Source organism: Megalobrama amblycephala, linkage group LG3 (genome assembly GCF_018812025.1).
Source record: "Megalobrama amblycephala isolate DHTTF-2021 linkage group LG3, ASM1881202v1, whole genome shotgun sequence".
NCBI lineage: Eukaryota > Metazoa > Chordata > Actinopteri > Cypriniformes > Xenocyprididae > Megalobrama > Megalobrama amblycephala.
This window is the reverse complement of record NC_063046.1, coordinates 13,745,200-13,816,521: the sequence shown is the minus strand read 5'-3', so window position 1 is coordinate 13,816,521 and position 71,322 is coordinate 13,745,200. Positions and strand designations below refer to the sequence as shown.

At 37.1% G+C, this 71,322-nt stretch overlaps 6 protein-coding genes and 1 long non-coding RNA gene across 11 annotated transcripts; 3 read left to right on the top strand and 4 right to left on the bottom strand.

The window, feature by feature from the left end:
- The first annotated feature begins 17,364 nt into the window (after positions 1-17,364).
- On the top strand, positions 17,365-20,783 carry LOC125264595 (acetylcholinesterase-like). The gene is made up of 4 exons (XM_048184051.1): positions 17,365-18,775; positions 18,985-19,177; positions 19,327-19,511; positions 20,392-20,783. Exons 1-4 carry the CDS (start codon positions 17,365-17,367, stop codon positions 20,511-20,513), a joined length of 1,911 nt encoding a protein of 636 aa, XP_048040008.1. The 3' UTR covers positions 20,514-20,783.
- A 3,268-nt stretch (positions 20,784-24,051) lies between these two features.
- On the top strand, positions 24,052-27,141 carry zgc:92664 (uncharacterized protein LOC436695 homolog). Its single transcript, XM_048184055.1, has 5 exons — positions 24,052-24,315; positions 24,506-24,600; positions 25,513-25,733; positions 26,486-26,590; positions 26,765-27,141. Exons 1-5 carry the CDS (start codon positions 24,295-24,297, stop codon positions 26,827-26,829), a joined length of 507 nt encoding a protein of 168 aa, XP_048040012.1. The 5' UTR covers positions 24,052-24,294; the 3' UTR covers positions 26,830-27,141.
- Positions 27,142-28,096: 955 nt separating this feature from the next.
- Positions 28,097-35,969, bottom strand: LOC125264598. Its single transcript, XR_007184103.1, has 2 exons — positions 34,730-35,969; positions 28,097-31,049 (listed from the first exon to the last, which is right to left on the bottom strand). It is a non-coding gene; the product is annotated as an uncharacterized LOC125264598 (long non-coding RNA).
- Positions 35,970-37,282: 1,313 nt separating this feature from the next.
- si:dkey-6n21.13 (P2Y purinoceptor 3) lies at positions 37,283-38,966 on the bottom strand. Its single transcript, XM_048184045.1, has one exon. The coding sequence runs from the start codon at positions 38,964-38,966 to the stop codon at positions 37,728-37,730; it is 1,239 nt and encodes a 412-aa protein (XP_048040002.1). The 3' UTR covers positions 37,283-37,727.
- Positions 38,956-46,128, bottom strand: si:dkey-6n21.12 (schwannomin-interacting protein 1). Of its 5 annotated transcripts, none has more exons than XM_048184049.1 (9): positions 45,361-46,123; positions 43,256-43,473; positions 42,988-43,103; positions 42,824-42,911; positions 42,461-42,622; positions 41,745-41,862; positions 40,812-40,888; positions 40,135-40,242; positions 38,956-39,093 (listed from the first exon to the last, which is right to left on the bottom strand). In XM_048184049.1, the coding sequence occupies exons 2-9, from the start codon at positions 43,460-43,462 to the stop codon at positions 39,082-39,084; spliced, it is 888 nt and encodes a 295-aa protein (XP_048040006.1). In that variant the 5' UTR covers positions 43,463-43,473; positions 45,361-46,123; the 3' UTR covers positions 38,956-39,081. The 5 variants fall into 5 exon arrangements, with proteins under 5 accessions (XP_048040006.1, XP_048040007.1, XP_048040005.1 ...); XM_048184050.1 differs by having other exon boundaries at positions 40,135-40,246; positions 45,361-46,122; XM_048184048.1 differs by lacking the exon at positions 38,956-39,093 and having other exon boundaries at positions 39,910-40,242; positions 43,256-43,501; positions 45,361-46,128.
- Positions 46,129-47,215: 1,087 nt separating this feature from the next.
- On the top strand, positions 47,216-49,651 carry rnaseka (ribonuclease, RNase K a). Its single transcript, XM_048184043.1, has 3 exons — positions 47,216-47,501; positions 48,640-48,722; positions 48,919-49,651. Exons 1-3 carry the CDS (start codon positions 47,424-47,426, stop codon positions 49,061-49,063), a joined length of 306 nt encoding a protein of 101 aa, XP_048040000.1. The 5' UTR covers positions 47,216-47,423; the 3' UTR covers positions 49,064-49,651.
- On the bottom strand, positions 49,647-66,713 carry alox12 (arachidonate 12-lipoxygenase). Its single transcript, XM_048184042.1, has 15 exons — positions 66,253-66,713; positions 63,544-63,689; positions 61,475-61,679; positions 61,288-61,369; positions 61,068-61,190; positions 60,808-60,914; positions 58,826-58,998; positions 56,795-56,938; positions 56,200-56,403; positions 55,927-56,013; positions 53,060-53,229; positions 52,786-52,907; positions 51,866-51,966; positions 51,287-51,457; positions 49,647-50,325 (listed from the first exon to the last, which is right to left on the bottom strand). The coding sequence occupies exons 2-15, from the start codon at positions 63,685-63,687 to the stop codon at positions 50,146-50,148; spliced, it is 2,013 nt and encodes a 670-aa protein (XP_048039999.1). The 5' UTR covers positions 63,688-63,689; positions 66,253-66,713; the 3' UTR covers positions 49,647-50,145.
- Between the last annotated feature and the right edge of the window lie 4,609 nt (positions 66,714-71,322).

Genomic DNA, 71,322 nt, shown 5'->3' with positions numbered 1-71,322 from the left:
AACCTTGACGTATAAAGGGAGTACCTGAGGAAGCAGTCAACACCTTCTCGTCTTTGAGGGACTGTTCAGCAGGCATCCCGAAGCATGGCAGGGAAGCGCAGAGTCTTGTTCCCTGTTCTCAGGGAACCATGGTTACATGCGTAACCTGAGACATTCCCTTTCGAAAGGGAACTTCAACTCTGCGCTTGATTGCGCTATGGGGAATGATATACCCACGCCGCCATGCTAGAGGAGAGTGCATGCCCAAAATGTCTGGACAAACGTCTGGCAGTTCCAGGGAAAAACCGGGAGCAACTTCTCCAAGGACAGCATTCCCTATGGCCAACAGCCCAAGCTGAGCCTATAAGAGGCCTTCCGTGAAAGGCCTGCCAAGGCTGCTCAAGGCATCTGGGACCAACAAACCATAGAAAGTGGTCCCTTAAAGGGAATGTGGCCAGGAGACCAGAAGGAGTCCCGGTCAGTCACTAGAGGGGACAAAATCACCCCCGATGCCACCAAGGAGGCCGTACTAATCTAGCGAAAGCCAAACATAGCCTGGGCCAACCTTGTCTGATATACAGAATCTCTAAGCACGAACTCCAAAAGAGGAGAGCAGGTAAGAGCAACTGCGAAAAGGCAGTAAGCAACTCAAACCCACATGCAGAGATGGGCATCTTGGAGAGCGGGACTCAGCTGAGTGCTATAAACCCTCTCATTGAGGGGAGTAAAACCACTCATCCTAGGATCTACTCAGCTTCTAATCAACATGCTGAGGAGCTAGAAAAACCCTGGTACAGGGGAGCACAAACCAGCCTGGGGCCAGTCTGAACGGGAGACTTCACAGAAGTCTACAACCAATGACCAGCTTAGGGAGCTAAGCACAATTACGCAGTCAACCCAAAGGGAAGTACGAAGCTCAACCTATCGGACAGACCATACTGTAGGCACATAGCCATGGAGGACGACCAGAAGGGGCCTACAACATAGCTAAGAGTTCTTACAATGAACTAACATCACAACATGAACCCAACACACAGGGTGGTATTCAGGATGGCCCATAAGGCCATTCGAATGAAAACATAGCATGTTGAGCGCATGACCAATCAAGTAATTATGTAGCTGTGAGTGCCCACAAAACAGCCCATCCAACACAATCCGACGAGCAGTGTACTCAGTAAAAGCACCCTTCTACTCTTTAAGCAAAGGAGTACAACGTACGCCATCACACGCTAAAGAAGGCCCCATGGGCCTATAACACACGTGGCATCAGCTCGTGGCAGTGTTATCAAGCTCCAGGCAGAACAAACCGACTACAGAGGAGGTTAATGAGTCAGCCGGAGCCCTGGCCAGCCAGCGACATAAAATTCCTTTTACTGTCTTCAATACAGAATGTGAAAGAAACGCAAAAGGTACATGCCAGCATGTTCTGAAAGGAGGCCCCAAGGGCCTACCTGCTACACGCGGCGTCAGCTAGCGGCCATTAAGAGATGGGCACCCCGGAGAGCAGAACTCAGCTAAGCGATATAAACCCTCGTATTGAGGGGAGTATAATTCGCTCATCCTAGGATCTACTCAGTGGCTGATAAAGCACTGAGGAGGCTGTGCGCTAGAAAAACCCTGGTAAAGGGAGCACAAACCAGTCTAAGGGCCGGTCTCAGTGGGAAACTTCATAGAAGTCTACAACCAATGACCAGCTTAGGGAGCTAAGCACAATTACACAGTCAACCCAGAGGGAAGTACGAAGCTCAACCTAACAGACAGACCGTACTGTGGGCACAAAGTCATGGAGGCTGGAAAAAAGGGCCTACAACATAACTAGAGTTCTTTTATAATGAACTAAGCATTCCACAGAAACTCAACACATGAGGCGATATTCCGGGATGGCCCGTAAGGCCAAGCACCTGAAACATAGCGTGCTTGAAGTATGACCACCAACATAGGTGTGATTGGCAAAGGACAAAAAAGCAGGAAATTATACAGTGCACTTACCATGGGGGTGGGGCTTTGTTATGGGGGAGGGGCTTACGGAGGGGCGTGGCTTGCTTTTGTACTGTTTTTTTTATGATAAAGTTATGTAAAATAACTGCTCAGTGCTGCAAAACAGACAACTCTGCTAATGCTAACTTAATTCTATATAAACTATTAGGGGTGTGACGAGACAAGACGAGATTGAGTTCACGAGACGAGACAAGATGGCGAAATACACGACTAGAAAAAATATTCTGCAGGTGTATTTGAAATGTTTTAACTAATCATCTTGTAATGAATGACATTTCAGTTCAACTTTGAGTATGAATTATCATATGCAGTAAAAGACAACAATACTCAAGTACTGTAAAAGGTTTTGCCACAAACTCAAATGACTGACTTCTCTTCTGTATGATTTCAGTCTCTTCAGATCTTACTGTACATGATTTATGAGCTTCTACAACTTTTGACCTCCTAACTGAACTCCTTTCCACAAACTGATCATAGAAATAAAAACAGTATAAATAAAAATGGTAACTTTACAATAAGATCTCATTTATTAACATTAATGTATTAACCAACATCAACTAACAATGAGCAATATCTTTGCTGCAGTATTTATTAATCTTTGTTTATGTTAGTTAATAAAAATAGTCATTCATTGTTAGTTCATAATAGTTCACAGTGCATTAACTAATGTTAACAAATGAAACCTTACTGTTTGTGCTTAATAAGATTAAGAGAAAACTGTTATTCATTTTTATGGTAACACTTTACAATAAATGCAACCATAATCGCACTCTCTCAATATTCAAAGTGCAAATAAGACCAAATTTTTCTTTGATACAGAGCTAAGAGATGGTTACAACTACACTGCCCAGCCTAAAATAGCTTTCATATTGAGAGATATCTGTATTCATCAGGGAGCCGCTTTCAAATGCGGGGTATTGAAATCGCGTTTGAATGCGCGCTCGCGTTTACTTTCACTTTCGTGATCGCGCGTACTCTGTGAATGTGGAGCGGCGGCGACCGTTATCCAACTGAATTAAATGTTTTTTATTTAAATACAAAGCAAAACAACAGTGGAGGCGTAATGTAAACGTAGCGGTGGCATATTGTTTCCTAATCACCCTAACACTCTGTCATGGCAACATCACGAGACTACTTTTCGCCTCTACGAGAAATCTCGTCACACCCCTATAAACTATATAACAGCATAGGCCTATTAGTTACTAGCCTAAACTGGACGGAGACACGGAGCACCCTGTAATTCACTGACCTGCCTGCGTTCACAATTCACACGGTGCAGATGGGAGGGAGAACGGTTGACTACACAGTTTATAGGTATAAATTGTGTATTTCCCTCACAATTGTCACAAAAACTCACTAGTCTGTACACTGTCTGTCTGGTCTCTCTGCACGTTGCTTTGCGAGATCATGCGGCGTGATTTTTTTTTTTTCCTCACTGTGTGCGCATTCATAACGGTGCACGTACACTTTGAACTTCAATCGTGACAAATGATTGAACTACTTGCGGAGTGACATGACGACATGAATCAGAGGCACAAAAAACGTTGACAGCGGTGAACGGTCATTATGTTTACTAATACTCGACCCATCGCAAACGCCGCAACCCTGACCCCCTCCCCCTTTGTTTTTTGTTTTTTTGTTTTTTTTTGCATGATTTACGAGAGCATCATTTTCAGGTCGGAAAAGCCGGATTTCCGGATTTTTCCGGAAGAATCACACCCCTGCACCAAGTAATTAAGTAGCTGTGAGTGCCCACGGAACAGCCCGGCCAACACAATCCAACGAGCAGTGTACTCGGTAAAAGCACCTTTCTACTCTTTAAGCAAGAGGAGTACAGCGTATACCATCATGCGCTAAAGAAGGCCTTGGGCCTATAACCTCAGCAGACACATGGCATCAGCTTGTGGCAGTGTTATCAAGGTTCAGGCTAAACAGTAAAAGGGTCAGAGAGAAAAACCTTGAGAAAGGTAAATGCCAGCATGCTCCCAAAGGAGGCCCTTAAGGCCTACCCGTCGCATGCGGCGTCAGCTAGCGGCCACTAAAGTTCTAGGAGCAAAATAGAACAGAGTAACAAACAAGGTAGCTACTTAGCTCAACTAGAGCTAAAGGAAACCAAGCTCAAGGAAGCAAATGCATAAAACCAGACAAACAATTGGTTTTAATACAGGAGCTCACCTCGAGGCAAGCCACTCGGAAATGTACTCCGTAAAAGCACCTTTTAGACTCTAAGCGAGAGGAGTACAAAGCCAAACTCCAGTGTGATACCTAGGAGGCCTGTGAAAGCCTACAACTCGTAAAACACGTGGCGTCAGCTAGTGGCAATCACGACTCATCCATGGTGATGCGTCACACAGAAACCCACACAAAGCTGTACCAACATGCAGACTGAAAGGAGGCCCTGATAGAAGCCTACAACCTTCATGAACACATGGCACCAACCAGTGGTAGCTTCATGACTAAGGCCAGCCAGCAGGCCAAGTACTCGAGAAACCCTTAGGTAGGAGAAGTACACACTATGCCACCAAACTCAACGAGAGGCCTGAGGCCTAAGGAAGGCCTACCACCTCAAACAACGTGAGCATAAGCCTGAGTCAGTGCTAAAATACGTGAGCAAACTCGCGATCGTAAACCAACAGCGCCCAAAAAACAAGCTGTATTAAGAAAGAGGCTACAATAAAGAGCCTACAATCTAACAGCAAATGCAAAACAGCTGCTGTGGTCATGATCGACTGGGAGCTAACAGAGATCATACTATTCTAACCAGAATAAGACCCTCTACACTCAACCTGAGTGTGCAATCCAATAGGTGATGCACTCAGTGAAACACAAACCCTAACCGGGGAGTACAACAAAACACCACGTTCATAGATAGAGGCTAACCACAGCCTGCTATCACAGAAACAGGTGTTAACCTGTGGCAGCACTAGAATAAGCTCACATATGTATGTACGGCTAAAACTTAGAACCCCAAAGCAAACGCAAATGCTTTGTAATACATGGCATCCAAACAGGATAAATGTTTCACAGAACAGATCCAAGATCTGTAATGAACCCTAGAGAACGAAAGCTAAAATATTTAGCATCGTAATCTCAAACTTGAATATAATTCAAGGGGCTGTGAAGACATTATAAGCATGACAAAGTTCTAAAAAGTGGGGCCTAGCAGCACTGCATAACTCATCTTCTCGAAGATAAGGGCCTACCACCAGGAAGGCTAATAACAGCCTATAACCTTAGCTGTTAACCTCAGCCATAGCACCTACATTTTCACATTGAAGGGGAAATGGGCATACGGCCCGCAACTCCCTCAGGAGGAGGCCAGAACTAGGAACTACACAACCTCACAGGGATAGTAATAATAAGGGTGATGTAACAAACAAACACCTAAACCTAGCTCTAGCCTAGCCGCTAGCTAAGGCCTACTGGGCCAAGCAAAGCTTGGGCTTCATTTTAAAACCTTCAAATATGTGGAGAAAATGAAGCACTGCAAGAAAATAGTGTCAGGCGGCCGATAAGCCGTCCTGTACACAAATAACTGAAGCAATGAGTGCTAACTCAAACCAAACTAAAGTATTAGCTGAGAAGCTACTCTAACATAGGAGGCTACAAAATAGTGGCCATAAAGCGGCCTGCATGTTTTGAAAACTAGCCAACCTAATAGCCAACCTAATGGTACAATTATTTCGCCCAAAAGAACCCCTTCTAAATTTACTGACTACATGCTCAGGAAAGCTATACAGGGAAAAAACAAGGTCTACACTTTTATAAACAAAAATATAGACCCAGCTTACCTTCCTGTGGCTCGCAGAACGAAGATTTCCCCCCTTATTTTAATGCATGAAGAAGGATGAAATCAAAAGTTCTTTTAAGCCTAAAATCACTTTCACTATCAAGCCAGAAGGCGGCCTTTAGAAAAAATATTATCAAAAGGCCAGCCGACAGCCTAATCTGAGGCTCTTTTAAACCCTAAAGATCCTCTCATCAAACCGAGAAAGCGGGCCAACAAAAATAATTACTATGGGCCCAGCCATCAGTCTGACCATAAGAAGTATCTGAGCATGATATAAATATATATATATATATACACGTGCATATAAATATATACATTCTATATATGTATATATTCACACACACATATATATATATAAATGGGAGGTGAAAGAAGAAGAAGAGGAGAGGGTAGATATAAACAATAGTGAACAATAGACAAACACACATAGACGCCGCCCTCAAGCATCGTCTATGCGTTCACTCCTCTCCAGACAGAAAAACGCCAGAAACGTGTACATCAAGTGTCAAACCCCTGGGACACGGATGAACACATTCTCCTGAACGTTTGCAGACATAAAAGGAGTAATTTCCTACTGGAGTTTGTGAAACAATGGCACGAACAAAACAGTCCCGAAAAGACAAGAAGATGTTGACTGCTTCCTCAGGCGCTCCCTTTATACGTCACGGTTTGCGCCATTCGACGTCATCGGCTGTCGCCGGCCAATAGGATTGGAATGTTGTGATTCTTGGCATTTTGAACACCTGTCACGAGTGACAGTTCCCCATAGCGCAATCAAGCGCAGAATTGAAGTTCCCTTTCGAAAGGGAACCAAGTGCTTAAGTTTAAAGTTTCTAAAGTAAGTGAAACTTGGTGTTGGTCTCTTTTAATTCTGTTAAGATTCTAAAGTAATTGAATCAACCCAACGCAGTGTGGTGGCAGAGTTGTATTAGAATTGTTGTTTCTAAAGTAGTTGAAACAAAGTGGTAAGTTTCTAACAAACTGAAACTGAGTGTAGAGTTGTTATAATTCTGATGAAATTCTAAAGTAAATTAATTGACCCAATGCAGTGTGGTCACAGAATTAATTCTAACCGTTATATGAAAGAATAACTGAAGTGCAGTGTAGGGAGTCTGACGCACAGTGATTCTGTGAAATTTAAAACAATAACCCGAAGCAGTGTGGTTTTGCCCAACGTACTGAGGCATTGTTTTAAATTTGATAAACTGTTAAGCCAAACTACTGTGGCTGGGTATGTGGTTTTGTCCAATTTACTGTGACAGTATTACATGTTTAACTATGTAGAGTAGTGAGATTTAAGGCCCGATGGAGTTCGTTTGTGTCTGAATTAGACTAACATATAGTCATTGAAACAAGACATTGTGAATAGTTGTTGAATTATCACAGTTCAATAAGGTTTTGAAAATGGAAGAAATTATCATTAAATACATAGCTAAGCACAGTTCACCTGGAATGTTTGACGGGATAGAGAAGGCAGATGATCCATACAATTGGGCTATGGGTCAATTCAAAAATTCCCCCAAAATGCCTAAGAACAAAGAAGGAAAAATTGCTAATGCACTTCAAGCAGTTTTTGCTTCATACAAAGTAACTACGAAGAAAGTAGATGAGTTAAAAGCTGAAAATGAATGACTTACTGTTGGGGTAATTTCTACAAAAAATTACCTAGCTAGTGAAATATGGAAAGAAGAAAAGATCAGAATGCAGAATGAGATTGCATTTCTTAGAACTAACAATGACATGCTTAAATCATCTGTGGAAAAATTGGCCAACAATTTGGAGGAAACTAAGGCAGCTTGTGAGTTTATGATCAAGAATGGCATAACTGAGAATATCACCAGTAAGACATTGTTAGGTGTCAAATTGTCTAACCCAGTTCCAGAAAAGCCAGATTTGCAGGAAAATAGCTCTGAAGGTTGGGAAAGAGATTTTCGGTCATTCAGTAGTCAAGACTCTGTCTGTACAGTTAGATATCCCTTGGCAACAGTTCATACTACTACACACATGCGTGCTATTTAAGGAAGGGAAGAGCAAATGACCACTACCATGGTCAGAGGATTTAATCCAACTGAACTAGAGACTGTGATCAAGAATATTGGGAAATTTGATCCAGCTAAACAAAATCCATTAGATTTTCTGAAAAACTTGGAGGAATATGCAGAGATTTACCAACTTACAGACAGTGATGCATGTGTTTTGTTAAGAATGTGCTTGCCTGTCACTTTGTCTGGAGCCTTAACTCAGAAAGTAAAGGACAGAACTGCTAATAAGTCAGAGAGGAAACAGGCACTACTTGAAGTTTTAGGTGTGATGTCAGTTAATTGGGATGAAATATCTGAGATGCACATGAGGAAAGGGGAGCACCCAGCAGCGTTTTCAGAAAGATTATTGGAGGTGATTAAAACATTCAGTGGCAATTCTGATATCTAAGAATGATGTCAGTTTCAAGTCTGCCTTGATTAACAAATGTGACCCACTCACTCGTTCTGCTGTGTCAATGTTTGTGACACCTCTCTCTGAATATAATGACATTATTGCTAAAATGACGCAGTTTTACAACAATAATGCTAATGCAAATAGTGAAATGAAAGATGCCAAATCTAGACATCCAGTTGCTGCCTTTGGCAGAAGAGAATGTTCTAGATTTTCTGATGATTTCCTTCATAGAACAAGGAGATTTGCAAGAGTAAATTCAGAAGGTGTTATTCTTTGCTATGCATGTGGAAAAGCTGGTCACATTGCTAGACATTGTTTGGAGAAAAGAAAGGAAGATCAGGAGGTTGTTTGTTTTGCATGTGGAAAAGCTGGTCACATCGTTAGACATTGTCAAGACAATGATAGATCTCTTCAAAGATTTCTCTGTCATGCATGTGGAAGGGATGGTCACATTGTAAGGCATTGTTTGCAGAAAAGAAGGAAAGATCAGGAAGTTGTTTGTTTTGCATGTGGAAAGACAGGACACAAGGCAAGAGAGTGTCACTTTTCACATAAAAGAAAGGTGGGCTATCAGGATTTGCTTAAGAAAATAGGAAATTTAGAGACCCAGTTGGCACTGTTGAAAGGAAATAAAGAAGACGACATTCACACTTTGCCAGACACACCACATGAACGACATGACTGTAACTCAGTCACAAGCAGATGATGATGTTAATTAGAATTGTTATATGATGATAGCACATTTTCAAAAGAATGTTTACTATCAAAAGGGGTTATTTTCTTTATAATTTATAAGAAATGTTTTAAATGTCATTCATTTTAAAAAATTAATTTAAGACATTACTGATGTTTGATGTTTTGAGATGAAATGTCTGTGTAAATGTGAAAAGATTCTTGTGGGGGAAAGGGGGGCAACCTTTTCTGATTATTGTTTCAGATATAAGCATCGAGAAGTTTGTCTGAAATGTGTACACTCCTGGAGAAAGATGATCTGGTCGTTTGAAGGATGAGAAGGCCTGTGGAACCAGTGGATACAGGGGATTTTCTCAAGAAAACATTTTTTGAATGTGAAAAGATTCTTGTGGGGGGAAGTGGGGCGACCTCTTTATTTTGATTCTTGTTACAGATATATGCATTGAGATGTTTGTTTGGAATGGGTAGCCTCCTGGAGAAAGATGATCTGGTCGTTTAAGGAACGAGAAGGCCAGTTGAACCATTGGAGCCAGGGCACATTCTCAAGAAAAAGAACAGTGATCCATGATCCAGAAACCCAGAGATTTCCAGACCTGCAAGATCCAGAACCCCAGGCCTAAAAGTTCTAGAAACACTGGAGAAGGTTTTCGTCCAGGATATCCCTGTACTTGGCCGCATTCATCTTTCCCTCGATTGCAACCAGTCGTCCTATCCCTGCAGCTGAGAAACACCCCCACACCTGCCACCACCATGCTTCACTGTTGGGACTGTATTGGACAGGTGATGAGCAGTGCCTGGTTTTTTCCACACATACCGCATAGAATTAAGGCCAAAAAGTTCTATCTTGGTCTCATCAGACCAGAGAATCTTATTTCTCACCATCTTGGCAAAGTCCATGCGGGCTTTCATGTGTCTTGCACTGAGGAGAGGCTTCCGTCGGGACACTCTGCCATAAAGCCCCGACTGGTGGAGGGCTGCAGTGATGGTTGACTTTCTACAACTTTCTCCCATCTCCCAACTGCATCTCTGGAGCTCAGCCACAGTGATCTTTGGGTTCTTCTTTACCTCTCTCACCAAGGCTCTTCTCCCCCGATAGCTCAGTTTGGTCGGACGGCCAGCTCTAGGAAGGGTTCTGGTCGTCCCAAACGTCTTCCATTTAAGGATTATGGAGGCCACTGTGCTCTTAGGAACCTTAAGTGCAGCAGAAATCTTTTTGTAACCTTGGCCAGATCTGTGCCTTGCCACAATTCTGTCTCTGAGCTCTTCAGGCAGTTCCTTTGACCTCATGATTCTCATTTGCTCTGACATGCACTGTGAGCTGTAAGGTTTTATATAGACAGGTGTGTGGCTTTCCTAATCAAGTCCAATTAGTATAATCAAACACAGCTGGACTCAAATGAAGGTGTAGAACCATCTAAAGGATGATCAGAAGAAATGGACAGCACCTGAGTTAAATATATGAGTGTCACAGCAAAGAAAAGGTGCAGTTAACGACGAGGGAGCTTCAGTTGAACAACAGTGAACTGCGGTTAGATGAGATGTTGTCAGACTATGTCGGTAAAACTCAGAAAAATTAACATGACTGTTCAATCAACCGTTATACTGTGCTCGCGGCGCGCACTCAAGAATTACACGCGCAAATGCGCCGGCGCGCGCTGCATAATTACTTTATTATAGCTTAAATAAAGCGCAAAAGAAACTTACAAAATCTGTTGTAAGTTAAGTCATAAAATTACCAAAAATGAGATTAAAGCTGTCTCAAAACTGTACATGCATGTATTTGTTGACATGGTTTTAAAGCTATTGTTATCCAATTTGTTGGCCTTAAAACGTCATAAAAATGCACATATGTACACCAGGGAAATCTAAATTTTCTCAGGGGGCATGCCCCCGTACCCCCCTAGTAAACTAAATTTTCTGACCTCGGTAATTATGAAACCCTGCGTACGGCCCTGCTTATATTCTATTTAATGAAATATGAGGTAAATGTGCATTTCTCTAAATGTGCACACTTTTGGACTAAACGTTTGTATGTGTATGCACTGTGATCAAAATATAAATGGGACCAAACGCGACTAAATGTAAAGGTTTGTGTCTCATTATTATATTAATAACTACTGATTGATTTTGCATTTCTATCAGAAATTTAAAATTATTAGTGTCATTATAGATAGTGTTGCAAATATCTAAGCTATCTAATACTTCAAATCTCAAGGTTAAATCAGAAGATTTTTTGTAAAAATGTTTCTGTAACAGCTGCCAAAAATAGTGCATAGCTCCACTGTGGTTTTTAACAAATAAAAAATAAATAAATAAAATAAAAATAAAAACTTTTCAAAACATCCCCCCCTCTGTTTTTTTTTTTTCACACATCGCACCCTGTATATATATATTTTTGCATTAGATATATTATTGTCTATTGGATGCACACAAGTGGATAAAGGATGTCCACACTGAGAAAATGGACATGATACACATGACAAAATGAAAAAGCATGCACGCACACATACACATTATATTGTCTATTGATTTTTGATTAGAGTTAATCAAAACTATTATATTATGAAAGCCCAACAAGGCTTTGAAGAAAAAAAAGCAAACAAATGCATGTTGGAGACTTAGCTATTGTCTATTCTGGTTTAATTTGGGATGTAACCTTTAAAACAGCTGTATGTGTATGTATCTTCCTTATTATTATCTTTAAACGTCAAATTGCAATGATTACTTTAAGACACTTCCACTGGCTGTGATAGTCCTTAAATGTCTTCTCACCCAAACCCAATATGTTTGTATTTCATTTTGCCAAATTTTAGAATAGTCTCTTTGATAATTCTGCCCAAATGGATGGAGCTGTAACCAGTGTGCATGAGGTGATGACCCAATGACTGATAAGATTCTCCTTTGGCCAGCGGAGGACAACCTAAGGCAGGGAGAGAATGGGAGGTGTAATCTGTGAAAATGGAGTGGTTGTGATGCTTCTTTTGGGCCAAGAGCATCAAAGGGGGGGACTGTAAGAAATTGTAGTCTGCCTCGACCCAGATTCCACTCCAAAGTATGTTTTAGAATGAGCTCATCCCCAAAATGGCTTAATTATCATAGAGAAGAAGAAAGTCAACTGGTATATTGTTTATGTACCATTTGGTTGATCAAATGCTGAGCAAATGGTAATCAATTGTAGAATGGGAATGGGTGTGGGACACAGAGAACCATCTCAGACAATGAGGTGTCACAACTTCATTAACATACAGACCACAGCTGGTAAAACATGAGAAACTACATTTACATTAAGAGTGGTAAACTGTAAACAGGATAAAAGGTTTGAGATTTGGATGTTCTGGGTTCATTCCGACTCCAATGAACCCAAGGTGCTACGTGTACTTTGTCACTGCTATGCTGCAATAAACTTCTTCATCGAGATTTTCAACGTCCTCATCATTTTTTCTTACAGACTTCAGAAGCTGTGCTCCGCTAGGAAAAGTTAATTATAGTCGTACAACTGCCTCAGAGAAGGGCAATTAATGTTAAGATTCTATTGTAGCATGCACACTACCTCATCAACTGGGGGATTGTTTGAAAATTTAAAATATTGTGGTTGTAATTGTAATGTTATCATCTACAGTTGGCTTCTGGACAGCAAGAGCACAAGTGTGTATTTGTTGGCACATGTTCGCTGCTGAGCACTCTCTCATGAAATATTAGACGGACAGACCACAAAACGGAAAATTCCATCGATCTCAGTGCCGCTCATCAAACTGTCAGTTTTGAAATGTTTTGGCCTGTTGGTCATGTCAGGCTGTGGGTACCACGTGCGGTCTGAGCGTCATTTAGATTTGCTGGTGGTATTAATTTGGTCAAAATCTTTGCTTCTACTGTTAGTGAGACAGACTAATCATGTTTATTCTGTGTTTTATTGCATTGGTTGGACCTACTTATGGTCTTTACAAAATTGATAAATGGCTCTTTTTTTGAGCATTTTAAAGGGTTAATTAACTTCTTCATTAATACAAAAAGTAAGCAACAGTCACAGAGATGGGAAAAAAATGGTGAAACCAAGTATACAAGTTAATAACGTTATTTTATCGTTCCGTTTAACATTTTGATTTGACAGTCAACCAATTAATTAAAATCGTACAGCCTATGCAAATGTGACGCTGTCGCATCCAACGAGTGCAAATGCCCATGCTCAGTCAGGCTCTACAGTAAGTGAAATGCCCGCGCTGACGCGCTCAGCCCAGCTGTCAAGTCATCACATAGGTAGGCCTATGTCACAATGGCAATGCCCTGGTATTAGTTTTTCCGATGATATATCACCAACTGTCAAGTATTAGGCCTACATTTAAGTGAAAATGAATGTCAAGTAATGCAGCTTGTTGTGCGTTTTGAAACCAGCGAAAATTGCATAGTACAATTTTCAACATCACATCACGCATCTGCAGCGCTTCTGTGAACAGAGAAAACTAGGCCTACCTACATAACACGTACACGTTAGCATTCATCTCGAAAATGAAAACAGTTTGTTTGTCTCAATCGTGCCGAATGAGAAAGGTAGGCTACAGATTAACTTTAAATGAATTCGTTTGGCTTCAGTCTTTAGTTTTATTTCCAATAAATAAACCTGTTTCTCGCCTTGATTATTTTCTTTTGCCCCTTTGCATACCACTGTAATAGTATGAAAAAGGACATTATACTGCACATTTGTGGTCTGTTCTTCCGATATAATTTATGATATATCCCATTAATAATTCACTGGAATGCACGAAGAATCTCTCGTTTTTCTCCTCAAAGGCTCTCTTTCCAGGTTTGTTTTCACAGGTAAATACAATTTATTTTCTGTAAAAATGATGGAAATCACTTTGAAGTAGTATCACGCAATGCTGAAGTTTATGAACATTTTTATTAAAGCAACGCATATGACATAATACAGATAGGCCTATATATAGCCTATCACTATAGTTATATTTAACCCGTCCGCTGTGGAAACAATCCCCACTTATAGCTACCCTTGCCCCCCATTTCTGGCATGCAGCTGTCTTTTAAGATATTAATAAATCCATTCAGATGCTGTGACTGATAAATTGCATTGCAGTCCCCCCCTTTTCACTATTAATTCCTATATAATCTTGCTTGTTATTTTAAGATTGGTTTCTCTGAAACAGCCAATATATTATGTAATGAGCAGTCCAGTTTAATGCATTTGGTACCAATTCCTTATTACGATATCCTTTATCCTAATAATCCATGCATGGTGCTTTTGAAAGCCTGTATTTCATTCTTCCTTAGAACACAAAAGACAATATGTGTAGGAATGTTTCAAATGTTTTTCCATAGAATGAAAGTCAAAGATTATTGTATGGGAAAAAAACAAAGTGTTTTCAAAATATATTTTTTGTGTGTTTTACATAGCAGATGTAAGTACAACATGAGTGAATGATGACAAAATTGTCATTTTCTGGAATACTGTCTTGTATGTAAAAGCTGGGTTGTTGAAAGCACATTAAGTGATGATTTGTGTTGCATGCATATAAAAGAGAAAGGGTTGGATAGACAGAGAGGCAGAAGGACTGATAGAGAGAAGGAACACCCTCAAAAATAGCACCCCACAAAGGCAAAGGAGGCAGGCGGAACAGAAATAGCCTTGTTTAAAGGTGCCATCGAATGAAAAATTGAATTTACCTCGGCATAGATGAATAACAAGAGTTGAGTACATGGAAATGGCATACAGTGAGTCTCAAACACCATTGTTTCCTCCTTCTTATGTAAATCTCATTTGTTTAAAAGACCTCAGAAAAACAGGCAAATCTCAACATAACACTGACTGTTACGCAACAGTCGGGATCATTAATATGTACGCCCCCAATATTTGCATATGCCAGCCCATGTTCAAGGCATTACACAAGGGCAAAACGTCTGGATGTGCATAGCTGAATCATCAGACTAGGTAAGCAAGCAAGGACAATAGCGAAAAATGGCAGATGGAGCGATAATAACTGACATGATCCATGATTACATGATATTTTTAGTTATATTTTTAAATTGTCTTTCTAAATTTTTCGTTAGCATGTTGCTAATGTACTGTTAAATGTGGTTAAAGTTACCATCGTTTCTTACTTGTTCACGGAGACAAGAGAGCCGTCGCTATTTTCATTATTAAACACTTGCAGACTGTGTAATTCATACAACTTCATTCTTTATAAATCTCTCCAACAGTGTGTAATGTTAACTTTAGCCTGTTAGCCACGGAGCACAGCCTCAAACTCATTCAGAATCAAATGTAAACATCCAAATAAATACTATACTCACAGGAATCGATGCATGCATGTAGCATGAATGACGAACACTTTGTAAAGATCCATTTTGAGGGTTATATTAGCTGTGTAAACTTTGTTTATGCTGGTTAAGGCAGTCGAGAGCTCAGGGGCGGGGGAGCACGAGATTTAAAGGGGCTGCGCACTGAATCGGTGCATATATAATTATGGTTCAAAATAGGCAGTTAAAAAAATTAATGAAAAAAATCTATGGGGTATTTTGAGCTGAAACTTCAAAGACACCTTCAGGGGACACCTTAGATTTATTTTACATCTTATTAAAACTGGTTCTAGGGTAGTGCTGGGCGGTATACTGGTTCATACCGAATACCGGTATTTATTTATGTTATGATATGAATTTTGATGATACCACTATACCGGTATACCAACCGGTACCAACGTTCGGAACGCGGCGCAGCCCGTCACTGTTTGAGAGCTTCCCGTTTCACTGTTGCACTATAGTGAGAGCACAGCTGAGATCACATCACAGCCTATGGTAAGTCCGAAATCACCCCCTAAAGCCTCATTCACTAGTCCCTACGTTATCCACTTATATTGTTAACTTGAAAGAGTGAATGAAAACGAGTGAGTGAATTCGGACAGCCGTTGTGTCAGCTGCACACTCGTTATTGCGGTGCAATGTGAGATTGAATGAGTGCACTCAATAACGTCCACTATGGTTTCGGACACCACTACAAATGGCTGTCGCCTCAAATAATGCCCTATTTGAGGTAATAGGGGGGCGATTTCGGATTCAGCCCTTGATTACTGCGGAGAATTCAAACTACGCGGCGCACGAGAGAGAGCGGTTTCTGCACGGAGCGCCGTGATGAGATAAACAACATTCTCCACATGGATCATATTATATAGACCAGAGCGAGCGTGTTTAAGTTTTTTATGGACATATTTCATATACTCTAGTGCTCTAAACATGAGCCAGCAGCGTGTATGCGCACATATTTCATCACGTCTTCTTCAAATGAAATGTAACGTTATGCAAAGGACACTGAACTGTAAGTCTGATCACGACCGCGATGACACGATGGGTTATTCTGCTACACAGAAGACGATATAAGTTAATAAATAGACTTACAATTCAAAGAAGAATGGGCAAAAATTTAACTGATTTATTCTTTCTGTGTTAAACTTACATGTGTCATTTGTTCAGAGACTGTAGTGCTCTTAAATGTAGGCTACTGAAAATATCCTTAGACAGTTTCTCCCTCGTTTTGCCAGTTTGTTGTTGTATAGGGTTAGATTTTTAAAATGCTTAAGGTGCCCTGGCCTCAACTCTTTTTTTTTTTTTCTGTCTCCATGGTCATATTTTAATATTCATGTGTCTGTAATGAGTGTGTTGCAGGTCTGTGTTTTATTGGTTGTTGTCTCCCCACAGCATCATTTTGTGGGGCTTTGTAAACCTGTATTAACTCTAGTGTGGAATTTTTCTACAATACTCACTTATCATGACAGTAAAACAGGGCATTCTAGTCAATCTACTGCAGTATTTCCTCTCTCAATCAGTAGAAAATGTGGTTAATGCCCGGTCATGCATAGGGGAAAAAATACTGTCATATACCGTGAAACCGATATAATTTTGAAAAATACCGTGATATATATTTTTGGTCATACTGCCCAGCACAACACTAAATTCATGTGCTCTTATCCCCAACTGTGACCCCAGAACTAATCCAGTCAGCATAGCAACTAGGCAACATGTAAAACATAAACATTCACCTCGCAGGAAATGAACATGAAAATGAGCATGAAACCTAACCAAAGCACACTCCGAATATCTATACACATCAGTCCCTTTTTGTTTGCACTGTTGTAGCCGTTTGGCCTGGAAATCCCTGTCAATGTTCTTCCGGTCACACTAGGCTTAGAGCATGCAAATTTTAAATACACATTGAATTCCATCAATAAGTCTGTAATTTTTTTGCTATGCAAAAGTCGTAGGTATTGCAATTTATACTTGGGGAAACTTTCTTTGAATAAGCTTGTGTTTCTGGTCTTCTACATTCACATGCATAGAATGAAATTGAATGCATCACAAATCTATTTTGTTGCCTCAGTTTTGTAACTTTTGTCTTTCACAGGTCATACTGACCTTGGCTCAGAACAGTGAGATCACAGTAGTTTCCCAGACAACAAAAGAAAATCACCATGAAGACCTCAGACATTTTCCATCTGTCTGCTGTGCTCCTCATGTACCTCTTCAACTGCTGTCTTGCACAGAGTGAATCTGACCTCATAATAGCAACAAGGTTGGGCCATGTGCAGGGTGTACGCTTGCCTGTTCCAGACCGGAGTCATGTGATTGCTTTCTTGGGCATCCCATACGCTGAACCTCCGCTGGGGAAGAGGCGTTTCAAGAAAGCAGAGCCCAAAAAGCCCTGGAATGGTGTCTTCGAGGCTAGAGACTACCCAAATGCCTGCTTTCAGTCCGTAGACACCTCTTACCCAGGCTTTCCAGGTATCGAGATGTGGAACCCCAACAGAATGATGAGCGAGGACTGCTTGTACCTTAATGTGTGGGTACCTCCTACCCCTAGGCCACAGAACCTCACAGTAATGGTCTGGATATACGGTGGCGGCTTCTATAGTGGCTCAACCTCTCTCGACGTCCATGATGGCCGGTACTTGGCACACTCTGAAAAGGTAGTGGTTGTGTCTATGAACTATCGTGTTGGAGCTTTTGGATTCCTTGCCCTCAATGGCTCATCAGAAGCACCAGGGAATGTGGGTCTCCTTGACCAGAGGATGGCCCTACAATGGGTCCAAGAAAACATCCACTTCTTCGGCGGTAACCCAAAACAGGTCACCATTTTTGGAGACAGTGCTGGGGGAGCATCAGTTGGCATGCATGTTCTGTCACCAGACAGCCGCCCGTTCTTCACACGTGCCATAATGCAGAGCGGTGTTCCTAATACCCCCTGGGCTACTATTAGCTTTGATGAGGCCCGTCGGAGGGCCACCTCTTTAGGCAAACTCGTTGGCTGCAGTGAGGGTAACGACACTGAGCTGGTTGACTGTCTGAGGAACAAACATCCACAGGAACTAATTGATCAGGAGTGGCATGTGCTCCCCTACAGCAGCTTGTTCCGCTTTTCCTTTGTCCCTGTCATAGATGGCATTTTCCTTCCCGACACCCCAGATGCCATGCTTAGCTCGGGGAACTTTAAATACACTCAGATCTTGATGGGTGTAAATCAGAATGAGGGATCTTACTTCTTGCTTTACGGTGCACCAGGATTCAGTAAAGACAATGAGAGTTTGATATCTCGAGAAGACTTCCTTGAAGGTGTGAAGATGGCCATTCCTCATGCTAATGAGATTGGCTTAGAGGCAGTTATCCTTCAGTACACTGACTGGATGGATGAGAACAACCCCCAGAAGAATCGAGATGCCATGGACGATATTGTAGGAGATCAAAATGTCATCTGTCCTCTGCAGCACTTTGCAAAGTCTTATGCCCAGCACGCTGCCCTCCATGCCCAGCCGGGAGCTGCAGCTCCAGGGACACCAGGCTGGGGAAACTTAGGATCAGCAGGCTACAACAGTGGCAACTCACATGGTAAGGTCATAATAGTGGTAAAGAATAAACAGTGTAAAACACGTGTCAACATTCAGTAAACTTAATGCATCCTTGCCGACAAATGTCAGTTTAAAATCCAAGACCGACAGGATGAAGATAGCAAAATGGACATTAACAGAGTGCATCTATATTATGAAATCGTGCAATACCGGTTTTTCTCAGTCTGTACCTCTTCTTTTTGTCCTTAGGTGCTGTGTACCTTTACCTGTTTGACCATCGAGCCTCAAATCTGGTCTGGCCGGAGTGGATGGGCGTAATCCATGGTTATGAAATTGAGTTTGTGTTTGGCCTGCCATTAGAAAAACGACTCAATTACACACCAGAGGAAGAGAAACTCAGTCGACGAATAATGAGATACTGGGCCAACTTCGCTCGCACCGGGTAAGAGGTGGCAAAATAGCAAAAGAGTGCCCATAAAAGATTTGTCATCATGTTTTTCAGAAAAGGTTTGATTTAAATAATAGTTGTGGAATGTTTTGTATTGTTGCCTGGAAGGTTAACTCCCTACCTTCTTTTTTGTCTCCATGAAGTAATCCCAACATAAACATCGATGGCACCATAGACAGTCGAAAGTCCAAGCAGTGGCCTCAATTTACATCTACTGAGCAAAAGCATGTGGGCTTGAACACAGAGCCACTAAAGGTCCACAAAGGTCTAAGAACACAGGTTTGTGCTCTGTGGAACCGCTTCCTGCCTCGCCTGCTTAACATCACAGGTAACAAACCCAACCAGTATATTCCTCTGTCATGCGTTTACATCTTATATCTATTAACATGCACATAGAGGAACTACAGAGATACTGTAGGTCATTTTCTTAGAGTTTATTTTGAAGATGAGAAACTGCAGGCTTGTGTTTTATGTAATGGGTCCGTGGAATTTATTGTTGTTTAGGAGAGTGAGTCTACATAATAGGAAGATTAAATCATCTTACAAAAGAAAACATGTTAGGTTCACTTTGTCTACCAACTTTCACTCTGTCTTACTTTTTTTCATTTGTTTGAACATATTTGAAGTCCGAAATAACAGAACAATGTAATTATGATTTTCATAAATTAAAAGTGAGAATATAGGTGTAGATTTCTTGTTTTCAGGAGTATACATTTTGTTTGTTTTATTTTTATTTGATTCTGTGGGCAAAAGAGTTTGAAAGAACAAAGTACAGCCATAATATAAACTATCCACTTTATTTCTCAAGGAAATGCCTTGTCTGTGCAAGTGTATCTGTTGTGCTCAGAATATAAACAAATGTCCTGTGCCAACTATTACACTGGAAGTGAACCAGAATAAATAGCAATTAAACACTTGCTCTTTTGGGTGGGGGCAGGGAGGATCATGCAGGCCTGTGTGTAGTCACTTAAAATCATAAATTATAAATTCTCCTGTGGGGGCTGTTGGCAAATGCTCTGTTTAATGGGTGGAATCTTTATAGTGATGTGGTACTACTGAGTAGTATAATAGATTACTTCATTTTTACAGCTCTCTGTACAGAAATGTTGCCATTCTTAAAATCATTATTCCTTCAACTTTTTTCTCTTGCCTTTCTGTCAAAACTCATGTTGTTGTTTTCCTCATTTATTTTCATATTTCTTACCCAGACAACATTGATGATGTTGAACGACAGTGGAAAGTGGAGTTCAATCGCTGGAGCTCTTACATGATGCACTGGAAGAGCCAGTTCGACCATTACAGCAAGCAGGAGCGCTGCACAGACCTCTAGATAAATCTGATGTAAATGTAAGAAAGTGCAGATCAAAGAAAAGGAAAACTGGTGACCATAACCCTTAATAGTCTCTTTACAGAACAGCAAAGGTTGCCAAAGCTTTTTCGTTGATTACTGTCTGAGTAGGCATGAGAATAAATTTTATTCCTCCCTGTATAGAATATTATACTTATCACTCAATTATATTATGTGACACACGCACACACACACACACACACACACACACACATATATATATATATATATATATATATATATATATATATATATATATATGAAGAGTTCAGATGCAAAAGCCTCTAAGTGCCATCTGAAATTTTCTTCTAAAATGAGCATTTTTATCAAGCTCGCATGTTTATGTTCAGTTAATTCACTTTAATGGCAATGAAAATGACCTATTAATTGACATTAAAGTGAAATAACTGAACCTAAACATACGAGCTTGATAAAAATGCTCATTTTAGAAGAAACTTTCAGATGGCACTTAGAGGCTTTTGCATCTGAACTCCTCATATATATATATATATATATATATATATATATATATATATATATATAAGGAGAGGAGGAGAATTTCAAGCTGCTGTTAGAGATTATCAAGTGCTACGGTCATCAAATGTATGTTATCAGAAAAAAATGTTATAGATATATATTAACTCTGAGCAATGAGCGTGCATGTCCGTTCCACTGAAACCTAGAAACCCTCATTTACACTGGTCCTCAGTATCCCACTTTTTTTTAAATACAATTTTCTTGTATTTATCCTGTGTTCTTATCGGCTTAAATTATACTGGCTGATTCACCATACATTTATCTCCACACTACCACATCTCCACAGTATTTCATGTGCTGCTCTAACCCTTATCGTGTGAATTTGTCTGCTGTCTCTGCTTTCTGACTGTGGTCTAATTCAATATACTAATACTTCATGCAAGAATCAGGAGCCATTTAATTTCATGTATGTCTAACTGAACGGAAATGTTTCTGCGTGGGTGAGTCTGTGTGTGTTAATGTACTAATATTTAAAACCTATTTTTATTTCAGTGCATGTGTTCTAGTGCACACAGCATGACTCTTCTTGTGTGTGTGTATGAGAGAGAAAGTCTGTTGTTTACCATATACCAACTACATAGGTCCGTATAAATGTCTGTATGTAGAATACAGCTCATCTATTTCACCTCTTCTTAGTTCAAATTTCATACGGGCATTGTATGTTTGAGTGTTTTATCTTTGATGGAGGAAGAGGGCTTTGGTGAGTAAGACTAATGTTGTCTGTGTGCCAAAGGGTCAATATCATTTTTTCCCCTTGCTGTCTCCCTCTCTCGATGGGAAAGGCTTCTCATTACGATAATGGAGGGAGAGTAATTTACTTAGTGCTCATTTGAAATGACAGCCCGCTGTGTCAGCCATCTTAACTCCAGCCCTTTTGATGCAGTGGGAGGATGATGAAGGAAAACACAGGCAAAGGGAAGCTGTAAGGAAAAGCAAGAATACAGGGTTACAACAGCCACTCTTTTGACATGTTCTATATTTATTGTAATATTTGGTGTATTTTTTATTTAAGTAAATTATTTGCATGACTGCATCAAGTATCAAAAGAACTAAACGTTTTTAGTTAGCTTAAAAAAGAGCAGATGTTTTATTTTTGTGTGTGTGTGTGTGTGTGTGTGTGTATTTATTAAGAGTGTGGAATTACATGCATATATTTGCATTTTGCCTGTGAATCTGGATCAAACATTATTTTGTATTTTACTGTGTGAATGCATCATGGTCAATCATAATACACACTGTCATATACATGTGAACATGCAGAATTTGTGAATGCTGTTCTATGCCCGTCTCATTGACTTTCTGCCAGTCTATTTTTTTATTTTTTCTAAATATAGAGTCCATGTACTTGTCTAGTACTATTCATCTAGTGTTTTGTTAACACTGTGGAAAGGATCTGACTGAGTGCCAAGACAGCAGTTCTTCCCGCACACAAAACGATAAGTTGACGACATTTAAGCATTTAACCTCTGAATATGACAGGAATAATGTAGATTAGCTTTTAACAATGCCATTTAAAATGAAAATAATATGTAGTACTAGCTATAAAATGTCACGCGGGTATGGTACGATTGTGTGTGTTTGTTTATGGGTCTGAATGACAGCTGCTCTTTCCCACCTATCTCTTCCACTCCATGAAATCTCCCTGTGCATGCCTTAGACCCCTCCTCCTCTGTATTATGTGCTTTAAAATTTGACTGTTATCCTCTCTGACAATATTAGTGCTGGTGTCTGTTAATAATTACACATTTATAGCTATATATAGCTTATAATAGCCCAGAGATAGATCTTGATGTTAGCAATAACAAAATACACTTAAAATGGAATATATTTATTTGAATGCTTTGATACTCATGTAATGCCACAGACTTGACTGATAAAAACAGTGGTCATGAATTGACAGCAATGATCACAAGTATTGTAACTGTCTATAAATCAGCTGTTTCTTCAAAGCATTGTAGAGTGCCATATGCTATCTTGCAAATATTTTCCTTCAGTTTTTAATGTTATCGTTTGTCTAATTTGCATTAACTTGGCAAATGTTTCCTAATGTCCTATTATGGCAATTCTCAAGTAAATTGGTTGCCACAGAGGATACCTGCCTCTTAATTTCATCATAAAGAAAAAAAAATGTTATTTATAAATATTATATTGTAAATCCATATTATTCTACCCCAAATATATGCAGAATATTGCACATAGCTGAGAAAGCATATGTTCTGCATTTGTTGCACTTTGACAACATAATAGCAATCTATGTTATTGTTCTTTTTATTTTATTTTATTTTTATTATTATTAATTTGGTCCAGATATTGCCTGTCCTGTCAAATTAGTGCCAAACATGTATAGTGACAGCATCGTGCAAATCCTCCGCATGATGTTATTTGTCATATCTGCCCTTCTTGGGCACCATATCAGAAACTTTCCAACGCAACCACAATAAACAGTTATTGACTTAAAGGAAAGCTTATTGTTTGTGTGCTGCTTCTCTCATAAAAAGCTACATCTGAACATGAATTCCAGTAGGTGGCTGTTTTGTGCACCAGAGGGCAGCATATGCAAGATTATACATTGCACAGGCCGACAAAACTTACTTTTAATAAACTTAGTAATTGTATTTTTAACATAAACAAACTATATAAAATATAGTGTATTTTTTTAGTGTTTAGTGTAAATTTTGTGTAATTTTTTGAGTCCTGACCAAATGTCCCATGTGTTTTAGGCCTTTGAAGCACAACATAAAATAATAATTGTTGTCTCTGCGATCACAATGATGAACAAGTTTTTTTTTTTTTTTTAAAGCAGCAACTTAAAAAATAATGTCAACGACATAATACGTTGACATGATTTTGGACCAATAATTATAATAAACTAGGTCTAGATCAGCTGTATGTATAAACAAATTGCGAATTCCAACTGAAGAAAACAAGAAATATCGAACTAACTGCGCAGTTTTAACGCAGCCTTGCATGTCTTGAGTGCCTCTCTGGTGTAAACCAATAACAACCGAAGGCTGTAATTTAGACCAATAAGCACCATTGAATCACAGTGTCATCTTTATGGCGCACTTATGCTACCCGTTTAGTTAAAAATGGCTTTATTATTGTTTCATAATGTAAGTAGGTGAAAAATAAGTATCGTAGTCGTTTAAGCCAGTCGTTGGTAACAAAGTAAGCTAGCTTTCCCCTAACATTTCTAAACCGCAGTCCTCAGTTGTAAATCAAAACAATGACTTCAGCCTCTACCAAGGTAAATGTGTTTATATGGTACCTAAAGAAAGATTAAACGTTTGTCTCGATAGTGTGTGTCCATGCTAACTGACTGTATTTGATGCTTTTCTTGTTTTGTTAATGAAGCTATTATTGGCTAGCATGCTAACTATCAACCTAATGTCAGTTTTCAAAACACACAGTGTTTATTTCTTGCTTCACGTATTTAGGTTGGTGAGATCTTCTCTGCAGCTGGAGCTGCTTTCACAAAACTGGGAGAGCTGACCATGCAGCTGCATCCAGTGGCCGATATTAGTCCAGCAGGGTGAGACACTCTCTCTTTACCGTTATGTCCTTTAATATACACACTGCAATATGATTTTGGTATATTCACAGTTTTTTTTCAAAAGAAAGTGTTCTTTGTGTAATGGATATGGTCCGTACATGGGAAATATTCACATTAATAATTTGACATCTTTTGGCTTTTTTTATTTTTTTATTTCCCATGGATCCCTCAAAATTGGACAAAGCTCCTTATCTGCTTTCTAATATTATCCCATCTAGTTTGTACTTGGCAAATGCTCAAAGATTTAATGAACAAGATAAAGTATTGTTTTCTACTGGTACAGCTAGGTGAATACACAGAGCCTGCTCAAACACTTGTCCATACAAAAACACACAATGTAAAGATACCCCTCTCATTGTTTTGGCTTATGTCTCTTTTTATGTTTTACTATAGGTTAGAGTCTATAAAATTTGTCTTCCTCTAGTGCAGGTAAAATTTGCACTTTTTAATTTGCTGTTAAGATTTTTTTTTTTTTAATCTAGAGAGGATTGCTAGTTTCTAGATTGCCATTCCTTGTGGAAATTCAAAAAAAAAAAAAAGCCAAAGAAGATTGCTAAAAAGTTTCAGGCCTGGTTTCACAGACAGGGTTTAGATTAAGCCAGGATTAGGCCTTAGCTCAATTAGGACATTTAAGTAGCTTTTATAAACGTAGGCTCGAATAACATTACTGATGTGCATCTTGAGACAAAACAATGCCTCTGACATATTTTAAGATAGGTCAGTGCAAGTTGCTTTAAGTTAAAACGGCTCAAACATGCATTTTAGTCTGGGACTTGAGCCTTGTCTGTGAAACCAGAGGTGAATGTTTTACATTTGTATGTTTGTAGGCCATTAAAGTCATATTCATTATGTAGCCTGTCAGTAATTAATAAAGCATTTCCTAAACATAAGGGCACAAATGAAAACAACTGTCAAGAGGAAGCTTTATGAAGATGGTGGAGTTCCTTTATCCACCGATTCACCAAAGAAGAGTACCAAAAAGGTGCCAGTTTCTATGGCTCCCCCAGCCCCACCTAAAGTCATCGCTGTGCCAACATCTCAGGTTGTGGTGACTACAGGTTTACAGCGCCCAACCACAGGTGCATCTAGCATTAAGTCATCAAAAACGGCAGGTGAGCATTCCTTAAAGTGTTAGTTCACCCAAAAATGTCATTAATTACCCTCATGCCGTTCCACACCCGTAAGACCTTCGTTAATCTTCGAAACGCAAATTAAGATATTTTTGTTGAAATCCGATGGCTCTGGGAGGCCTCCATAGCCAGCAATGACATTTCCTCTCTCAAGATTCATTAATGAACTAAAAACATATTTAAATCGGTTCATGTGAGTACAGTGGTTCAATATTAATATTATAAAGTGACGAGAATATTTTTGGTGCTCCAAAAAAAAAAAAAAAACTAAATAACGAGTTACATAGTAATGGCCAATTTCAAAATACTGCTTCATGAAGCTTTGGAGCATAATGAATCAGTGTGAATCGTCGCTTTATAATATTAATATTGAACCACTGTACTCGCATGAACTGATTTAAATATGTTTTTAGTACATTAATGGATCTTGAGAGAGGAAATGTCATTGCCCTGACTATGCAGGCCTCACTGAGCCATCGGATTTCAACAAAAATATCTTAATTTGTGTTCCGAAGATTAACAAAGTTCTTACAGGTGTGGAACGACATGAGGGTGAGTAATAAATGACAGAATTTTCATTTTTGGGTGAACTAACCCTTTTATGCACTTAATTATTGCATTTCATTTTTACACTTGCAAAAAAAAAAAAAAAAAAAAAAATGAATTCTTCAACTTATTTAAGCATTTTGAATATAGTAAAATATAAGTAATGTATTCATATAATTGTTCCTCAGATGTCACTCTGAGTGCACTGAATGACTCTGATGCCAACAGTGATCTGGTAGATATCGAGGGGCTGGGTGATAGTTCCACATCTAAAAAGCTCAATTTTGATCAAGGTAAGAGACAGTTTCTCAATGTTTATTTCTCAATTTTGAACAAAATTAATTAAAAATTATTAAATTATATATTTAAATTACTTATTTAGATTTAGGATTTCCCTTGTTCCCAGCTTGTTCCCAGTTCTTAAGAGAAAAATAATATATGTATTTTTTTTTTTTTTTTCCCTGTAGAAAGTTTAAATCTCGACTCCAGTCTCATCATGAATTCCAGTGACTTGCCGTTGTTATCCCGTTGAAATCTTCTGCAACTTACTATCAGGAAAAGGAACGAATCGTTTCACTTCATTGAGGCATCAAGAAACTTTTTTTTTTTAATCTGGTGAAAGGTTTCTTTATTTTCCATTAAAAGACTAATTTCTAAGTTAATAGTAAAAGGTAGACATATTTTATCAATGTACAACACAGTTTTGAAAGATGCTAGCAAATATTGCTTGATACATATTACTGTTCTGGGTCCAAAATGCTTAATATTAAAATAAGTTACTGTAAAGGCATTGTGTATATATATATATTTTTTAACCATTTTCAATAAAGCATTATGACCAGTACTTTGTTTTTGTGGGGAAAGTGTGGCCAAAAGGCTTGAAATGCATTGCTGATTGTCAAAAAATAAGTCTTTTTCATGTTTTGCTAGGTAAATACTTTTTTTTTTTTTTTTTTTTTTTTTTTGGCAATACCTTTAGTCTATTTCCCACATATTACTTAACATTTTTCCAAAAAGATAAAAAAAAAAAAAAAAGTGCCATCTCCTATAGCTAAAACACTTCTTTCAGCCTGGGGTTTAACTCAAGATGATCTTCAGGTTTTTCTGGTTGAATCATTTAAAGACGTGTGGCAGTAGCATTTTCAGCTTTATTTTTTCATAAATGCAGCTTTAGCAAGTTGTTTTTCATTGACTTTTATAAAATGCTATCCTAGTGAGTTTTTTGGTTTGAGCTGAGACCGTCTATGGGCATACTCCAATATTTTTGCATAATTGGGCTGTTAACAAATTGGTCATTTAGTCAAGTCACCTTTATTTATATAGCACTTTTTAAAAAGCAGATTGTTTCAAAGCAGCTTTACAGTGATAACAGGAACATAATTTTGGCTGTACAGCAGCTCTAGAAGAAAATAGCCTTAGCCCTACCAATGTTTCTGTATTAAGAACATCCAAATCTGTTAAATCACTGATGGGATATTGAAAAGAGTTGGTGTAAAATGCAGCCCCTCCTCATAAATAATTTCACAGCACAATGACTGCTTATATCTCTGTTCTTCCTCATTTTTTTTTATTTTATTTTTTTTATAGAAGTAACCTTAATAATTGTGGCCAAGAGTGTGACTGATGAAGGCTAATGAAATCTACCAGACATGGTGTGAAATCAGATTTGTACCTGGATGGCATTTCTATAAGCAGAACGCTGAAGATGGCACACTTCACCTTTTACCAGTAACAAACTGAAACCACAGATAACTGGCATTTTGTGAACTGCAAATTAAAGTAATTTCACTCAAATAAGGTTTTGTTTTTGTTGTTTTAATGATGTTTTTTTATGCAAGAATGGCTTTCATTTTAATTATGAGATTGTCAATGTAAAATACATACAGTAATTCATTTCTGGACAGGTGGTTTCCATACTGCTCCAAATACTGGAGAGTCGCTGAGTGTGTCTGTCTGACGGGAGCAGCACAAACCATACTGGCAACCCAGGGAGAGGGCAGCTGCCAATATTGATGTGCTGCTACTGTCAGGCACACTGAGGCATCAAGTGGTCCAAGGGAGGAAAGAGGACGAAGGGAACATACAAAATATATGCAGATTAATTCATAGCTTTAATGGTTATACTATCAGAGAGAGAAAAAAAGCAATGCCGATCTCCTAAAATACAGCCTAGCAAACAAAGGATGTGAATTCTCAGCTGTCAGAGAATAACTCCCTGAAGAGGCCACCCAAGCCACACCTGGTGATTCAGTCATGAATCATTTATTGTTTGTCTGGTCATTTGTAAAAATATCATTTGAGTTGGGAAAAAAAACTCTGCTTTGTCACATTTTTACTCATAAATCTGGAAGACAGTTTTAATAGCCTAATTCTAAATACAGTACAAAACAATACAGACAGCATTTCACACTACTTGTAATCAATAAGCTTACCTCTGATGCATTTATTTATGATATAAGCAGATCACTAGGTGTTTAATGCTGTCATGTTAATGGAGAAACTCCCAGGCTCCCAGTGACAGCACATCATAATTTGGAATTTGCCCTAAGAACTTACAAACCATGATGTGCTGCTACAGGGCATTCTGGGCTAAATAAAAAGATGACGACAGACTTCGATGGTCCTCACTAGGACAAGATTAGGGACAAAATTAATTGTTGAATGTCTTATGCATATTAAGCACCATGACTAAATTATTAAAAAATAATGACAGAACAAAATTCGATGAGAAACCAATGTGAACAGTTCACTTCTTTTGTTTCTGAAAAATGTAATAAAAAGTTGTGTGACAGCAAAGAGTGACAGCATTACTGCAATTTCTCTGGCACAGACAATCATGAGGAAGCTTGTGGTCACCCACATCTTTTTAATGCCAGTCTAATAATGCCCTTTGAGACTTAATAAGTGAGTTACTGTGCACACACTGTCCTAAAATGGATGTTGAGGATGAAGACAAAATGGAGGATAACAAAGGAGGGGAGATGAGGAGAAAAAACTAGCGCCTGTCAAAAAGGTTTTATTATCAGGGGAATAATCTACTGTGGGTAAAATTAAGCAAGTAAAAATTATAATTTATTATTATTATTTCTTTTCTTCAAAAAAATGCATCTCTAATGTTTAAACTTCTTGGGCCTGATATTGTGAAACAAGATTAAGTATCACTGTAATAAATCAAAGTATATCTAATAGCATTACACATACAGTAATATAACATTGAATATTTTAATTATCCGATCGTAATTGTTACATTAACTTAAAGAATTCCAGGGATTAAAAGTAAAATTTGTCCAAATGTAAATAGCAAATATAAGGACAGAAAGAAAAGAATGCTTGTACACTCCACAAGAATCATTTTCACAAAGACAAATATTTAGCAAAAGGGGGCAAGAATAGATTAACAAAAATTAAAAAGTAAAAATATATATAAAAAAGTAATAATTACAACTTTTGTAACTTTAAGTTCTGCAATATATCGAATAACATAGTAGATTTTAATTATGGAGAGCTAAAGAGAACGAGTAAGGTGAGAAAAAAGGGAGGAACATCTGATTTTTTAAAAAGTGTGACTTTGACACCACCTGATTAGTTTAAAGATGAATTATTGTATTGTTCATCTGTAAAAAGCCAGTGATGGTCAAAGCGGTGAGGGTATATGACAGATCGTTCGTTGTAGTGTGTAAAAGGTAAATGGCAGAAAGATCTTGGCCCATCACTACATTACATTTTTTATCATTATTTTTTTTTTTTTTTTTACTTGGCTTGTACATTTTTTTTAAAAACATTTTTAGGAAAAAGCTTACACCTACAACACTGGAACAACATAAATGTGGCATCAATTAAGTAGGAAAACCACAATAATAATCACTGTTTTACTGAAAAACTAATTTTATTTCTATTTTGCTCAAAACCAACCGACTGACAAAAGTTGAAAGGACTAAAAAAGTATTTGATATTTATAATCTCAACTGTTGTGGCAGAGAAAAAGAAACACCAAGTATTTTTGAAGGGCTTCAATTTTTTCTTTTAAGTACACCACACCCTATGTTGTGTGATGAAGTTCTAATGTCAGCAGAAAATCAAGGCCTAAATACAAAATAATTAATTCTGACTGTTGTAATATGCCAAAACATGATGTTTAATTTTTGCTTAAAGATATGAGACATCATCACAAAGTTAAAGTGCAGAAAAAAGAGGAAGTTTATCTATAGCAAAATGCAGGCTAAATTTGTGTTACACAAAAGCCAAACGTTCTTCAAAAACGCATGCTATTTAATGTTTTATATTATTATACTTTTAGTTCAATCAACCCTGACAAACACAGTTACATCTCATAAAGGGCAGCCTATTTAAGGTCTGAGTCAAATGATCACGTCAGCACAGTTGCAGAAGGCATTTGCTTCTGTCTACTTCTGCCCGTCGTTCATCGAGAGAGGGAGAGAAAGGGGGGTGGGGGGTGTTAGCAAAAGAGAGGGAGAGAGAGAAAATGAGAAAAGGATAGACAGCAATGGGTGGGAGAGGGAGACCTAAAAGAGAAGCTCACACATAGACACATACACACCCTGGCCTAACTTTGCTCACCCATTCAAACCAGGGGCCGTTTGGTTAAGCTTTGAAACGGACACAGGAAAGATTTCACTTACCCTCGATCCCCGTTCTCCAGCATGTTAGGCAACAGGGGAGAGGAAAAGGTGCCTGGTATTCCCAAAGTAACCCGCCGGACTCCCCTCTTCAAGTGTAGTCTGTCTCCTGCACCTGGGTAGGGAAAAAAAAAAAAGAAAAAAAAAGAGTAATTCCCCAACTTAATTCTATGAAGTAGTTTTTGTATTCAAAAAAGCTAAGCAAAGTACTTAAAAAAGACTTTTTCATTCTTTCAGAAAACTCGATTAAACTCACAAAGTAGTTTGCCCACTGCAAATATTTTAATTCTTCGCAAATCTACAGCTAAATCCACACTTAAAACAGTTTGTCTAGTTTCAAAAAAATTGTAGAAACAGAATTAAAAAGGAAAACAAACCCACACATGCACTTATCAATGGGAATCCCAAGTCTTAATTTCAGGTCAAAAATACACCCATTCGTCTGAGCTTGGGGCTCCCATTCCAGATTGGGGGGTGGGGTTCCAAGAGTCAAATAAGTGCCTAAACCTTTTGTCCACCAGCACCTATTTTCAGCCCTTAAACCCCTTTCTCTCCCTATTCACCTTCAGACCAGCAGTCCAGTGCAGTGTGCAGCCTCTGCTTAGCTGTAGCTAGTGAGGCTGCCTGAGGAACTTGGTAGGCATAAAAAGCAGGGGTTGTAGCCTTTTTCCCGGGGCATCAGTTTCTACAATTAAAATTAACATTTTCGGGGTACAGGAAAAATCTCCAAAAAAATCAGGGCACCGCCCTGGGGTCCCCTTAGAAGAGTGTGAAGTTTGAGGACAGTCGGCGCTACCGTTTCGGAGGAAAAAATTAATTTCTAGGGCTTAGTGTCTGGGGCGCGTCAGTGCTAGCAGCTCTCGCTTGCTTGATTTCTTGTAGCCTTGCCAAAGCATTCACACAGCCAACGGAGAGAAAGAGAGGGAGGGGGGGAACAAAAGAAGGAGAAGGCTCGGCTGCAAAGACGCACAGAAAGGGGGATATGAAACTAGGAAAAGTGTTATGCGTTCGTGGTGTTTTTTGCGTTACAATGCGGAAAAGCTTTCACCACAAACTCCAAACACGAGCGACCGCACAAGGGGTGTTTCGAGTCCAAACGCATTGTTCAAAAAGAAAAAAACAACAACGTGATTTTATATTCTCGCCATTAGTTCATTATCCATTGAAAAAAAAAAAAAAAAACACACACACACAAAAAAAACCAAAACACAAAAACAAAAAAGGAACAGCAAAAACAGATGTCAAGGGTTTGGAGTGCTCAAACTAAGCAAAGTTTTCATACTTTGATACTCTTTATACGACCGGATTTTAAGCAGGGTCTCTGTGGGTTTTCTGTGTAGTACAAGGCTAGCTACAAAGATTGGAGAATATGTTGATCTGGTTCTACAGATAGTTTTACTGAGTAGCACAACCATGGTCCAACGGTACACACAAACCACACACAAACCACACACACATAAATAGAGCCAGACAAGACAAAGGCCTCTGTGATTAAGTCAAAAAAGCAGAATTAAAAGGGAAATCAATATCCAGCCATCAATACATTTTCAGATGAATATATTGTTATGGAAAGTTCAATTAAAATATAACCTTACATTTCACAAGTTGTCTGAAAACAATATTAGCTTCATAATAATTTGATAATAACACACAGCTAAAGCAAAATAACACATTTCAATAAAATCATCATTATAAAATTCATTCAAATCAAACTGAAACAGCACATTTATATTGTATACTCTTGTGAAGATCATTTTTTGTTCAGTCCCTTGTCTTTTACCTTTTAATCCTACCAGTACCATCTCGTACAAACCTAAAACAAAAGCACTAAGCTTCAGGAACCACACACCAAAACAGGAAGACTAAAAATACCCCAACTAAAAACGTAAAAGGCAAGCACTAAAGATTTTTTTTTTTTTTTTGACATCTGCAAGTAAAGAGACTTTTTTTAATTAAACAATAAGAACAAAATCCTCACAATGCTACAAATAACTAATACAGCCTTTATGAAAATTATGAGAATAGTCTAAATAATATGACAATATGCAGTTAATGAGCATGTTTTTACCGAAACATTAAAAACTACTTATTTGAAACCTTTTTCTTTTTTCAAAACCAAACTGCCCATGCCATGCCCTGCCTCTCCCTTATATTACTTTCAGCAGATGTGTAGCAAATTCAAGAAATATTGTTAAATATGACATCCAGGAACAGGTGCAGAGCTTTCATGGCATACCCAAGACCACAACTTCACTCTATGCCATTTATTCATTTGCTCAGTAAATGGCAATGTAGTACATGCACACTACATACTTTTAGATATTCTAGAAAAAAATATTCAATATGACTAGAATCATTGGTCAGATCTTTTACAGCAAAATTCCAAATGTTAAAATTGTTCTTGAAGAAATTCTTGCAAGCCCAGAAAAAAAGGCAACAAGGAAACCTCTGTAATTAATACATTAACTATAAAGCAAAACCCATGCCAAAACTAAGAAAAAGCAACGTGTACTTTTATCACAAGGTTACAGGGTCATTGCAAAGACCGCAACATTCCTTTTAACAATAACTTTAACACTTTATGGCAACTTTTAAAACAGCACAGCAGTCACACATCATTCTGTGATATTACCACACATCTGTAATTTTAATTGCAAACTAATTGGTCTGACACTGACTGTAATTGGACTTTTTTTTTTAAACAAAAACGTAGACACACATAAATAAGTAAAGCACGACAATAGGTTGCGATATTACAATCTGGAATATTAATTTGCCTGGCATAACTACGAGAAACGCGATGAAATGATCAGAGAACGTAAGCGACATGATGATTGCACGTTTCAAAACAGCCGATTAGTCGGATATCGAGAAATTATTTGTATTGTGGGGCAAGTAATGAATTGTTTTGAAACTTGCATACTTGGAAACTTTTGATTCATCGCCTAGCAATTCTGTCGTGGTCTTGAATATGTCACCTCAAAGCGCTTCTTCAACTAGCCTACATTCGAAATACGTCGATATTATTTTGCCGCTGTCCGCAGAGTTCTTAGTTCGGTCACGCTGTGTCACCTTAAGATGTCATTTGACGAACCAACGTTCTGATGTTCGAAATTCGAATCACAAAGACCGAACAACTTCATTTAGCTGTCATTTTGATGTTAGACAATACGTTTTCATTCCTGTCTACACTGTTTCGATTGACGCTGTGAATGGGTCTAATGACCTAATCTCTTATTAGATGGAGCGAATTAAAAAAGGGGAAAGTAGTGCTTGAAGCTTGGTTGTGGGTGAGGGGACAGCTACAGAGGGGAGTGGTTCAGAACATTAGACGCACCGAGAAATCATTGTCTTTAAAAGCTAACATATGACAAAGACTTGAAGACGTTACTTTATTCGGTTTGCTTTATGGTGTTAATATAGTCAAAGCATCGTTTAGGTTGTAATATGTTGTTTGGACGTTATCCCGAGGGTTCCAACACGTTTTGGAGGTAGTCTGTTTAATTATACTAAGAAAGTATGTTTGTTTTGTTCAAAACACAAAGAAATGAGTGCCGAAACAGCTTACACTAAACAACAAATATAAAGTTAGCAACGTCTTTCTATAAAGTATACGCAATTTTTTGAAAGTACCATTACTTTGTATTCATTCTTTACTTTTCATTCATTTTTTTTTTAAAGAAAACTCGTAGTCAGTTAATAATACATGGTAAAAGGGACATATTTGCAAAAATATGTCGCTTACAAAAAAAATATATAATTATATAATTAAATAAAGGAGTAATAATTACATACCTTTTATGAAAATCCTCTTCCAGTTCCCAATATTTGTCAAAAAAATGTGTTAATGTAATAAAGAATCTTGAGAAAAGAATTCGAAAAAAAAAATCATAATGTAGCTGTTAGAAGTGTTCCAGTCACTGAGGCTCTGAAGTTTGAAAATGGCGCCAATGTTCCACTGCAGCAGCTCTACCACTGTGATGACACGGGACAGATAAAAAAATAAATATAAATTTTCCTCAGTGAAAAATATTTTTTTTCACAAACGGATTTATTGCACTTTGGTTAAAATAAGCGATTCTAGTTATCTCTTGTTGAATTGTTTGCTTCTATAATTTATAATTATTTTTTGATAATTTTTGATAACCGTCAGATCATGCCTTAGCCGCGGTGCAGGTCGGGAAGTGCCATAGCTGGTTTTCTTTTAAATTTCCAAACTACAGTCCTGAGTGGCCGCCATGTCGCCCCCTGTTGTATTATCTGTGTATTTTCTGAGCTTGCACCCTTACAGTCGACGTTAAGAGCTTTGTTTTTTTTTTGCCCCGTGACTCGAACACAAATTAACTTTACAAAGTATTTACTTGATATTTTTATACTAGATTCCCCAGTTTTTTATTTTTATTTTTTTATTTCTACCTCCCCCTGGCACCTCTTATTTATTCATTTATTTTGTATTTTTTCTCTCTGTTTTCTTGATTTATATATTATACAAACTTCATAATAATAAAGTCCAACACAAATGAAAAGACGAACTCCAGAGTTAACTGTTGAAGTTTTACTAAATTTTACAAATGTAGCAACATATTCTTACAAGAGTAGGCCTAGTACACAGAATCTGATACATAGGCCTAATGTCCAGGGCAGAGACAGAAACTTGTGGCAAAAACTTGTGGGGCCCAAAATAAATACATTTAAATAAATGATATATATGTTGATTTCTATTTCTTTATCTATGGCTAGTTATGAGTTTAGTATGCATTTGATTTGACATCATGCTGTCTTTTATATGGTAAGAAAATAAAAATAAAGGTATGAAATACCTTAATTAAAGTCAAATCCAGACAGCACATACTGCAACTGTCACTGGTCCAGCGTAAGTCTCCTTGCAACATGTCTGCTCTTATTGCAATAATAAATATCGGAGTTATGAATTATGACTAAATCAAAAATCTCAAAATGTAAAAAAAAAAATTAAAAAAATCTAAAACATCTATCCTTCAGTTCCACAGACAAGGCTTAAAGTAACAGTTCACCCAAAAATGAAATTTCTGTCATCATTTACTCACCCGTAGATTGTTCCAAACCGGTATAAATTTCTTTGTTCTGTTGAAAAACAAAGGAAGATATTTTGAAGAAAGTTTGTAACCCGGCCGCTTTGGGCCACCATTGACTACCATAGTATATTTTTTCCTACTATGGAAGTCAATGGTGGCCCAAAGCGGCCTGGTTACAAACTTTCTTCAAAATATCGTCTTTTGCATTTAGCAGTACAAAGAAACGTATACAGGTTTGGAATAACCTGAGGCTGAGAAAATGATGAAAGAATTTTCATTTTTGGGTGAACTATCCCTTTAAGCCTACACTCTCGGGTACAAAAGGTGAGTGCATATTAGTACCTTAGAGGTACATTCTGGTACCAAAAGTGTACATATTAATACCTAAATGGTACATATTAGAAACTTCTGAGAATGTAGTCCCAAACTAAAATGCATGTTTGAGCTGTTTTAACTGAAAGCAACTTGCACTGACATATCTTAAAATATGTCAGTGCCGTTTTTTGTCTCAAGATGAACACCAGTATTTTTCTTCTTAGGCATGTTAAAAAAAGCTATGTCCTAATTGAACTAAGACCTGGCTTAATCTAAACCCTGTTTGTGAAACCGGGCCTTAGATACTCAACATACATGATCTGTGCATCAGCACTATCACAAGTCATGACTGTATCATTGCATTATCATTTACTGCAAAAGCAAATTATAATCTGTGCTGAGATCTGAGCAGAAAGAGGTACATTTATTGCTGCAATGCTGATAAGGTATTTCATCTATAACAAGTATTCTTCCTCTAATACCATATATAAATGTTTACATTTAGACAGGCTATCCTTTGGTTCAGAAAATCTTGCAACAGGACAGTTGATCATTAACCAATGTAATACCAAGCAGTAATAACAGTCTATGAGGGCTGAGGTCTTCCGTGGATCATCTGTTTTTAACTTATTTTAGTAAGACGGAAGGACAAAGGGTAGTTTACTTGTGCCTTATACTGATGTACTCGTGTTCAGTGTACTTAGAAAGTACACAAAGCGAGGTTCCTGGTACAATACAATATGAAAAGGTGAGTAAAAATTAATAAAAAAGCTGGACTGACATTTTTTGACAACTATGGCAAAACTGAATGTCTGAATGTAAATATAACTTGTGAACAAGATGCCTAAACAAGAAGTTTATTCTACAACAAATTTAGATTCTTTACTCACACGAGGACAAGCAAATCTGAAATAGGGCTTAAATGATGTAGGCCTATAGCATCTTCAAAAGATCTCAAATTAAGACATAACAAGATCTCTAATTTGATTTTCTTTTTAAACAGGGCTCAAAAAATGTTTATTAGAACAGTTTAATTATTCACAACATGATATATTAATCTACGACAGCACTAAACATAGTTCCTGCACAAAATATTTCTACTCTTGAGGTATGCCAACAACTGCAAAAATAAGATAAACTATAAATGAGTGTATTACTCTATATATGTTTTTGCAATTTATATACACTAAATCAACATTTTTTCAATAACAAATTAACCCTCCAAACAATTAACAAGTAAAACAATCTGTTAGGGGTCTCGAAAAGACAAAACAACTACAAGATCCTCCACGTTTTATGTGAATGCACATGATTTTAACAAATACAATGAATATAACCAAACATTACAGTTCATTTCAAATGAATCCCATATGAAGGCTCACTTGTTGGTGTCCTATGCCGTCACATGTTTAGATTGTCATTCCTTAAGGCAGACCTCTGTATGCATTGTTTTCAGCTGTTGGCCCATTTTCCTTATGGTTCCGTGTCTCCTCAGCTTCATTCTCCTCTTCCTCTCCTTTTCCCAGCATTCTGAGTGGCCATAGCAGACCGTGCTGGGCATGTTCAGGTTTTTGACAGCAGGGCCCATTTTTCTCTTTGGTAAGGAAATAAAGCAGTGCATTCAGCCAGGCGTTGAATGAGGCCAGAGGCCGAGTGATTTTATAACAGATGGAAACCATGCGCATGGTGTGGCACTGTACCCTACTTGTCACTTTCAGGAGCAGGAAAATGGTGCGAGTGACATGGAAGGGAAAGAAGCAAAGGGCAAAGAGTAGAGTGATAGTAATTATGGTCTTGATGGACTTGCGACGCCTGTTCACGTAAGGCGAATGAGCCCCCAAGATGATTGACATGCCCTCTCCCCCTATCCCTGCGACGCTTTCACAGCCCGTCCCACTCCTGACTCTCTGAGGAGGAGGTTTAGAGTGCAGCGACCGAAATATAGTTAACACTACACGTGAGTAGCACCAGGCAATGATGCTAAATGGTGCAAAAAAACCCAAGAAATGAAGAGTGACACCGTAAGGGATGTAATCGTGGAACTCTCTATCAATGGCATCATCCCAGCAATTATTGAACACCTCCTCCCTCGTGCCCTTACCTTCACGTGGAAGATACTGCGTCTGTGCAAAGCGAAAAATTGGGCATGTTAGTGCAAAAACAGCAATCCACACCAAAACGCAAGTCCCCTTCACGGCTCGCTTGGTCTCCAAGGTGATGGTCTTCATGGGGTGACAGATGCCCAGGTAGCGGTGCACTGAGATACAAGTGAGAAAGAAGATGCTGCAGTAGAGGTTGAAGTAAAAGAGGAAGCGCACTAGGCGGCACATGAAGTCTCCGAACACCCAGTCGTCCCGCATGACGTAACTAGCCACCAGGAAAGGCAGGGATAAACCGTACATGAAGTCTGTCGTGGCCAGGTTCACCATGTAAATCAGCGATGCATTCCAGCGTCTGGTGCGTCGAAAGGAACGGTAAAGAACCACGAAGTTAAGGGTTATGCTGAAGACAAAGGTAAAGGAGTAGCAAATTGGCAGGAAGATGTACTTGTAGGACTCGTCAATATTGCAGGAGCCAGTAACTGAAGAATTAATTGAGGAAGAAAGCTGGGCGTCTGCCCCCTTCTCTGTTTCAAACAAAACAGTAGGCACTCTTGTCGTCATTGTTGGCTAGTTCTTATGAAGCGTCCTTGTTTCATCCTCCCATTCTTTGCTTCTGAAACCACCTCTATTCCAATAAGCAACTTTTTTGAATTTCCTGCGATCTCCTTCTCCTTCTTTAGTTTAACATCTATGAGAGATACATTACTGTTAGGATACACAATAAATGAAACAAATTGTCAAAACTTTTTGCAGATGTCATCCCACAAAAGCCTCCCACTTATTCTTTCTAGCCCTCCCCGCATCCCCCTTACTCTTTCACAACCCCTGGTACTGTTTGCGCATAGGTATATATGCTGCTGATTCAGACACTTTTCACTTCATTAACCCATCAAACAGTAACCACACTTCCCCTCAATGTCCTATTCTCTATCTTACCCGCCCCTCACCCTGTCCCTCACATTAGGACTCTCTACCCCCATTCCTCTTCCTCAAAACAAATATAAATGGATACATAATTGTTAGCTTTATAAACTTTTAGCATTTATCAAACTGCGCTTAGACTCCCTCTGGATCCATTTGCACATTAAAACATCTTTGGGAAGCTTGTCATGGCTATCCCTACCTCCTGGTAAAGTTAGCACACAGCTGACTGAGCCCACGGTGAATTGCATATTGCCTACCACTTCTCAGACATATAAGACGCTATGTCAATAAATGAGTGAGTACCTGAAGGTCACTAAATGACATTAAGGTAGTCTGCTTCGGCTAAATAAATAACAAGGTATTTACTTGGGGAATAAGACAACATCATAAACAGAGTAAACAACCCTTATTATATATCACATTACCTACATATTGCAAGAGTTCACTGCCTGCATATCTGTAATTAATAAGTTTTATATATATATATATATATATATATATATATATAGACATGCAAGGACAACAATAAACACCTGTTACATCTGGTTATGAGGTGTTAAAATATGTTCACTTACCTATTTAACAGAGCAATAAAGTCCTTTGTTTTGTTTTTGTTTTTTTAGAAAAATAAAGAATCTCAGTATAAATAAAATGCGAGGAGTACCTGACACTGAAAACAGTAAACAACTAATTTGACTATCAAGACAAATACAGAAGAGCAAATCGAAGAAGCATCATTGGCTCCGTCTAGTCATTCACCCCTGAAGTCTTTCCCTTTCACATCAGTTTCTCGAACTATTTTTACCATTCTCTCAATCCAACCCTCCTTGGTCATCTCTTGCTCCATGATATGTCCCTCCCTCTTTCTTCTTTCCTCTATTAGTGCTGAGCTGGCCTTTTGAGAATACAAACTCTGGCTAGGCAAAATACACACAGACACACACAACAGAAGAGCAATGATGTAACAAAACAATACACATATGCAATTTTAAAGAAATCCCTTTTATTCCACAAAATAATATTTAAGTATTTCACAAACAGTGACAACAACAATCCAGTTATGAGTTGCTTGGCAATGTATGTGCGCACGCATACTTAATAGCATTTAATGAGCCATGTCTTAACATGTGAGGCTTGGCATAATTGGCTTTGCCACTAAACAAATTAGAGTAATATGGAGCATGTCATGGTATATATTGTCTTTTGTTAAATACGTTGCTTTATCTGTTCGACCTAACAATTGTAAGAATGTAAACTGCAGTTTTAAATCCTCATCGGTGCCTTAAAAGTGTCATAAAAAAACTGGAATGAAAAACTATAAAAAACCTTTTGCAGTGATGATGGAGTGTTGTAGCTTTTCACAGTAAAGTCAATTAGTTCAGGCAGCTTATGGACAGTCTTGTAAACGAATGTCCCGTCATTATGCTCCTTAGAAGAAATACTTTTTTGGATTGTGCATCAGAGTGATGTCATATCTTGTACCTCCAGCAGCATCGCGTCCTGCTCTGTTCTCAGCTGGTCCCTTGTGAGAAGTCGACCCACCAGCTCTGAACTGAGGTCTAAATGCACACAAACATACACTTATTCATTTATTCACAACAGATGATAATATCATCACTGTAACATAATAGTTAAAGGGTTCTTTCACCCAAAAATGAAACTTCTGTCATTAATTACTCACCCTCATGTCGTTACACACACGTAAGACCATTGGAACAAAAATTAAGACCATTTTGATGAAATCCGAGAGGTATACGACTCGTTTATAGACAGCAATATAATCAGCACTTTCAAGAAAGGTTCTAAAGACATCTTTAAAACAGTCGACGTGACTGCAGTGGTTTAACCTTAACGTTATGAAGTGACGAGAAATAATAACTTTATTCAACAATATCTTCTCTTCTGTGTCATTCTCATATGTTGTTTACGTCCAGGTTCTATGTCAGAACGCCAACTCATTATTGGCCGGCTCCTGTGTCAGCATCACACGCTTGAGTCGTGCTGCTCATGTGGTCAGCTTTGACCAATACTGAGCCGGTGTTCGTACATAAACACGGAAGCCTTCCTTGTGCTTACTGCGTCACCTGCATAAGGATAATGACAGGGAATTGTTAAATAAAGTCATTATTTTTGTTTTGTTTTTGCATACAAAAAGTATTCTCGTCGCTTCATAATATTAAGGTTGAACCACTGCAGTCACGTCAACTGTTTTAACGATGTCTTTAGTACCTTTCTGGACCTTGAAAGTGTTGATTATATTGCGAGTCATATACCTCTCGGATTTCATCAAAAATATCTTAATTTGTGTTCCGAAGATTAACGAAGGTCTTACAGGTGTGGAACGACATGAGGGTGAGTAATTAATGACAGAAATAACATTTTTGGGTGAACTAACCCTTTAATGCTTTGGCTTACCATGAATGTCTTTGCTTAGTGAGGTCCTCAATCCTTTTAACTCCTTCAAGCTGAAATTCTTCAAGTCATTTCGCTCATAGCGCTTCCTTTCTCTGACAGCCTCACTGGGAGGTATAGTCTGTGATGGGGGTCAGTGGAGTGCAATTATGTCTTTGCATATCTACACAAAAGTTTAGGGTCGGTAAGATTTTTTAAAATGTTTTTGAAAGATTTGATCCAAAAATACAGTAAAACAGCAATATTGTATATATGATTACAATTTAAAATAACTGTTTTCTATTTTAATACATTTTAAAATTTTATTTACTCCAATGGCGTCTGAATTTTCAGCATTATTACTCCAGTCTTCAGTGTCACATGATCCTACAGAAATCATTCTGTTATGCTGATTTACTGCTCAAGAAGTATTTGTTATTATCATCAATGTTGAAAACAGTCGTGCTGCTTAAAATTTTTGGGGAAACCTGGATACAGTTTTCTGTAACAATGTAAAAGTTTGTTCAATTTAATGCATCCATGCTGAATAAAAATATGAATTTCTTTAAAGCAAAATCTTACTGACCCCAAACCTTTGAATGCTAGTGTACAGAACATTCCATTTATACATTATTAAATACTACATAACTATTTGAATAAAGGTGCTTTGTCAATTCAAATCCATAATAATGCAAAACACACATAAGACACTACACCACAAGTATGTGCTCTGTTCTAACCTGTTTTTGCTCCAATCTCAATTTGTGTCTGAGTAAACTCAGCGCAGCTCTGACATCATTCTTGAAACCTCTTGATTTGGTTTTCTTAGTCGATGCAGAGCTTGAACCACGCTCCTTCTCTAACCTCTGAATGCTGCCACCCTTACTGGACTGTTTTGCCACCTGAATAGGTAAAGAACATAACAAGTAATTATTTTTCTCGTCATTAAACAGACATGAACAAAATTGCACAGTATGTCTCCATCTCTATCCATTTGAGTGCTACACCCACTGAAGATGTTCACACTGTTCACATTATGTTGCCACCCACACCCAGCAACAGTGAAATAATATGCAGTGTGGCAAACTGGCAATTTATTTCACCTCTTTCTTTGCCTCTATTTCCTCTTCTTCCTCCTCACTTTCACTGTTATTGATGAAGCACAGCTGTAGATTCATCTGGCTCTGGAGCCTAGAATAATGAAGCATAGTTGCTAAAGATTTTACTCAAATTCAGAAGTGGCTGAGATTCATGAAATCTGTGTGACCTTGATGTCAGAGAAGTCAGACGACTGTTGCAATCGTCCTCCATGTCCTCATAGGTTTCTCTGTGACTGCTCAGCCCTCTGATTTCTGGCCAATCTACTGTCAGTCTGTCCAAGTCCTGCAGAAAAACATTTTAGTATAAATTCACAGTGGCTGTTACTGTAGTCAAATAATTAGATTGTAGCTCTTGTCAGTTCAAAACAATATGTGTCATCTGTTTTTCATCTTTTACAATTTAATGCAGATGACTCTTTTTACTTTCATTCAGACCTTTTCCCTCTGTCTCCGCTCTTCTTGTTGCTTCTCAAGTTCAGCAATACGAATGCTCAGATCTTCCCAGTGCATGATGGGTAAGCCCAGGTCATCTTCAGGATATCCCTCTTGCCATAATAAAGCTGCCCCTTCTGCATCCTCCTCTGTCTCATCGCTCTCTTTTTCATTTCCCCTCTCGCGCTCTTTTTCTTTTTCTCCATCCATTCCCGAGACCCCTAACAGAATGAGAGGAGCACAAGGCCTCTGAAGATCAAGTAGTCAATATATTTTTGGTTAAAAATGTTATTTCTATAACACCACATGTTTATGGAGAAGCTGCCCCTCATAGTTCTGTCAGAGAAACTGGCATCATCAGATCAAGACATTTATTCAACATTTAATGAACAAGTATATATGTTTATAGTCCTTTTTTAATTAGTGGAAAATAATACAAAAGCAGCTAGTATCTTTTTTCACTAATATTTATTCAATGAGACACTAGTACTTAGTATATACTAGCATTTATTCATTTGCTTCTAGTCCCAATAGTGACAAGAAATGGTAACACTTTATTTTACAGTGTCATTGTTACAAATGTTACATGCAGTTACTATAGTAATAACTATAAATTATGCATAGTTACATGCAACTAACCCTAAACCAAACCCTAATCCTAACTCTATGGTAAGTACATAGTTACTTAAAGGGTTAGTTCACCCAAAAATGAAAATAATGTCATTTATTACTCACCCTCATGCCGTTCCACACCCGTAAGACCTTCGTTCAGCTTTGGAACACAAATTAAGATATTTTAGTTGAAATCCGATGGCTCAGTGAGGCCTCCATAGGGAGCAATGACATTTCCTCTCTCAAGATCCATTAATGTACAAAAAACATATTTAAATCAGTTCATGTGAGTACAGTGGCTCAATATTAATATTATAAAGCGACGAGAATATTTTTGGAGCGCAAAAAAACTAAATAACGACTTATTTAGTGATGGCTGATTTCAAAACACTGCTTCATGAAGCTTCGGAGCATAATGAATCTTTTGTGTCGAATCAGCGGTTCGGAGCGCCAAAGTCACGTGATTTCAGCAGTTTGCCGGTTTGACACGCGATCTGAATCATGATTCGATACACTGATTCATTTATGATCCGAATCTTCCTGAAGCAGTGTTTTGAAATCAGCCAAATTGTTTTCTTGGTGCACCAAAAATATTCTCGTCACGTTATAATATTAATATTGAACCACTGTACTCACATGAACTGATTTAAGTATGTTTTTAGTACATTAATGGATCTTGAGAGAGGAAATGTCATTGCTGGCTATGGAGGCCTCACTGAGTCATCGAATTTCAACAAAAATATCTTAATTTGTGTTCTGAAGATTAACGAAGGTCTTACGGGTGTGGAACGGCATGAGGGTGAGTAATAAATGACATTATTTTTATTTTTGGGTGAACTAACCCTTTAATATTACTCAGTACTTAAATGTATATTTACAGTGTAACAAAGACACATTAAACTAAAGTGTAACCCAAGTAATTACTGTTAATTACAAGTTATATAGGGTTCTGTCACCCAGACTAGTATGTATTCAGATTATTTCTGGTACCATTTCCATTTTTTGTTTAGTATTTATTTATGAAGTTCTAGTATTTAGTCACTTAAATATTTAAAATAGTTACTATAGCTACACAGTTTTCTTAATTTTAATTAAACAAACAATAAATATTAGACAATAGTGTGTATTTCAGTTGTAACAAGTAACATTTTACTTGCTAAAACGGCTTGTCAAGCAACATCTGTGTTCTGTTTGTCTTTTACAGATTATAAACGGAACATTTTATCATTTTTTCCCTTGAAAAGTTACAGAACATGAGGAGCCATCTGACGTATTTCCTCAGAAACTGCAATATCCCAGAACATTCACTCTGAAAAATACTGACTAATATGGAAATTAGGTCATAAACACGAAAACATTTCCATATTCTATACATTGAGAATGGTTTAAAAGTCTTGCAATCTTGTAGCCTGGTGCTATCACGTTTGGCCACGTATTAAGCTGACATGATGTATCCTAAAATTGTGTATCGCTTAGTTTTTTAGAGGTATACTTACTTTTTTTGGTGGAATGTGTTTGCAAATTCTGTACTGCCGTCCAACAAATCAAAACTCATACATTTCCCTACTTTTCTTAGACTTTATAACTTGTTTTCCTCCGTGCTGACCCGTTACGCGCCCTCCTCGTCTTCGTTTATCCTTTTCACTCTTTTTCATCCATGGAGATTAATTTCTTCCTCTTTTCCGCTCCTTCGTATTTAGAAGGTTATATTATATAGAGTTTTTTCGTTTTTTCATTAGTTCGATCAATCCAACATTTTGTTCCTTAAAAATCCTCAACGCAGACATCAAAAACTAAAGGAATTTGGCGAGGTTTTGTTATGGGGAGAGAACGTGAAGGGAGGAGAATGAGCGAAGAGTAATAAAGTAACCACTTAAGGTGTCTAGTTTCAGTCATTTACAATCATGACGAAAGAATAGTCGATAATCTTTCAAATCATAGCATGCAATCTTCCTGATAAACAAATGTTTGTTTCCCATGTCTGTTTTTTAAGACGAAAAGAAAACTGTTTGGGGTTGGGTGTCAAATGTCAGCAAGTCTAAGCGTGCTTAATTTGTGACAGCAGACATCGGTGAACTGCTGTGTTTGATTGTATTTACTCAACATTTCGATAAGTTGACGACAAAACATTCTTTAAAAAACTTCATATTTCACGAAAGAAAAACATTTAAATCCTCAAAATAATGAACAGTTGCTGTTTGCCGTTTAACTGTATAAACCAAGTAAAGAATGACTGGAATGGAGGTGGATTGTTGCGAACAGACAGTATTTTTAACGAAGTGCTAAAAGTTTGTTTCAAACTCTTTATGACGTTGCACCAAAGAGTTTAGAACCCAAGAGGCGACACTTTGATACTTTTTGGGCAACAGTCACTAGGTGGCGCTCCGGTAGCGCGGCCGCCATTATGGGGTGAAAATAGGCCTACTAACTGGACTATAGAATCCTTCACATCTTACACACCCAAAATCTTACGAATTTCACTGCCAAATCAGAAGCGCAAAAGAACATTTTTCAAATGAAATCATCAGTAAATTTATGGCTCCTACAGTAAATGTTGTATTGTCTTATATATGTTTTATTTTACCAGTTGTGGACCATTCAACCATCTGAGGTAACGTAGTTAGCCTACTTTATTGAGTATTTCAATTTTATGCAACTTTACACATTTGTTAATAGCAAATTGATAATTAATAAATTTAAGATCAACATGTTTGCAGCGAACAATATATTTCAGACCTAGTGGAGTAATAGTAATAATACTCCACTAGGTCTGAATTGAAATATATTGTAAGTTTTAATGGATCACGCTACAAACATAATGATCTTATAATAAATGATGCATTGCTGTGTCCGTTATCGCATAATTCACACTTTTGGACACTTTTGCTTCAATGGACATTAGACAAAACTGCAAAATCAAGCTGTTATATTCATGTATTTATTGTCCAACATTCCCAATTTTTCTGATGCATGTCCTTAATTTAATTTCATATGTTGGTATTAATTCAGTGTTTAAGCCTTTTAAAGAATTTTAACCCAAACTGACTGGGTTTCTAGAGAGCAAGGTTTTGTGAAAAAGTGGAATTCTTAAACACAAAGTCTGTAAAATAAACTGTAAAAAGGATTTGATCATCATTAGTGATAGTATTTTCTGTGTTTTCATCATTCAGGTTGGATTTCAGCTTTAATGTACGTTTTAATTTTTAACAAAGCAGCTGATATTGCCATAGAAACTAGTGGACCGACGAGTCGCTTTCACCACAAAATGGCGGAAACGCAGGGCTGCTGCTGGGCGCCGGTGTTGCAATGGAAATTTCTATTGAGTTTCGCTTCTTGTTAGTGTATATTCTTTGTTTGCATTCTGTCGTCACTCGACTTCCGCTTCCTCTAAAGTCAGCTGACTTATCGGGTGACTTGTTGACATCGACTTTACCGAGACCAGAAAAACTTAGAGCAACTTATAAAAGTTCAAATGACGGTCGTATAAAGTTTATTTTATTTTGAAACTGTCCTTTGGCATCTCTAGGTAAACGAAACCTGACAAGCATTTATTATAAAAATGGCTTCTTTGCTTTTCTGCGGTCCTAAACTGGCAGCATGTGGACTGGTTCTGAGTATGTGGGGTGTCATTATGCTGGTAAGTTTAATATTCTCTATTGTGTCACTGTTCTTGTGTTTTCTATGCATTGTTTATACATGCTGAAAGGCCATTAAAATACATGAATTGAGCCCGTTTAACTATATTAATGAGTAAACTGCCTTCACACGTAATTTCAACAACATGCAGGGTTCCTCTTGAAAGGGAATTTTTTTTTAAAGTCTGATTTCCAGGCCTGGAAAGCAATGAAATTTCTTAGCTAAAGTATTTATTCAGCTAGAAATTGCTCTCTGTGTGTCCTGTCATGTAAATTATTTGCAAAAATCCTTATCCAAGTCACTATTGGGGGAAAAAAATCATTTCCTGAATATGAAAACTAGCAGACAGTGCCAGTGGTAGGATAAATACAGCCAGCCCTACACCATAATTAAAGGATTAGTTCACTTTCAAACAAAAATTTTCCTGATAATGTACTCAGCCACATGTCATCCAAGATGTTCATGTCTTTCTTTCTTCAGTTGAAAAGAAATTAAGGTTTTTGATGAAAACATTCCAGGATTTTTCTCCATATAGTGGACTTCAATGGTCTCTAAATGGTTGAAGGTCAAAATTACAGTTTCATTACAGCTTCAAAGTGTTCTACACGATCCCAGATGAGGAATAAGGGTCTTATCTAGAGAAACCATCACTCATTTTCTAATTTTTTTTTTTATACATTTTAACCATAAATGCTCATCTTGAACTAGCTCTCTTCTCCTCTATTTGAGTTCCAGCATTGTAGACACTGCTAAGTGTATTACTGCCCTCCGCAGGTCAAAGTTTGAACTAATTGTTATATACTTGCACTAGCATATTGTATATGACAATTTAGTTCAAACTTTGACCTGAGGAGGGCAGTAATACACTTAGCAGTGTCTACACTGCTGGAATTCAAATAGAGAAGAAGAGAGCTAGTTCAAAATGAGCATTTATGGTTAAAATGAATACAATTTAAAAATTTTTAGAAAAGGAGCGATGGTTTCTCTAGATAAGACCCTTATTTCTTGTCTAGGATCGTGTAGATTTGAAGCTGCAGTGACCTTCAACTGTCTGTAGTCCATTGAAGTCCACTATATGGAGAAAATTTTATTTGAAAGCAAAGTAACATTTTTAACATTTTCTGTCTGATTTCTCTTAGGCAATGCTGGGGATTTTTTTTTCCACACATTCAGCTGTGCTCATAGAGGATGTGCCTTTCACAGATGAAGACATAAGCAACGAGTGAGTTCCTTTTGCCATTTACTCATTTAGTCACCCTGGAAAATAAGCCTGTCTAGCATAGGGAATGTCACATGTACTCACAAGACTTCATGATAGTGGCTATGACTGTGGCGCCCTGTCCAATGACTGTGTAGTCCAGTCTAGTCAAAAATGTTTTAGGCTAATTTGAAACCACTGTTCTCTTCTCTGATTTCAGTCAGACGGCACTGCAAAACATCCACAAACTGTACAACCAAGTTGGATACAATTGCTTCATTGCAGCAGTAATCTACGTTGGCATAGGATGTCTATCATTTTGTCAGGTTCGCCTGAACAAGCGCAAGGAATATCTGGTGCATTAGTACCACTTCGTGATTGGAGTTTAACTCTACCTCTAAATTCCCTTGTGTTTGTATGCAATAACTCCGCATTTGCCTTAAAATGATGCTTAAATGAGTGTGGATATTTAAGATTATGTATTTTACTGTGCTTTTCTTTCTTGCCTTTCTATCTTGAAGCCTGTCATTAAATACAAGATGAGTGAGATTGACCATTATGATTAGTACATCACTGTTTGCCTTTTATAGTGCTATTTTGATCTGTGGACCTACCAAATCCTTCAAAGATACTGGTTATCCTCAAACGCTGTTGATAAATTATTTGATTCTTATTTATACTTGCACACCTGCCAAATACACAATCTTATTAAGTAAATGTTGAATGGAAATTTACGTGGTCACATTGGTTCTGTTTTCACAATAAATGACTCAAGATTTTGATTATGCAGTTTGACACAAGAAATTTATAAGTGTAGACCTTGTCTCTGAGTATACATGGTTCTGAAATTACAAACCATCTTTTAGATGAGATCTTCATCTCCAGTTTTACATGTGTAATTTCTAAATGTTTGATGCAGAAATTAAATGGTAATAAAACAATTCTATATGAAATAAGGAATCTGACTTTATTTGCAATGCAAAGTATCTGTACAAGGTATGTTTTTCATATAGCTGTTTGGAAAGTGGTATAGTAATAATAATGCATTTTCAATGTCTTCATCTTTAAAGAGAATGTACTATATATATATATATAAAGTGCAATTTATGAAGGTGATGGCAATTATTAAGAATACAGTGGTTAGTAAAAATCCAGAAAAATTCCAGTCCAGTACAGAGCCTTTAAATATAAAGTTTAAAAAGTAAAAAAAAAAAAACAGAAAAAAAACGATGCTTTAAAAAATGTTCAAACTAAATAAATGTCATCATAATGCCATAGTAGTAGTTTGTAACAATAGATGACTTTCCTGAGAAAGGCATTGGTCTCAGCTATATCTAGGAAAGGCACTTTGGCTGTTAATTGAATGTGTGTTAATTTTAAGGTTTAGCTGACCCACTCAGGAAAATTTTCACAGATGCATATCCAGATATTTCAAATGCGAGTTTCTCTAAATGGTGATGCTATTTTCCATGTGGCTTGGACACAGGTAGAGATACTGCAGTTCTAGTCCCTCGTTCTGAGCTATTATCTGCTCCTCCAGTTCCTTCAGCTCCTTTCTGAATTTGTCAATCACCTTCAAAGCAGCAGGCTCAGTAAAGTACTGTTCCACATACTGACCCATCGGGATCTGAAGGAAAGAGAAGAAACAGATGGTTGTTACTGTCACCATTGCTACTGTAAATCTAATTCATATTAATGCTTCATGGGAAGAAATGTCTTTCGGATGTTTCAAGTTACTTACACTACCAGTCAAAAGTTTGGAAACATTACCATTTTTAATGTTTCTGAACAAAGTCTCTTATGCTCATTAAGGCTGCATTTATTTCATAATAAATACAGAAAAAACAATAATATTGTGACATTACTGAAATTATGGTTTTCTATTTTAATATACTTTAAAATATAATTTATTTCTGTGATACAACGCTGTATTTTCAGCCATTACTCCAGTCTTCAATGTCACATGATCCTTCAGAAATCATTCTAATATATGCTGATTTGATACTCAGTTATGATCAATGTTGGAAACAGTTGTGTTGCTTAATATTTATTTTGGAACCTGTGATACGTTTTTCAGGATTCATTGATGAATAAAAGGTTAAAAAGAACAGCATTTATTCAAAATAGAAATCTTTTCTAACAATATGAATCTTTACTATCACTTTTTATCAATTTAATACATCCATGCTGAATAAAAGTATTAATTTCTTTCAAAAAAAAAAGAAAGAAAAAAAATTACCCCAAACTACTGAACGGTAGTGTATATTGTTACAAAAGATTTCTATTTTAAATAAATGCAGATTTTTTTTTTTTTTTTTTTTTTTTTTTTTACTTTTTATTCATCAAAGAATCCTGGAAAAGTATCACAGGTTATAAAATAATTTTAAACAGCACAACTGTTTCCAACATTGATAATAAATCAGGATATTACAATGATTTCTGAAGGATCATGTGACACTGAAGACTGGAGTAATGATGCTGACAATTCAGCTATGCATCACAGAAATAAAATATATTTTAAAGTATATTAAAATAGAAAACCAAATGATGTGAAAGGACAATTGTGACAGCAAGCGCTGTTGACCCACCGCATCTGGCTGTGGCCGGCCCAAATGCCATGTGATGGCCATCTGCACACAGGACTGGCTGATATCAGGGAGTGTGTCCATGATCAGGCCCATGGTGACAGCATCCTTATCTGTTGGTGGAGGGTGCCGCATGGTGCAGGGTGTATTGGGTACCCATGCACACCAATCAAACTACAGTACAGAGAGAGAGATCAACAGTGATCGCAGTGATGACATACAAGTGATGCCTGTGAAATTAAATTTATTTCTGGCACCTAAAACAAGATTTTATCTTTACTGTGTGGTTAGGGGCGGTTTTAACACTAGAAATTGTATGACCAAACTGAAAAATCTTGAAAAACTATAATGGCACATATTTCATTATATCATTTACATTTAGACTGTTCGTAACTCATTGGATGATCAATACATTTGAATAAAAATAAACATAAATGAATACACTCCCTGTAAATGATTGCATTTCTGCTAAACTGTATTCAATATAGTGTATAAAATAAAATAAAAAAAAAAGCATGTCTGATGTCTTTAAAGTATGTTTTTAGATTTGATATGATAAAATATTAGAGATGTGTTTGTTACCTGTCCATTGTTTGTGGCAGCATGTTGTGCTGTGCTAGTAAAGATCACCACACTTAACAGTGTGATCACTTCTTCTTTTGTCTTCAGCTCACCGGCTAGGCCTGACATGCAAGAAACGACAGTTTTTACTCCTAATAGTCAATTTGAAGAGCCATTTATTTAGCTCATGTTGTTCATTTTGATGGGACACATACTATGAAACAGTTACAGTTTATTTTAAATAGTTCCTTTTGCGGTTCAGCACAACATCTTGAGCATCACGGACATGTTTCTTCGGCTAGTGTCCACTTGGGGGCACTGTATCTTTATCCTCTATGTTCTTCATTACTTCCTTTTCTTGTTTTATGGTTTATACCTTGGTAAGATTTATTTATTTATTTATTTAAATTAAATGCCCACAAAGTCTGCATTTATTTGATAGAAAATACAGTAAAAACAGCAGTAGTTGCAACTTAAAATAACTGTTTTCCATTTTAAATAATGTTTTTAAAATGTAATTTATTCCTGTGATGGCAAAGCTATTTTTTAAGCCATTACTCTAGTCTTCAGTGTCACATGATCCTTCAGAAATCATTTTAATATGTTGATTTGGTGCTCAAGAAATGTTTCTTATTATTGTCAATGTTGAAAAAAAAAAAAAAAAAAAAAAAAAATATATATATATATATATATATATATATATTTGTGGAAACTGATACATTTTTTCAGGATTCTTTGATGCATTTATTTGAAACAGAAATGTCTTAATCAATTTAATGCATCCTTATAACATTATTAATTATAGTGACCTCAAACTTTTCAACGATAGTGTACATTGTCAAGCCTAAAGAAATATACTTCTCAAAGTTATAAACAAATATCATTTATCTAAAACATGACATTTGTGAGTTCAGTGATGCAGTCATGCATTCATATCTTACCAAAAGCAGGCACATCCACAAAGCCCTCCACAGCCACATCGTTGATCCAGGCCTGAAGTTCTGAGTCCTGTTGCACTTCGCTATCACTCTTGTAGTACAAGGAAATGATTCCTGAAACAAAACTGAGAGCAAAAGAGCATTTAAGGAAATAGGTCTGGAATTTTATTTGTATATACAACGCTTCGTTCATGTATAAAATGTATGAAAGAATGATGTCTACAAGTCTATAAGAATTAAAAGCACTGAATGAAGAATTCCTATTTGATTAAATTACTTTTGAATCACATCCCACAGCATCAGAGAATGGTCCCTGTAGAAATAGTCTCTTAGTTTAGTGACCCCTCTGTCCAAGAAGTCAAATTTGGGCTGGAGGGAGCGATAGGTCAATACTTTATACTCCCTCTGGGCCAAAATCAAGAGTCCTTCTCCACCTGTTGATACCACCTGGAAAACACAATTTTTTAATTTATTACTAAAACTGAGGGTCAGACATTTTTTATTTAGAAAGTAATACTTTTATTCAGCAAGGATGCTTTAAATTGATCAAAAGTGACAGTAAAGACATTTATAATATTATTTACAGTACACCTTCCACAACTGTTTTCGACAATAATAACAATGTTTTTTGAGCACTGTTGGAAACCAGGAGACTTGGTCGTATTTTCAGCAGGATTCTTTATTGAGAACATGCTGTTGGTAGCTGCAAGTTTAAGTCTCACTAAGGAAACTGTTCGTTATAGTTTTTTACTCATTTTGGGAGGCAGTCTTTACAAGTGAAGACAGCACTCCGGTCACAACCTTAAACAAAGTATGCAAAGAATGTAAACAATTATTAACCCAGACTTTGGAGTTTTACAACCCCCAATCCAAACAGCATAATAGTACCATACAAAAGAGAAGTCCACACCTTAGGTCATTATGATCATTAACTCTAGCTACAGCTTCAGAGACTGGGGCCATTAAATTCAAAAGATGAGAGTCTCAGTAATCTGGCTCATTTGACTTGCAATAAAGAGAACAGGACTGGCAGAAACCTCTTGCTAAAAACTTTGCTTAACAGAATCATTAATCTTTTATCATCATCTTAACCTTAAATGCTAAATACAATGTACTTCATTAGTTTTTCATGTGAGGTTATGTCAGAGCGTGGGATCAGCAGGTCTTAAACAGATTCTTAATTTTGAAATCCCACAGCACCAAATCAGCATATTATAATGTTTTCTGAAGGATCATGTGATAATAAAGATATTAAAAACAGTTATTTTAAATTGTAATAATATTTTATAATATAACTGTTTTACTGTATTTTTGATCAAATAAATGCAATGTACGTTTAGCAAAAAATATACTATATTTTATATAAACAGTACTAACTGAGGGTCAGTTCACCCAAAAATGAAAATTCTGTCATTAATTACTCACCCTCATGTCGTTCTACAGCCGAAAGACCTTTGTTCATCTTCAGAACACAAATTAAGATATTTTTGATGAAATCCGATGGCTCGGTAAGGCCTGTATAGCCAGCAAGATCGTTTCCTTTTTCAATGCCCAGAAAGGCACTAAAGACATATTTAAAACAATTCATGTGACTACAGTGGTTCAACCTTAATATTATAAAGTGACGAGAATACTTTTTGTGGACCAAAAATTAACAAAATAACGACTTTATTCAACAATATCTAGTGATGGGCGATTTCAAAACACTGGTACATGAAGCTTCGAAGCTTCTTTTTTTTCCGAATCAGTTGTTCGGAGCATGTATCAAACTGCCAAAGTCATGTGAACTATTGAAATTTTGAAACACTTATGATGTAACAAAGCCTTGTTTAATGAAATCATGTGATTTTGGCACTTCGACCACTGATTCGAAACAAAAGATTTGTAAAGCTTCGAAGCTTCGTGTTTTGAAATCTCCCATTACTAGATATTGTTGAATAAAGTCGCTATTTTGTTTTTTTGACGCACAAAAAGTATTCTCGTCACTTCATAACATTAAAGGATTAGTTCACTTTCAAATAAAAATTTCCTGATAATTTACTCACCCCCATGTCATCCAAGATGTTCATGTCCTTCTCTCTTCAGTTGAAAAGAAATCACGTTTTTTGATGAAAACATTCCAGGATTTTTCTCCATATAGTGGACTTCAATGGCCTCCAGACGGCTGAAATTACAGTTTCATTACAGCTTCAAAGCGTTCTACACAATCCCAGACGAGAAATAAGGGTCTTATCTAGAGAAACCATCACTCATTTTCTAATTTTTTTTTTTTATACATTTTAACCATAAATGCTCATCTTGAACTAGCTCTCTTCTTCTTCTCTATTAGAATTCCAGCAGTGTAGACGCTGCTAAGTGTATTACTGCCCTCAGGTCAAAGTTTGAACTAAATTGTCATATACAATATGCTAGTGCAAGTATATAACAATTAGTTCAAACTTTGACCTGTGGAGGGCAGTAATACACTTAGCAGCGTCTACACTGCCGGAATTCTAATAGAGAAGAAGAAGAGAGCTAGTTCAAGATGAGCATTTATGGTTAAAATGTATAAAATTTTATTTTATTTTAAGAAAATGAGTGGTGGTTTCTATAGATAAGACCCTTATTTCTCGTCTGGGATCGTGTAGAATGATTTGAAGCTGCAGTGAAACTGTAATTTTGACCTTCAACCGTTTGGGCTCCATTGAAGTCCACTATATGGAAAAAAATCCTGGAATGTTTTCATCAAAAAACTTAATTTCTTTTCGACTGAAGAAAGAAAGACATGAACATCTTGGATGACATGTGGCTGAGTAAATTATCAGGAAATTTTCATTTGAAAGTGAACTAATCCTTTAAGGTTGAACCACATGAACTGTTTTAAATATGTGTTTAGTAGCTTTCTGGGTATTGAAAAAGGAAATGATCTTGCTGGCAAAAGAGGCCTCACTGAGCCATTGGATTTCATCAAAAAATATCTTAATGTGTGTTCTGAAGATGAAAGAAGGTCTTACGGGTGTAGAACAACATGAGGGCGAGTAATTAATGACTGAATTTTAATTTCACACTTTAACAGTTTGTTTGTGGTTGGTTGGTTTGAGGGGGTGATAAAATAGAGAATTAAAAAGTGTATTTTTGTGGGCTTTATTGTTTGAGGACGCTCACCCTTTTGAAGATGCCATCTGCAGAGATGAGCTGTGTTCTGCCACGACAGTTAATCTCAAGCGTATACCTCAAGTGTGGAGCCAAGAGCTGCAATGAGAGAAAAAAACAACAGAAAAAGAGAGAGTGAAGAAGACCCTAAATATAAAATACAACTGGACAGTTTAATAAATGGCCAGTGATTTTAATGCATCAGTGATTAGCCAACTTTAAACCTGCTTTGAAACATGCAAATGTATCTTTCCTAAAAGGCACGTTCTGTTGACTTCCTCTAACCTTATATATAGGGTGAACAGCAGGCAGCTGACGCAGGGTGGCCATACAGATCACTTCTACCACCAAATGTGTGCGTAGCAGATGTGACAACACCTGAAAGACCTGGAATTCAGCATGACGAACCCACATCTTAGCCAATAACCAGGCCAGAGGTGGATCGCTAGGTAGGAATATGGGTGTGTCCTTATCAGGTTTCTGTTCAAGCTGAAAGAAAGGGAGTATAACAATCAGTCATTCCAGTCAGTGTTACTGTCACTGTCAGTCCATTCCTGGATGCACCCCGCATAATGTTACACAAACAGAAAAAAGGTACAAAGATGTCACTGGGGTGGTACCCTTTCATAAGGTACTAATATGTACCATTTAGGTACTAGTATGTTTCTTTAAGGTACCTAATATGCATCATTTAGGGGTAAACAAAGTACTTTTGAGAAACTACTGCCCCAGTGAAAGCACCTTTTTTGAGAGTGTACTATGAACATATCAGCAAAACTCATGTTTACAGCTGTTGCACATAAACTTTTATGGCATAGAAATCTGTGTCTGCCCTAGATTCATCTCATATTATTATTAAATGCATATCAAAAGGTTTTACCTGTATGGCAATGGGAATGAGACCTTTCTCAGGGTGTTCATACAGTAAGCAAATTGGGGCAGCTATGTGCTGTGTCTTGTCTCTTATTACATTGGCAGGAATCCCATCCATTATTGCATGATCAACCAGGAATATATTTCCTTTCTTCATTAGGAGAGACAAAGAAACATTGATAATAATAATAATGTTTTTTTATATATATATATATAGCGCCATTCAGCAAATTCAAGGTCACTTTACAATATTACAACAAGTAAACAGGACAGCAGGCAAAGAGACAATACAGATACACTGAGTGTAGATAAAATAACATGAATAACATGAACAGATCATAAAGAACATTTCCTTTCAAGAACAGATCATTTCTTATCAGAGAAACAGGAATTGAAAAGATAGGTAGGTTTTGAAATCATTTTCTGTTGGGTAAGCCACAGAAAAGAGAATTACAGTAGTCAAGCCGAGAAGTAATGAAAGCATGAACTAGGGTCTCAGCATCATTGATATTTAAAAACTTGATGAGTGAGGAAATGTGAGGAAGGAAGGACAGAGAAGATCAAAGATTCATAATCAAAGATTATACTCAGGTTTTTAACAGTGGTGGAAGGTCGAGCCAGGACTCCAGCGATATTAACATTGTCAACCCAGAAATGGGATATAATTTGAGGAGAACCAACAAGAAGTAGATCTGTTTTATCTGTGTCGAGTTTGAGAAAATTACTGGTCATCCATGCATTTATGTCATCAATACAAGCCGATATGAAGTTGGTGGGGAAAGGAGCAGTGTGTTGAAAATGAATGTAAAGTTGGTTGACATCTGTGTAGCAAGTTAAAACCATGAGGACGGATAATATTACCTAATGGAAGCATGTAGATTATAAAGAGTAAAGGCCCAAGAACAGAACCCTGGGGAACACTGTGTGAGACAGGGGCAGTAGTGGACTTAGCCAGGCGGATAGACGTCTAATGCTAACGGTCAGACAGGTACGAAGTGAACTAGGATAGGGCAGCTCCTGAGATAGAAAGAGCAGAGAGTCATGAAATAAAAATACTGTTAGAGATTGTGTAAAATGCCAAAGAAAGGTCTAATACAATTAAAATGTCATGCTGTCTCAGTGCTGTGGAGAATGCGAAAGCCAGTTTAGAAACATTCATAGAGGTTGTAAGATGAAAAATAAGTTTGAGCATCGAACACTTTCTCAAGCGGCTTAGAAATAAATTGAATATTTGAGATTGGTCTATTAGATTCATTTTTCCAATTTGTATTTAAAGGATGAGTCCACTTTTAAAATAAAATTTTCCTGATAATTTACTCACCCCCATGTCATGATGTTCATGTCTTTCTTTCTTCAGTCGAAAAGAAATGAAGGTTTTTGATGAAAACATTCCAGGATTATTCTCCTTATAGTGGACTTCACTGGTCTCCAGATGGTTGAAGGTCAAAATTACAGTTTCAGTGCAGCTTCAAAGGGCTTTAAACGATACCAGACGAGGAATAAGGGTCTTATCTAGCGAAATGATCGGTCATTTTAAAAAAAGTATATGCTTTATAAACACAAATGATCGCCTTCTAAGTGCTTCTGCCAAAACTGCATTTCCGTATTCTTCAAAAAGTTTACGCTGTATGTCCTACGCCTTCCCTATTCAACTGCATTCTTCAGGACATACTGAAGAATGCAGAAAGCGGAAGTACGTGCACAGCGATCATTTGTGTTTATAAAGCATATACAGTTGTATTTTTTTCGAAAATGACCAATCGTTTCGCTAGATAAGACCCTTATTCCTCGTCTGGAATCGTTTAAAGCCCTTTGAAGCTGCACTGAAACTGTAATTTTGACCTTCAACCGTCTGGAGGCCATTGAAGTCCACTATAAGGAGAATAATCCTGGAATGTTTTCATCAAAAACCTTCATTTCTTTTCAACTGAAGAAAGAAAGACATGAACATCTCTGATGACATGGGGGTGAGTAAATTATCAGGAAATTTTATTTGAAAGTGAACTAATCCTTTAAGAAAATAAACGCTAACTCTCACCTTGAGTTCCTCCTTCAAAGTGGTTGTAGGTATCAGAGAGGACTGCACCATGTCTCCAGTGACAGGGAAGTTCGAGGGCAACTCCTTGCACTTGGTAATCATCCGTGGGTTTGAGCCGTTCATGAATTGGTAACCAAAAAACCAGTCTTCTTTCCAGTGCTTCATGGTGTATTCTGAACAGAATATTCATCACAAATTCATGTTATTCATTTAATAACATTTCTAACTTAGTGTATAAATGTTCTGATAAAGATTACATAAAGCTACATAAGACATTTAGGTCTATTACATTTTTATGCTTTATCTTATTTAAAGCATATATATGATATTATAACATGTTGGTTCATTCAGCAATGATTATTTCAAAGCAGTCAAACTCAATTAATAAACAGCTGAAACAGGTTTCAGGATTTCACACTACATTTGTAAATCCTGGCCTGAATTAAACGGTTAGTTCACCCAAAAATGAAAATTATGTCATTAATGACTCACCCTCATGTCGTTCCAAACCCGTAAGACCTCCGTTCATCTTCGGAACACAGTTTAAGATATTTTAGATTTAGTCCGAGAGCTTTCTGTCCCTCCATTGAAAGTGTATGTACGGTATACTGTCCATGTCCAGAAAGGTAATAAAAACATCATCAAAGTAGTCCATGTGACATCAGTGGGTTAGTTAGAAGTTTTTGAAGCATCAAAAATACATTTTGGTCCAAAAATAACAAAATTCCATTGAATTGATTCAGTTGAATTGATTCCATTGAATTGATTCCATTGAATCCTTTCATCTGTTGGCGTTGGTAATGCACTTTTACGTCGTTGTTTTTGGCGATTAGGACATCCGCGACATGCACACTTACGCACCATTTTAAAAAATATAGTAATACCAAAATACAAACAATGTAGAATAGCTTGAATCCCTCATACTGTAAACGAAGCTCGGGCGCACCGGATAACACGTCAGCAGCGTCTTACGTCAGCAGCGTTACTGTGTAGTCGTGAACCCGGATTGACAACAGACCCAGAAGAGAATACGATGCTGAATAAAGTCGTAGTTTTTGTTATTTTTGGACCAAAATGTATTTTTGATGCTTCAACAAATTCTAACTGACCCTCTGATGTCACATGGACTACTTTGATGATGTTTTTATTACCTTTCTGGACATGGACAGTATACCGTACATACATTTTCAATGGAGGGACAGAAAGCTCTCGGACTAAATCTAAAATATCTTAAACTGTGTTCCGAAGATGAACGGAGGTCTTACGGGTTTGGAACGACATGAGGGTGAGTCATTAATGACATGATTTTCATTTTTGGGTGAACTAACCCTTTAACATTTAAACATAAACATATTTATGAGGTAAATAATGTTGTGCCAATACAGCTCTCGACAGACTTAATAACGTCTTATCTTTCTGTCTGCTCTGGTTGTTTTAAATATGCAGTATTGTAAAAAATCAATAATTAACAGGGTCTTGTCTTTACTCCAGATAACATGTTGACATTCTCATTTTTCTCTCAGACACTGAAACAGTGAGTGAAATTGAAATTATGCAAATGTACAAAAACTCAAGAGTATTATGAGGTAAGTGCTGTTTAGTTTATTATTGGTTTTCTGTTGATAAACCGAATAGAATATTTATTTTCTAGAACATAATTATTTCACAGTTTATACTTTCAGCACCGAAACTCAACATTAGAGGCATCCAAGGTTTAAATAGGGTTAATTACAGTTTGAACATGTATTATTGAAGAGTGGGTGTAAATGTGGAATATTCACATGCCATTGTGAAATGCCATTAATTTGTGATTGATCGAATGGAATTATAAATAGTCTGTCTGACAGGTTACATAAACATGTTACAGAATGACATTTTCTGGGAAGAGAGCTTTCAGGGAATGAAGTAAAATGCAAATGTTGAGGTAACTAAAGTATTTGGGGAAAAAAAACAACATTTGTTTGAACAGATTAATTTGTTACCAGCTATAGGGCTTCTTAGCTTCCAGAAGATCCTTTTGAAATCGTCCAGGTCATTCCAAGACTTTCCAAATTTGATTGCCAGTTTTTTCAGAGAGAGCTCCAAAAGCCTGACAGGCAGATGGGATGGACAAATGAATTGGTGGTTAGATGGAATGATGTGCAGACACACATGATTATGCACCTTAAAATATCAGGTCACTTTAATATAGCCTGTAGTGCATTTTTTACTTGAGAAAAACCCGTAGTGCATTTTAACTCACGCATAGTGAAGGGATCCCACAAAGTCACTGCGCTTCTCGTTGTCGAAGCGAACGTCCTGGGGGAGATCGGCCTCTGACTTGGCATCAATACATTTTGGAATGCCAGGGGCCCATGCAAGCCATCTGACAGGTGAGACATGGAGTTTAACAGTGATTTGTGAAGAGTACATTCTTTACAAAGAAAAGAAAACAGTTCAGTGTATGCAATTTCCAAGGAGACCTGTATGTTTTCTGCCTCTCCTGAAGCTCTGCCTTTCTGTGAGCTATCTCAAGTGGCAAGGTGTCGTCGCTTTGCTTTTTGGCTATGAAAGGAGGAGGAACCAGATTTGAGCATTTAATTATAGGGTTTCATCTTATTCTCAGATTTATCTTAGTGGTTGATGCATGAGCGGCTCACTATTACTGACCTGTGCCTTCTCTGAGCTCTATTACCACTCCATCTCCCACCAGCCAGCGGTAACAGGGAAAAGTATAGCTGCATCTTTGTCCAGGTACACTGACTTTCACATAACGGCAGAACCAGTTATCCTCCACCCAGTACTTCTGCTTCTCCAGGCGCACCATTATCAGGGGACCCAAATCAGTAGCGCTGCTAACTGTGTAATCATCCACCTACAAAATGATGGAAATAGAGATGTTTTCATTTATTATTATTATTTAGTCTCACTTTATTAACCAGTGTCTTTGCTGCTGACCTTTGATGATCCAATTCAACCATACTGATAAGCAAAAATGACTTTAGATAAACATTACATTTTTTTTATTTTTTTATTATTGTTTTTATTGCTGAAGTAAGAGTGTTGAACTTTCTTCTCCTGTATCCTATTCTTCTTTAATCCAGAATGGCGGCACAGCTGAAAGGTTTGTTTGAGCTGCGCCCTCTACTGTACAGGTGAGAATTTCCTTCAGACTGAAGCTTATTCATTTCACTTTTGGTGTGAAAGAGCCTTAACATTTGCCAATAATACTGTATTGCATTACTTTTTTTAAAAAAGTAATTTTCTTCAACACTGGCTATCATTTATTGATCACTTGAAGTTAATCTTTAAAAACACTGTTAAATGTAATCTTTAGCAAAATTTGTGATGTCTACATACACTTGTTGCTTTTAAAAATGACTGATTTTAGCTTTGTGTTTTACTTTTAGTATATTTAGACAAAATATTATAGAATTTTATTTATCAGTTATCAGCCATTTCTTGAAAATAACTATTGGCTTAACATTATCAGTCAGAATTTTAAAGCCCCCCTAAAATCAAATTTAATTTTAGCTTTTAGTATGAATATGTTAGCCTTAAGGTTATGAATAAGCTGGTTTGTTCCAAAACAATGACAAAATTCGCATTTAGGAGATATAAGCATTCAAAACTTACAGTATCTCACTTACGCTAAAATGGATCACGGATTTTTTATGACATCACAGCGCACTTCAGCTTCTCATCAAATCTTCGGTCGAATCCCAATGTGAAAAAAACTTTTGGAATAGTTTATAAGTTCATATAGGTAATACCATATAGGTAAGCATCTTGATTCTTCCAAATCCTTTCAATTAAAATATATAATTTGTTACTAAAAAAGGTACAACTAATACTCCAATAAATTATATTGTTAATTTTTTTATTTTGTTTGGAAAAATTTTTATTCATAAGCAAAAATTATCTAACTCGCAGCCTACTTTTTCACATTTCTTAATTGAAACTGATGCATTTCTCAAATCTCTTAGATTGATTAAAAACAAGAAAAGTGACAGATTTTTGAAATCTTATGATGATTTGTTCGGTAATGCCTCTGATGCATAATGTTTCCTCTATATGTGTTTATGATGTTATTTTTATTTATTTATTTTTTCCTTTCTCTTATTTTGTTTGTGGAACTTTACATGAAGATTTTATGTATTTTCATTCCCGTAGAGGTTCTGTCTGTTTTGTCTTTGTATCTGTTAATTGTTTGATGCATTATAATAATAATTATGCGCGCAAGTCGGCACAAACCACAAAATGTTCGGACATATTTGAATTCTACAAACAATGCTATATTTTAAACCAATATGGAGTAGAAACGGTTAGAGATTATGAGGAAAAAATGAGGTTTTACGAGCTCAACGGCTCTGGCCTAGCTGAGATCTAGGTGAATTGCTATTTTGAAAAAAGGGGAGGGGCTTCTAGATATATCCCGCCCTATCTCCCCATTTCATTGGAAATTACGTCAGCACAGTGAATAAAGCTGCGCATTCCAAGGCACTTCAGTGGGCCTTTAACATTGGCGTGTCCCTATTTTTCAGAGACTGAGAGATGGGAAATGTGATAACTTATTTATCATTTTTTATTGCAGTTGTTCTAAAACAGGACGTCAAATGATAAAATACCTTTTAAAATAACAAAAGATCTCTAATATACAGAGGAAAAAGGAAGAAATATTATATTTAATACAATGAAGTGCTTCTCATAAGCACACAAACATATTCACAGTCATTTACCGCTCCTCTACAGAAGTCCAGGCCTGGATTGTCCAGCACGGTTCTCTCACTCTCTCCTCTCTCTCCAACCAGAGTTATGTACACATAATTATTGGTTCCTGAGTATTCGGAGGTCCCGGTGGCCACGGTAACTTTGTACTCCATCTCTGCACACATAAACATACAATAATGTTGAACAAACTGTTAGATATTTTCATAGTTTCAGCTAGACACACAGCAGTCTCAGAAGCCTAATTCTTTTTGCAGTTACACAAACTATTCAACAAAGAGCTATAGCAGATGTTAGTCTGTTCCGTCAAAGGATTGAGAAATGCATTTATGTCTGCACCGGATGATTACAAAAGGGAAGGAGGTATTGTGGAAGTGAAAATTTTCCTCTGATACATTCTTCTGAAGAATTTCTTGCAGCAGAATGATATCCCATGGGCTATTTCACAGGATAATAGATCTGATTCATTTTCATTTAAACACAAAATCAGATTAGGGCTTTTAAAAAGATTCAAGTGCAGGCAGACACTATAGTGAAATTTGATCTAGTGAGCTTCCCCTGTTGTAACAATACAAATACAACACAATTCAAACTATGAAAATAAAGGAGTGCATTGTCTCTGTGGTATTTACAATGGAGGAATTGTAATAATGACTTTAACTGAGAAACTGATGGAAACACTTTATGAGGTTCAACTTGTTACCATTAGTTAATGCATTACATATCAACTAACTATGGAAAAAAAAATGTTTTACAGCATATTAATCTAGGTTAATGTTGATTTAAAATGCTATTGTTCATTGTTAATTCATGTTTGTTCATAATGCATTAACTAATGTTAAAGGTGCTACAGAGGATCTTTTCGTCGACTGAGAAACCAAAGACTACTGAGTTAGTAGTTAACAAAGTTAACAAAGTAGTTAACAAAGTTAGTGAGTTTTTGAAATGAGCGCATGCGTAAGAACAACCCCCCTCCTTCACAACTCATTTCGAGGGAACGCCTCCCAAAACTCGTGCACGAGTATTGAAACACGAGTGTTTACCACCGGCATTCGCTGTGTCGTGTTAGTGGATTCATTATGTCGGACTCACCGCAGGTAACTCATAATCTGCAGTTGTTATTCCTGTCTCCTGACAAAAACATTGTATGCGGCGCCTGTGGAGTGTGGAAAGTTACTGGAGCGCGCAGCCGCGCACGTCTCGCACAAGGAACGTCATGGCAGTGATTGACAAGCCAGAGGGCCAATCGTTTACGCGATCATCTGATGTTTTTAAGGCCCTACCTCGTGCACAGATGATGTATATTAATATTATTCCTTTCAGTGCACCTAATAAATAGTCTTTTATCAGTTAGTAAAGACAGTTTCAAGTAATATTGCAAAAAATGTATAAAACAAAACATCCTCTGTAGCACCTTTAATCAATACAACCTGAACTTTATATGTGGTAATGAACCTTAATCTAACTGAACAATAATTTTAGTGTTTATTATTTCATGTTAGCTATTGCATTTACTAATGTTAACATATAAAACCTTATTATAAAGTGTTTAATTGATTAGTTGTTGCTGTTGTAGTGCTTTAGCAGGGTGAGAAAATGTCGAATCAAGCATGGTAAGCTTTAACCTTCAGCCAGCCCGCTAAAAACATAAGATCATTATCACTTTGGTTTCAAGATAATTGAGAGCAAGCTCATTTCCAGTCTGTCCATCTGTTGCGCCTGCAAATAAAATTCTGATGTGTCATTGTACTCTATTTGTACAGGTGCACAAAAATATGTTTCGCATATACTGTATAGTCTGAAAGCTGAGACAAAGACAGACGTGTCATGTATTATGGCCATCAGAGATGGTGTCTTGAAAGATATACTAAAGTGTCTAAACTAGTTATTTCAATTCGCGGTGGTTCATAGAGTTCAGATGACATTAGAAGCCCAAAGATGCATTTGCTTAACCGCTCTGGTGCTCTTTGGTCACTTTTGACTGAAAAATTGCACTTTTTTTTTTTTTTTTACTTTACCTGGATTACATGACACATGGTGACTTTTGTGGCACTTGCCACACACACACACAGGTTTGTTTTGCTATCAAAGTGAGGACATTCCATAGGCATAATGGTTTATACTGTACAAACTGTACATTCTATCCCCTACACTATGTCTACTCCTAAACCTACCCATCACAGGAAACATTCTGCATTTTTACATTTTTAATAAAACATTGTTTAGTATGTTTTTAAAGCTATTTTAAATATGAGTTTAAAATACTCATGAACTCATGAAATGACTCATGAAATGTCCTCATATTTCATGTTTACGTCATAATACCAGTGTAATACCCATGTCATCATACAAATTTGTGTCCTCACAAATCACAAAAACGCACACACACAGACAAATGAAATAAAATAACAAATTATGGACGTGATTTGATGGTCACACTTGTATTCCTCATGGTTAAATAATTTTATTTTAAAATCTGTGTATTGTAAAAAATGGATCATAATTATTGCACAAATATTACTTAGTACCATAAAACTCTTTTAAAATAAAAAAAAATATTATTGAACAATATATATTACATTGATTTTACTGGTTACATTTGAGGTGTTTGGCCACTTTTGACCGGGAGAAGTGTGAGTGCAACCCCTACAAGGTTAAATACGTTTTAAAACATATTAAATTGACAAAGAAATCTGAATAACAGGAATGCAAAAAATTACCTTTTATCTGTAAAAATGGTGTTGCTCCTTCTCTACTGCAGTTTCTCTTGCCTCTTGTCTTCAGTGTCTTTTTTTCTCACCCAACCTAGTTTCCTTTCATGTCACGTCCCTTTGCAAACCCTGTTGTACACAGTAATGCCTGCTCACTGACCCTGAAGTTTCACTGACTGCATCAGGCAGATATTAGCTGTGAAATAACTTGTCTCCTCCCTCTTACCTACTTTCCCTCCCATCCCCCTCTTCCACTACTTGCTTTCTGTCACAGTCCTCTATGGGCTGATATTTAACCTCCTCATTTGTTTATTCATTTTTTTCTTTGCATTCCATTTCAAGGAAATGGCTAGTAGTTGCACACAGAAAAACCACAAGGCTCAAAATAAGAATATTTCTGAACTCAACTTGTGAAACCTCACTGAAGCCAGTATGAGAAACTTTCACACTAACACGAACCGTATACGTCTCAGACGGCACAATCACATTTCAACCAAAAACGCAAGAGGTCATTGTTACAGTGTCTCCTGCTCACTTGTACTTCCACACTTTCTGTGTGGAAATACGAGCGATACCTTCCCTTTTTAACAGGGCACTGACAAATACCAAATGACCAAGAAGTTTCATTTGTTTTTTTAGTGGTATTTTTCAGTGGTCTGTTTCATGTTACAGGTTTTAAAGATTTAGAGTTTTTATCTTTTATAAACATGACTTATTAGATGAAAGGTTTACAAATGCTATTTGTGTAACTTATACCCAAGCTCATCAATAGCTATATATAGTGCAAAATAGGTTACAAAAGTATGCAAAACATTTAGTTTTAAGGAAGCACATAACAGACAGGGTGCTGCTTAATGTAAACACATTTCTGTGACTACTAGTTGTCCTCTCGCAGGGTGACGTACACTACTGTTCAAAAAGTTTGTTTTTCGAAAGAAATTATTACTTTTATTCAGCTAGGACACATAAAATTGATCAATAATGACAGTAAAGGTATTTTTAATGTAGATTAAAAGTAGATTAAAAGATTTCTATTTCAAATAAATGCTGTTTTTATTTTCTATTCATCAAAAAAATCTTATGCAAAACATCCAACAAAAAAAAAATATATATATATATATATATATTAAGCAGCACAATGGTTTTCAACATTGATAAGCAGTGCTTGACTTTTTTTTTTTTTTTTTTTTTTTTTGCTCACCAGCCACTGTGGCCAGTGGTTTTCCAAAGTTACTAGCAAATCAGCATTTTCACTGGCCAGTGGCCACAATTTTGATATCAATACCATGGGGAAAAACTGCCATATAGATATTTTTAATATTACCTCATAATTTGGTAGCAGGTATATTAGGCTGCGGTCACTTTAAAGGTGCCCTAGAAATTGAATTTATATTGGCATAGTTAAATAACAAGAGTTCAGTACATGGAAATGACATACAGTGAGTCTCAAACACCATTGTTTCCTCCTTCTTGTAAAAATCTCATTTGTTTAAAAGACCTCAGAAGAACAGGCGAATCTCAACATAACACCGACTGTTACGTAACAGTCAGGATCATTAATATGTACGCCCCCAATATTTGCATATGCCAGCCCATGATCGAGGCATTACACAAGGGCAGCCAGTATTAACGTCTGGATCTGTGCACAGCAGAATCATCAGACTAGGTAAGCAAGCAAGAACAATAGCGAAAAATGGCAGATGGAGCAATAATAACTGACATGATCCATGATAACATGATATTTTTAGTGATATTTGTAAATTGTCTTTCTAAATGTTTCGTTAGCATGTTGCTAATGTACTGTTAAATGTGGTTAAAGTTACCATCGTTTATTACTGTATTCACAGACAAGAGCCGTTGCTATTTTCATTTTTAAACACTTGCAGTCTGTATAATGCACAAACACAACTTCATTCTTTATAAATCTCTCCAACAGTGTGTAATGTTAGCTTTAGCCATGCAGCATAGCCTCAAACTCATTCAGAATCAAATGTAAACATCCAAATAAATACAATACTCACATAATCCGACGCATGCATGAAGTATGCATGACGAACACTTTGTAAAGATCCATTTTGAGGGTTATATTAGCTGTGTAAACTTTGTTTATGCACTGTTTAAGGCAAGCGCGAGCTCCAGGGGGCGGGGAGCGCGAGCATTTAAAGGGGCCGCAGCATGAATCGGCGCATTTCTAATGATGCCCCAAAATAGGCAGTTAAAAAAATTAATTAAAAAAAAAATCTATGGGGTATTTTGAGCTGAAACTTCACAGACACATTCAGGGGACACCTTATACTTATATTACATCTTGTAAAAAAACGTTCGATGGCACCTTTAAGTCTACAGATCCATTATACTGTTACACATGCATTGTTTCTCAACTGTTTACATTCACTTAAAACATAACTGAGTTTACGTGATTTGCCACCAAGGCCGGCATTTTGACATTATAAGTATTTGACTGTTTAAGAGCAATAAACAGTGAATTTCAATTTAGTACTGAGAGATGGCTTTATGTGTGCACACTTTGGACGTGAGCACAATATCTGTGGGAATGACTAAAATTATATATTAATTATATATTAATATTAAAATTATATATACGAGAAATCCCACGCCGAAATTGAAGCCCTGTAACACCAACAATATTCATCCAGAGCAAAAGAAACAAGTGAGCGAGGGGAAGTGGGTTTGTGTCTCAACTCGCTGTCGGAGAGATGAGAGAGTGAGAAAGCGCAGCTAGTATCATGTAACTATTCTGCAGAAAATTAGTATTGAAGTGTTTTAGATATTTCAGTTTCAATATGCATCAAAAAATCAATATTTTTGACAACACTACATTGCACTTAGTTTATTATTTCAGATGCCTTTTTAAAAGACTACAATTAAAGAATGTATATATGTGCAAAGCTGCTTAGGGCCAAGAGCACATGAAATGACAGCTTTTTATGTCAATGGACTATGGTAATTATACAAAAACAGAATATTAAATAAAAAACCCTCAGCAATATTATGTTAACAGGCTGCAGGATGCAAGCACAGTCAGACTGTGACTGTGACTAATAAGTTGACTGAAGAGGCAGCAGCATTGCAGCCATAAAAAGTACATATCCCTCTGATGCAGAGAAATGAAAAAAGAAGAAAACCAACAGCAAAAACAACAGCAAGATGAAGGTAAGTTATGTAAACTAAACTAGGCTATGTTGTGAGATAACATTAGCTGGCTAGTTAAATAACCATCTTCTTGTTTTACATCCGTAAATAGCCTTGACATAATATATTAATACAAAATTTTTGTCTTCTGTGTAAAAATAATTTTCCTGGGTAGGCATTTTTTCTAATAAAAATAAGCTTGTTCCATAAACCTGGTACTGAGAACAGCTTAACATTTTTTTTTTTTTTTTTTTACAGGTCCATCTGATCTGTTCATTTTATGTCATTATTTAAGTATTTAATTTAATATTGTCCATTTTGTACATTTACATTTTTCTCTCTCTCTCTCTCTCTCTCTCTCTCTCTCTCTCTCTCTCTCTCTCTATATATATATATATATATATATATATATATATATATATATAAAGAAGATACGGTTTATCTTAAGCTATTTTATTTGTAGTTGATTGTTCTGCACTTTTGCATGTTGGGTTTTTTTAACCAAAGGCAATTAAAGTGGTTAATTTGTTTACTAAATGCATTGTCTGCTGGTTTATTTAGCTACTTCTCAGTACACCACATTAAGTATGCCACTTAGTACTGTAAGACTTTGAATATTAAAGTGCAAATTAACACATGACCACTCTTGTGGGTTTGCTACTGTGACGATTAAAAACCATAGAAAGGTTAAAAACATGTCAGGCTGACATTGGTATGGTGTGAGCAGCACAGCTACAACTAGTGTTGGGGAAACTTACTTTTACTCCATAAAAAAACCTGGGCTAGGCTTGCTTGTTTTTTTAATAATTCTATAGTTCTATTTTTGGCAAATGTAAAGCCTCACACCAAAAGCGAAATGAATAAGCCTCAGGCTGAAGGAAATGCAAATTCTCTCCTGTACAGAAGAAGATGCAGCTCAAAAAACCTTTCAGCTGTGCCGCCATTCTGGATTGAAGAAGAACAGGACACAGGAAAAGAAAGTTAAACTCTTACTTTAGCAATAAAAAAATAAATAAATAAATAAATAAAACACAAATGTGATGTTTATCTAAAGTCATTTTTGCTTATTTGTATGGCTGAATTGGATCATCAAAGGTCAGCGGCAAAGACATTGGTTAATAAAGTGAGATTAAATACAAAGTATTGTTTAATTATTATATTTAATAATTATATTTTATTTATTGCAGGTTTGTGCAGTATTCTGAGATTGCATTTCACTGTTTTTATTAATTTTGAGGAATTCTGAGTTTTTGTGTAAGTGAGATGAGTAAACGCAACATTTTACACAGCGAACAACACCTCGGCACTTACGATTTCTCTCAACATGGCGACAGGAGAGCAGTCAGTCAATACACAGCAAAGAAAACAAAGTAACTTAAGTTACTTATTTGAAAAAGTAACTCAGATATTTTGTTGTAAATTTAAATGCGTTACTTTACTAGTTACTTGAAAAAAGTAATCTGCAGCTCAAGTTACTTGTAATTCGTTACCTCCAACACTGGCTGCATAAATTAGGTCAGCCGGAACCGGGGGCACTTCCCATAACACCTCATGTAACGTTACTCGCTACATCATAATAAGAATGCCGTTCACACTCTCCGTTTATCCCGAGGTTTACCGTAGTCTGCCAGATCCAGGCCGTATCCAGATGAGATGAAGAACCTGCGCCTAGACACGACAACAACGCAGCCCTGAAGTGTCAACTAAACTATCCCCTGCGAAGGCATCCTTCCCTTTCCTTTCGCTATGTATAGATAAAACGTTATCAGATTATTCTAGTTCGCATAGATCCGTAGAAACGACTAATAATTCTGTATTATGCGGGCCAGACAAGTAATTTGGCAATGTCACTTTGTAAAGAAACACTAAGCATCTGCGCACATACACATTCAAACGCGCATATATGGAGTCAAATTAATGCCTTAA

Coding starts and splice junctions, on each gene's coding strand:
- LOC125264595 (XM_048184051.1), top strand. CDS start 17,365: ATGAAGACCTCAGACATTTTCCATCTGTCTGCTGTGCTCCTCATGTAC. Junction 18,776..18,984: donor CAACAGTGGCAACTCACATG/GTAAGGTCATAA, acceptor TTTTGTCCTTAG/GTGCTGTGTACCTTTACCTG. Junction 19,178..19,326: donor GCCAACTTCGCTCGCACCGG/GTAAGAGGTGGC, acceptor GTCTCCATGAAG/TAATCCCAACATAAACATCG.
- zgc:92664 (XM_048184055.1), top strand. CDS start 24,295: ATGACTTCAGCCTCTACCAAG. Junction 25,734..26,485: donor TAAGTCATCAAAAACGGCAG/GTGAGCATTCCT, acceptor ATTGTTCCTCAG/ATGTCACTCTGAGTGCACTG. Junction 26,591..26,764: donor AAAGCTCAATTTTGATCAAG/GTAAGAGACAGT, acceptor TTTTCCCTGTAG/AAAGTTTAAATCTCGACTCC.
- si:dkey-6n21.13 (XM_048184045.1), bottom strand. CDS start 38,966: ATGACGACAAGAGTGCCTACTGTTTTGTTTGAAACAGAGAAGGGGGCA.
- si:dkey-6n21.12 (XM_048184048.1), bottom strand. CDS start 43,462: ATGGATGGAGAAAAAGAAAAAGAGCGCGAGAGGGGAAATGAAAAAGAG. Junction 42,623..42,823: donor AAATAGAGGCAAAGAAAGAG/GTGAAATAAATT, acceptor TTACCTATTCAG/GTGGCAAAACAGTCCAGTAA. Junction 40,243..40,811: donor AGGACGCGATGCTGCTGGAG/GTACAAGATATG, acceptor TTGCCTAGCCAG/AGTTTGTATTCTCAAAAGGC.
- rnaseka (XM_048184043.1), top strand. CDS start 47,424: ATGGCTTCTTTGCTTTTCTGCGGTCCTAAACTGGCAGCATGTGGACTG. Junction 47,502..48,639: donor TGTGGGGTGTCATTATGCTG/GTAAGTTTAATA, acceptor GATTTCTCTTAG/GCAATGCTGGGGATTTTTTT. Junction 48,723..48,918: donor GATGAAGACATAAGCAACGA/GTGAGTTCCTTT, acceptor CTCTGATTTCAG/TCAGACGGCACTGCAAAACA.
- alox12 (XM_048184042.1), bottom strand. CDS start 63,687: ATGGAGTACAAAGTTACCGTGGCCACCGGGACCTCCGAATACTCAGGA. Junction 52,908..53,059: donor CTGTGGGATGTGATTCAAAA/GTAATTTAATCA, acceptor TTTTGCTCTCAG/TTTTGTTTCAGGAATCATTT. Junction 50,326..51,286: donor GCCGGCCACAGCCAGATGCG/GTGGGTCAACAG, acceptor TCTTTCCTTCAG/ATCCCGATGGGTCAGTATGT.